General features: G+C 31.9%; 1 protein-coding gene across 1 annotated transcript; it reads left to right on the top strand.

The window, feature by feature from the left end:
- The first annotated feature begins 29,908 nt into the window (after positions 1 to 29,908).
- Positions 29,909 to 54,712, top strand: LOC145324849 (uncharacterized). The gene is made up of 17 exons (XM_080167539.1): positions 29,909 to 30,066; positions 31,674 to 31,759; positions 34,138 to 34,194; positions 34,697 to 34,738; positions 35,302 to 35,368; positions 37,328 to 37,373; positions 37,647 to 37,750; positions 39,587 to 39,646; positions 40,741 to 40,844; positions 45,899 to 45,999; positions 46,765 to 46,823; positions 49,078 to 49,194; positions 50,319 to 50,368; positions 50,824 to 50,935; positions 51,452 to 51,549; positions 52,034 to 52,187; positions 52,850 to 54,712. The coding sequence occupies exons 1-17, from the start codon at positions 30,023 to 30,025 to the stop codon at positions 52,932 to 52,934; spliced, it is 1,386 nt and encodes a 461-aa protein (XP_080023665.1). The 5' UTR covers positions 29,909 to 30,022; the 3' UTR covers positions 52,935 to 54,712.
- The last annotated feature ends 570 nt before the right edge of the window (positions 54,713 to 55,282 follow it).

The raw sequence follows: 55,282 nt of genomic DNA, 5'->3' as shown, positions 1-55,282 counted from the left end.
TGGATGCTCGAAACAGCAAGAAATTTTATTTTTTTTAATCTTATAATCCACAAAAAAATTTATTGTACCATAAAAACCAAAGATATAAAGAACTATGTAAAAAATAAAAAAAAAATACTTGTCCTTTCATCTACAGATATAAAAATCTCTTAGAAATATAGAAAACTTTGGTGTATAGTCTCTTTTGTGGCAACGCCTCTTAAAGGGCATTTCGCCATATTTTCATAGTAGCTTTTAATAGGTTATTCTAGGTTAAGTTAGGTCAGGTGATTTCCCTGCAGTGTTAGGCAATCGGCCCCGCAGGAGCTATAAAAAGGTGAAAAGCTACTGTGAAAATACGACGAAATGCACCTTAAGAGGCAATGTCACAAAAGGGACTATACCCGAAATTTAAAAGATACAAAAATAGCTAAACACGTCCTGAAAAGCAGTTAATAGTTAATTATACTCCATAATGATGGGAATGTTAACATTAAGTTTAGCCTTCTATCTTTAATTGCAGTTGAAAAAATCACATTTCCCCCTTAGCATTACGTACTGACAGCCAAAGTGAATTATAGAGAAGCTAAAAAGTTATATCAACATATCCTACCCTCTTTAAATGGCACTTTAAAACACTGTTAATTTTTTATTAAGTGGTGTTTCCAATGATTTATAAGAGCGGTGCGTGAAGCGCACCTAAAAATATTTACTCCCCCTTTGAACTAAAATCAATTAAAGACAACAAGAGTGGCGTATTTTATCAAGTTAGGAATATAGAGTGTAGTTAGTTTTAAGGGTTTTTAATGAAAATTGCCATAAAAAAAAGCATGTCTTTTTGTAAGGGTATGTACACAAAAAAAATGATAAACTTATCCTAAAAATAATATGACATCATATATAGTTATTCATTTAGACAGACATACAGTGTTGAGAAAAAGGCTTAGTTAATATCAACGCTGTTTCTTTTCTATATAAAATAACTTTTTGATTAAATATTTGTTATTTACACATGTTTTTATAGAAATAACAAGGATGACAACATCCATAAAAGCGAAGCACTGAAACGGTAGGACAAACGGACATTAACACTTATATAGTGTCAGAACTGAATAATCAGATTCCAGAATATAAATGTATAAGAGTCGAACCAAATTGTAAGTAAATTTGTTGAAAAACTGCTTCATACAGGATAATGTTTATGGACATACTTACATTTTTAGGACTTGATTATAGAGTTGCTTCGTTTATAACATCATACTTTGTTGTCCCAGGAATCAATATACCAAAAATCAGATCAATCGGATGATTAGATCACATAAAAATTTGTTGTTAAAAAAGTAAAAAAATCAGCATGTTTAAAATGGACATACGAAATTGGGCGTTTTGGTCGCTAGGGGGGGGCGATTGCCCCAAATTCCCCCTTCGGTTCGCACGCCACTGTACAAGTTTCACTTTATTAGAGAACATGAAAATCTGATGTAAAATCCAAGTTATAATATAGTCATTCTTATGAAGCAATGAAGTGCGACAACAGTTTTTTTTAAATCTCTATTACCACTGCTGTACTGAATATTTGTCTGTTAACCCTAAATAGTCGGGCCCCCTTCCCATGTTTTCTTAGCTCCTATAAGAGCTAGAGGACTCCCTGTTTGATAAAGAATTTGCAACTATAGTTCAGTCATATTTTGCTTCCTACAATCTTTTAATTAACAACCTTTTTTTAAAGTAATTTTTTACTTAAAACGGCTGTATTGTCATATCTTTAAAGAATTTTTTTCAAAAAATGTTTAGTGTTATGCAAATTTTTAACCAGAGAGTAAGGGGCGACACTCCCTCCCTCCTGCACTTTAAGGGTTATTATGATGCTAGATAAGGGTAATATACTATTATGAATGAATATCTGTATGTACATATATCAGGAGAGAGGGGACATTGAGCTGTTTATTACACTCGTACTCAAAGTCTTATAATAACGTTTTCTAATTCGTTGGCTTAAACATCTTGGGTACTTTTATTAGATTTTGTTTGGTTGGTTTATTAAGTTATATGTCCAAACATTTCAACCACTAATCTGAAAGGGGTAATTTTGTTTGTCATTATTGTTGTCTTATCCGTTTAGATTCCTGGTATGTATGTCTAATTAATTATCTGTCATAAATACAATACGTTTGTTAGTCTGTAGTTTTTGGGATTAGATAAACCAAGCATGAATTCAATCATAGGTAGCTGTAAAATACGGGCAAGTTTTCTTATAATGTTAAAACTCTACAAATTTTTCTGTACTAATTGTTTAAAAGTTTCAAAACTTGTACGTGAAGTAAAAGGCTAAAAATCAGCAAATTGAGGGATTATCCATCGCATTCTTAGAGGTTTTCTTTCCCACTCCTCCTCTCCTCATCCCTCGTTTTTATGACGTCAGAATTTTTTTGAGTAACTTTCTTCACTTACCAAAACTGTAACATGGAAAATACTATAGCATAAAAATATTTCAAAAATTGGTTAAATAATTAAGCTCGGGTTTTCATGGAAGGATTATATATAATATCTCGGTAACCACTGAACCGATCGGATTCTACTCTTCAAAGAATATACCTACTTGTCCTGTGGTGGTACATATAGTGTAGCTTTGCTACTACCCAACAGTTTTCGATAATCTATTCACACAAAAAGTATTGTTTAGGTTAAGAGGTTTTTTTTTAGAAGTACTGCTTCTCTACAAATAAATAGATAAAAATATATCTGTTTGTTTTTTAATAAACTGCGGCTACCCCCCTTAGAGTCTTCTAGGTGCCCTGAGAAGTCTAGCATCCCTCATTCATTATTAGATTTTAAGGAAAGCTATTTTTTTCTTGGGGATAATTCTCTTGGGAGGGATGTATTTATTTCCCCCCCCCCCCCTAAAGTTATGAAACTTCCCAGGACCTATGTTAAGATAGACTGTAAAGGAGAACCATATCACTTCAGCTGTTACAGAGATCCTTCGGTACACAAAGACAGACATGTACATAGTTAGGGTAAAAACAATATATGCTGCCATGTATTGTCATTCATCCTTTTAAGATAAACTGATATTTACCTTCAACTTAAAGTGAACTACCAATAGAATTTCCAAGAAAGATAAGTTTTCGGTGCCTATTTAGGATAAAACAGTTTAAACTAAGGTTATGAATGACCTACGGGGCTACGATTTTATAAAAAGCTAATTGCAAGGGCTAGAAATGAGAAAGTTGAAAATGAACTGAAAGATTTCGAAAAAAATACCAACAAAATTTCTCCATAAATGTATTCAATTATTATAGTACTAGTTGCTTTGCCCCTACCCACTAGGGGAAGGCGGGGGAGGTCAGGAAAATAGTCTAAAACCATCTCAAGATATTTATAAATCCTCTCTGTAAAGTATAACTCAACCGGACCAGTAACTTCCGAGATCTTTAGCTTCAGACAAAAAAACTTACTACTTTATGTCAAAGGATGAAGCTACTTTTCAAATCTAGATGCAATATTTTTCCTTTGTTGACAGAAGAGGTGAAAGTTGATCGTACGGACAGATCTTCATAGAGTAGCTGTGCTTCTAGACCCAAGTTTGAACAATGTGTCGATTTATAATTTTCATGTTGGCCATGGTTAATTTATGGCTGTTATCATATGTTACAATAACAAGAATGTCAACATCCGCAATAGGAATAGAAATATATCCACAAACACTCGGCATGACACAAATTCAACCACAAAAATGAACTGCTAGATATTTATGATTTTAGAGTTGTAGTCCGTTTAAATCTTTTTGACAATTGGGTTCTTAATTTTAAGGAAGCTTTATTAATGCCTTTGTTAGGTTTTTGGTTATTTTTATCTCTAAAAAAATTAATATTAAGTTTCTTTACATGACCATTATAAGATGTTAAGTGTTAGAAGTAACAAAAAGCCTTTTTTACATTATAAATTTAAACCAATCTTATTTTAATCAAAAATGATAATTATTTTATCTAATATTTTATCTTTCTACTTACTTTCTTTGTATCTATCTAAATATAAATATCCTTGTTATATATCTTCCAATAAATATGGTCCTAGGAGTGACATACGTTATAGAGTAGACCAACGTCGGAGTAAACACTTAACATATTGTAACCTATTTTAAACCGTCTTGAAGGTTTTTAAATGCCTAAAACCTGCGGGGGGCTTATTTGTATATTCATATCTTAACCTAACCTAACCTTTACAGAAATACTAAAATGACTTAATATTTTAGACACTCCTGCGTCGCAATTGCGACGTTGGTCACTGCTGCGTTTGTCCTGGAATCATACATTTTAAATTCTAAAGATCACAGTATGATATTTGCATTTATTTGCATGCTATTTTAGGTACAAAAATATACGTTTTATAGAACCAGTCTCAACTAGAACCATTAGAGTAAAACAATAGAGTGGAAGGGGTTAAACTACTGAATGTTCGGACACCGTGAACCCTGTGCCGACTTTTAATTAGTTCATTGAATATCATTCAATAGCATCGTAAAGGTTAACACTACGAAGTCTCTACAAAAGAGCAGAAAGGAATTTGCTAGCATTCAAAAAAAGGTCCTCATGACAGGGGCCAGGTTGTTGTCTGGAGTTATACATCTATTTTTATTACATCTATTCTAGAACTGCACTTGGGTACTTGAAACTTTCCTAGGTAGAAAATTTTTACCTCTTTAGTGTATGAGATATGTAGGGTGTCTTAGAAAATATGCTTTTAATTTTTTTTAGACAACTAGAAGGTATAAGCTCATATTCAACAACAAATATTATTCAGGCTTTGTCATGTCTCTGAAAATGTATACCGAATGATAGATGCCTGGTTGTACAAAAATTTAAAAGCCTCATGTTTAAATATTATTATAAATATTTAAAAATCTGAAATACTAAATTCTGCATATTTAGAGAATAAAATACATCTTTTTTATTAAAAGGATTAACCATCATCAAATGAATTGATCTTATTTTATAACAAACTTAAAATTTAGATATTTATTATATTTTTTTAGTCTTTAAGTTTAGGTGTTTTTATGCTAAAAATTCTTAAAATCCTTTAAAAGTGTAATTTCTTTATTTAGTAACACTTTGACTTCAACAACGTATTTGATATACGTTTTGCTTAAATTTGTTGCTTCAAAAGATACCTTGTGATTGATGAAGATACATTTTATTTAAGACAATTTTGGCCTCAGGTCAGGTCAAGGACGTCAAATGGGGGGTGGGGGGGGGGTAAAGGGTTGATTACCCTACTCCCCCCACCCTCCAAAATGAATTTGAGAGGGCAAAATTTTGAAGTTTGAATTTTTACCCCCCCCCCCTCCAAAAAAAAAAAAAAAATTGAAAGCTTGAACGTAGTTGAAAATATGATATAAAGGTTACCCCCCACCCCCCAAATGAAAAAGAATGGACGCCCTTGCCTCGAGTATTTATGCGTCATGTGTTATTTATCTTTTTGTTTATAATTTATGATTGAGTCATATATAGCATGTACTTTATGAACCAAAACTGAAATTATTACTTTCTCTGTGTTATCTAGTTTTCTATCTGTTTATTTGTCTGTATGTCTGTCTGTCTGTTTGTTTATTTATTTCTTTAACTTAATTATATTCCTTTCTTTATATCTATCTATTTATCTATCTAGCTTATGTGGGACATAAATACTTTGTAATCTATGCAAGCTGTAGTGAAGCTTATAAACCCTGGCTTAGCAATAAGCCAAACCAAATGTACTTTCCCAACATTCACATAGAAAAGTATTCGTTGAAAAAAACATCATTATAAAATAATAATTGACTATTTTGCATCAAAGGAGGAATCATTAAATATGGAAATGTAGTAATTATTATATAATTAAATGAAATAAAATCAAATTATTAAAACTTAAGTTTAGATTAGATACAAGCAAAAAAATAAGAAACCCTTTAAAAATGTTTTGGTGTATGATGATTACGGGTTTAAGACACATTAAAACAGCTGTTTTTAAGCTTTTTGATGGTGCGAGATTTTGGTAGATTTTATTGTGTTCTTTAAGCGTAGCAAATCTATTATCGTTACCAGAAAGTCCATACGTCCATATAAAACATGCTTAATTTTAACTTTTTTGACAGCATTTTTTGATTAATTGTCGTATTCATGTGATTTTTAAAGAAGATTCTTAGGACAACAAGTTACAATAAGTCATGCATCTCTATAACCAAACCCTAAAAATGAAGTATGTCCTTTCACTGTATTCTGTATTACCCATTTTTACAACAAATTTATTTTCAATTTCGTTTTAATTTAAGAATTAAAATTTCTTTTTAAGTTTTGATACTTTACAAGAGTTATTGTTTGTTTGTTCTTCTTTCTGATTTAGAGCTCAGATTAAATCATGTTGTCATCTTTTTAAAAAATTTTATAGGATTTTTTTTTTAGGTTTACTTTCTGTGTTCATGACAATTACTGTTAGTGAATAGAAGGAAAAATTTAAATTAAACTGGTGCAAAATGACCATAAATTAGCAGGGCGGGAAAGAACAATGGGCTTTTTATTATACTATTCCCCAAAGATTTTTAATAAAGTTTTCCTATTCGTTGGCTTAATGAATTTGAGAACATTTATTGAATTTGATTGGTTGGTTCATTAGGTTTCAACGTTTCAACTACTAATTATAATTTACAAAAGGGATAATTTTGTGTATCATCATTAGGGATGTAAATTAACCAGGCATTGTCATATCCCTTCAGATCCCTTATAAATTAGAGTACAGCTGGGCGCTAATTTCATTCTATGTTTCTTATTTTACAGCTGATTCTATTTAAGCATTTAAAATCTCTTAAATGGCTGAATTAAACAGATTATAGATGTATGAAATGCTTGGTATTGTTTTCACACGATATTAAAACGAAAACTTTGTAAAGGAGTATGTAGGGTGAAATATAGCCTATAACCTGCTCAGAACAATTGCAATTAGACTTGGCTTTAACAAAACTTTTGCTTAGAAAGGTAAAAACTAAAATATTTTTTTTTAGAAATAAAAAATTTTTATTTTAAAATATATAAATACAATTTATCAAAAGCAAAATCAGCATTTGCTGAAAATTCTTTACAAATGCTGAAATTGATTAACATAAGAAATAAAACAGCATTATTGCTTAGTTATCAAAATTCTGTTTATCGTAATCAGGAAGGAAGGGGAAAATGGGCTGTTTATTATAAAGTTTTATAATAAATTTTTCTTATATGTTGGCTTGACAACTTTGGGGGCTTTAATTGAATTTTAATTGGTTGGTTTATTAAGTTCAATGTCAAAACGTTTCAACTACTAAGTGTAATCTACAGATAGTATAGCCTCGTTTACACGGCTGTCGAGCCCTAAATCTAAGCTAGGCAGCAATATGAATTTCAATTTAGGAGGTGAAAATTGTTCCAAATTCTTTTGACTAGTTAAATTTCCCTTTGTTTTGTTAATATACAGTTGAATATTTTGGCTTTTTTTTATAACATAACAAAACTGAATAAAACAAGGGAAGAAACAAATAAACAAGGATGACAACATCCATAAGTAGCGAAGCACAAAAAATCGTAGATTGGAATACGTACAAGTAGATTAAAAGGGTATTCATTAAAATCAAGAATATATTTATTTAATAAAATAAACATGAAAACTTGTTTTATTATGTATAATGACGATGGTCAAAGTAAATTACACAAAAGATGCTCATAAAAATGAGAAAATTTATTTTGATACTGATATCCCAAAAAAGTTTGAAAATTGGATAAAAAAAACAAAGATATGGGGAAATATGTAAAACATATTAATATAGCCAAAAACCTGAATAAAGGCAGCCTGGCCGCCATGGTTGTTTTCTTTAAACAACCGAAAATTTAATTTTTATCACCTTAACTTAAAAAAATTAGGAAAAATAGACCATATACACTGAAGATATGGAGAAAAATGTGAAAAATATAAAAATAGCCTAAAACCTGCTAAAAAGGCAGTCTGGCCGTCATGTTTGTTTTCTTTAAAAGACGGGAAATTTAATTTTGATATCTATAATTGAAAAAATTTTGAAAATCAGGCCATAAACACTGAAGATATGAAAAAAATTGTGAAAAATATAAAAATAGCCTAAAACCTGCTAAAAAGGCAGTCTGGCCTTTATGGATGTTTCTTTAAACGATAGGAAATTTAATTTTGATATCTATAACTGAAAAAATTTTGAAAATCGGACCATAAACACTGAAGATATGGAGAAAAATGTGAAAAATATAAAAATAGCCTAAACCCTGCTAAAAAGCGGTCCGACCGCCAATGATGTTTTATAGTCAATTGTGCTCCTTAATGATGGGAATGTTGTCAAAAAAATTAAGCATTCTATCATTTATAGGAGCTGAGTAAATCCCATTTCCCCCATAGCGTTACGGACGGACTGACTGACGGACAGACGGACAAAGTGAATTATAGAGTAGCTTCGCTACTAAAAATTGAGGAAAGGAATTTTTTAGAAAAATAGTAGGTTAGAATTCATAAGTATCGATTTACTAAAAAAAGGAAGGACAAACAAACGAAATGAATTATAGAGAAGATATTCATAAAAATAAGCCGTATATCTTCAATAGCATCCGAAAAAATCCTGTGTCATCCATAGCGTTACATACAGACTGACTGACAGACAAAATGAAATAGAGTAGCTTCGCTACTAAAAATTTCTAAACTCTTCAACCAGTCAAAAACAATAAATATTTGAGTAAAAGACATAGTATTTTTGTTGTTTTTAAATCAATTTACACAATTGCATGCTGTGATTGTTTTTGTCTGATGCTTAAGATCTCAACAACTAATGAACTGATCGGGTTCCCTATTTAAGGAAAGCTTCACTTAAGTCCTGTGATGCTTGTAGGTTATTTTATGTTCAGATTTAGATTTTTAGGATGGTTTTAAGCTATTTGTAGCCCCTTTATGTCCCTTTGAATACAGATCTCCTAGATGCTATGGACGCAACCGCTTGTTACTTATAATGAAATAAAATTTTTAACTGTCCTATTTTAATATTTATATTTGTGAATAATATTTCTTATCCAAAAGCCAAATAGAAATGGCTGTATCAATCTAAAACAATAACATGAAACATTTTTACTGTCAGTTTGCTAGAATAGTAAAAAAAGGCACATTTCATACAATCTAATAATTTCTCCACTCCCAACAAATTTTTTTCTTCACATTTTATGATGATACTAAAAAGTGCATCATCTTATTCGTCCTGAAGTAAGCACTTAAATTGCGCCATCCTGGTTCACTTGATGTCAAGTTTTAACTATAGCAAGGTAGTAGGATGTGTGTGTGTGTGTGTGTGTTGGTGTAGGCCGGCTCCGATGGGAGTGCGAGTAACCACTGAACTGACTTTAAAAATGTGTTGGGACTTCTCACACTCTTCCATCCCACCTTTACTCTCCCATTCTCTCTCTCTTTTTCTCTCTCTCTTTCTCTCTCTCTCTCTCTCTCTCTCTCTCTCTCTCTCTCTCTCTCTCTCTCTCTCTCTCTCTCTCTCTCTCTCTTTCTCTTTCTATTCTAAATGTAAGTAAAGTTGAAGAGAACATAACTCTCTCTCTCTCTGGAGAATGGCTGTTCTTCATGGTGTTTAGTTTGTATTTTAGTTTCACAAACAAGGATTACAACATTCTTAAGTAGCAAAGCTTTTAAATATAAAATCAAAAAGAACAGCAAGCACATATTAGATAATTCGTTTGACATTTGGATGGGGTTAAAATGAGGGGTTTTAAAAGTTAGAGGGAAGGGGGGATTTAATCTAATGTGTTTCTTTTTACATTTTGGAGGGGGGGGGGTGGGTAGATATACCACACTTTTCTGGGATCTTGCTGAGTCAAGTATCAACTGTTGGGAATATCAAAGGATGACTCCATGCAAAATTTGAGCCGGATCCGGCCAAAACCGGCCGTGAATTTTATGAAAAACCGGTTTTTTCCGGTTTTTAGGGGGTATCTGTAAATCGATTCAGCTGGAGCAAAACCGGTTAGAGGTACAAAAAATTTTACTTCACATGAAATTTAGCCAATGCAATTGCCTACAAAATTGTACTTCATCATCAACTTGATTGGACAACTCTTTCCCCTCCTAAATGTCCATTAAAACCTCGGAAACGGCAAAAATCGCCAAAAATCACGCCTTCGGCGGCAAATAACGGCTAAACGGTCAGCCGGAGGCGAATGAAACATAAATAAAGAAATGTCTGCCTCAAAAAGTTGTTTAACATCAAAGAGATGCTTGAAGTCTCTAAAACGACTCCTTTCCCTCCTTTAAGGGGAAAAACTGAAAAAACGTGATTTTCAAAAGTATGCCCACTTCGTGGGTGTGGGGGGCACTGAACCCGTCACCCCAGGGTCACCAAATATAAAGTCTAGGCGGCCCACAATGCTGAATTTTCACCAAGTGAAAGTCTTGTGTCATTATCTCTTATGAGAAAAAAGTTATTAATTAATTAAAATTTCAAATTGTGATTTTTTGATGGATTTCTTTGATGAAATGACAGGCCGGTCAATTTTTAGGCCATTTTTTGCGGTTTTTGGGCCGTCAAGCCCAAACGGTTTGAGATAATCTCACGGGACCTTTTGCCCAACCTAAGTCTGGTTATTTGTAAGGTCTAAGAAAAAAAAAATCCCGAATTGGATGAAGCACGACGTCGCTGCGTGCCGTCAAAAATCGCTGGTCGGCTCATTTTGCCCCCTCGAACCCTCACCTTGTGCCATTTTTCTGTGTAAAGATTATAATTATAATCTTTTGCGTAAGTCTGTTTTTTTTTCCGATCGGTTCAGTGGTTACCGAGATCTTAAGGAACAGACGGACGGACAGACATCGTTCTACTTTGTATCATAAATATGACACAGCATTGAGAGGAGATTTGAAAGCTTTAAAACATACCATGTTACATATAAATCTTCCATGAAAACCTGAACTTAATTATTCAACTAATTTTTAAAAATCTTTTCAAGCTATTTTATTTTACATGTTAAAGTTTTTGTACGTGAGGAAAGTTGTTAAAAAAAATGACGTCATAAAAATGAGGGATGAGGAGAGGAGGAGTGGGAAAGAAAACCCCTAAAAATCAGATGGATAATCCTTAAGTTTTCTGATTTTTTAAGCTTTCTTCACGTACAAGTTTTGAAACAAATATTTCTTTTGAAATTAGTACACATAACAGAAATCTTTTTAAAGTTTTAACATTATTAGAAAACTTGTCCTTATTTCACAGCTACCTATGACTGTATTCTTTCTTGTTGGTATGGTTTATCTAATCCTAAAATCTACAGCCTAACAGACGTATTGTATTTATGACAGATAATTAATTAGATATACATACCAGGGATAAGACAAGACAACAGCCGATGTACTGTACATCCCCAATGATGACAAACAAAATTACCCCTTTCAGATTAGTGGTTGAAATGTTTGGACATGTAACTTAATAAACCAACCAAACAAATTCAATAAAAGTACCCAAGATGTTTAAGCCAACGAATTAGAAAACGTTATTAAAGGGTGAGCAAAAAAAAATGCGTACCTTTTTAAAATTGAAATTGCGCGGCTTGTGTTAATAGTAGAAAAATGTTATGCATATCGTTAGAACCGCTATGAAGTCTATTTTTAGGAAATATAAAAACGATTCCTGTGCTACGCATAGTTTAGGAGCTACGTGTTAAAATGTTCCAACAGACTTAAAACTTGACTTGCGAGTAAATTTTGGGACATTTTACCTTCTGGCTCCTAGATTATTTGTAGCACAGGAACCGTTCTTATATTTCCAAAAAAATACAGTTCATAACGGTTCTAACGGTATGCGTAACATTTTTCTACTATTACCACAAGCCGCGCAATTTGAAATTTAAAAATGTAGGCATCTCTTTTTGCAAAATATCTTCTCTAATCTTTAGTTATATTTTAAAATTTACTCGCAAGTCAAGTTTTACATCAGTTGGGACATTTTAACATGTAGCTCCTAAACTATGCGTAGCACAGGAATCGTTCTTATATTTCCAAGAAATAGACTTCTTAGCGGTTCTAACGGCATGCGTAACATTTTTCTACTATTAACACAAGACGCGCAATTTCAATTTTAAAAAGGTACGCATTTTTTTTTGCTCACCCTTTATAAGACTTTGAGGACTAGTGTAATAAACAGCCCAATGTCCCCTCTCTCCTGATATATGTACATACAGATATTCATTCATAATTGTATAGTACCCTTATCTAGCAACATAATAACCCTCACTCTCTAGTTTAAAATTTGCATAACACTAAACATTTTTAAACAAAAAATTCTTTAAAAATACAGACGGTTTGAGTAAAAAATTACTTTAAAAAAGGTTGTTAATTAAAAGATTGTAGGAAGCAAAATATAAATCTGACTGAACTATAGTTGCAAATTCTTTATCTAACAGGGGAATTGCAATCTATTGAGTCCTCTAACTCTTGGGAAGGGAAACATGGGAAGGGGGCCCGACTATTAAGGGTTAACAAACAAATATTCAGTACAGTGGTAATTAAGATTTGAAAAAAATGTTGTCGCACTTCATTGCTTCATAAGAATGAATATATTACCAAGGGATTTTACATTAGATTTTCTTGTTCTCTAATGAAACTTGTATCGGGCTAAAATAACAATACCTTACATCTCACCCCCTTTATCCCATACACTATCCCATTACTGGATGGATGAACTAACCAATAAATGTTTCGTGCAAGCAAACTAAATTGAAGAATATTTTCCTATACGAATATTATACTTATGTACATCCTATCCAAACTCAAAATTTGATTGACATAAAAATGTAACAAAATATAAATTAAAATAGTTTTAACCAAATATCCTAAAACTGTTCTCAAGTCCAGAATCCATGCAAGGGGCTTTAACCTAACATAATATGTAAAAACCTATTACTAATCATAGTAATACCATACAGTTATTTTCTTTATCCTAAAAACACTATTTTTATATTTTTAAAAGCGAAGCTCTCTATAATTAGGGTCGGTCCGTCCGTCCGTACGTCCGTCCGAGATAGATAGCTTTTATTCGTTAATTTAGGCATGTTAGAATTGTCCTATCGATTTCAAACTTTGCATGATGATTCCTGTAGTAGTTGGGTACGATTTAGAAAGCGTAGCAACTCTATAATCATTACCAGAATGTCCGTACGTCCATTTTATACATGTTGATTTTTTTACTTTTTTAACAACAAATTTTCAAGTGTTTTAATTATCCGTTTGATCTGATTTTTGGTATATTGATTCCTGGGACAACAAAGAACAATATTATAAGCGAAGCAACTCTATAATCAAGTCCAAAAATGTGAGTATGTCCATAAACATTATCCTGTTTTTATGCAGTTTTTCAACAAATTTACCTACAATTTTGATTCGACATTTATACATTTATGTTCCGATTTTTCAGTTCAGATACTATACAAGTGTTAATGTCTGTTTGTCCTACCGTTTCAGTGCTTCGCTTTTATGGATGTTGTCATCCTTGTTTTATTACATCTATTCTAGAACTGCACTTGGGTACTTGAAACTTTCCGAGGTAGAAAATTTTCACCTCTTTAGTGTATGAGATTTGTAGGGTGTCTTTGAAAATATGCTTTTTCATTTTTTTTAGACAACTAGGAGGTATAAGCTTATATTCAACAACAAATATTATTCAGGCTTTGTCATATCTCTGAAAATGTATACCATAGATGCCTGGTTTAAAAAAATTTAAAAGCCTCATGTTTAAATATTATTATAAATATTTAAGAATCTGAAATACTAATTTCTGCATATTTAGATGAAAAAAAAACATCTTTTTTATCAAAAGGATTAACCATCATAAAGTGAATTGATCTTATTTTTTAACAAACTTAAAATTTAGATATTAATTATAATTTTTTAGTGTTTAGGTGTATTTATGCTTAAAAAAATTTCAAATCCTTTACCAGTATAATTTCTTTATTTAGTAACACTTTGACTTCAACAACGTATTTGATATACGTTTTGATTTAATTTGTTGCTTCAAACGATACCTTGTGATGTAAATACCTTTTACTTAAGACAATTTTGGCCTCAGGTCAAGGACATCCAATGGGGGTGGGGGGTAAAGGGATGATTTCCCTCCCCCCCCCCCCCCCCCCAAATGAATTTGAGGGTGCAAAATTTTGAAGTTTGAATTTTTAACCCCCCCCCCCCCACCCAAAAAAAAGCTTGAACGTTCTTGCCTATATGATATAAAGATTACCCCCCACCCCCTAAATGAAAAAGATTGGACGCCCTTGCCTCGAGTATTTATGCGTCATGTGTTATTAATCTTTTTGTTTTCAATTTGTAATTGAGTCATATTTAGTTGGTACTTTATGAACCAAAACTAAAATTATTTCTGTCTCTGTGTTATCTAGTTTGTTTGTCGAACCTAGTAATAGTGTTTAACTTTTTATCTTTGTGACGTAACAAAAATCCATCTCTTTTTTAGGGGTTTCCTTTCCCACCTCCCCTCTCATCCTTCGATTTTTGTTACGTCACAAAGATAAAAAGTTAGACACTATGACTAGGTTCTTGTTTGTCTGTATATCTGTCTGTCTGTTTGTTCATCCATTTCTTTAACTTATCTATCTATATTCCTTTCTTTATATCTATCTATTTATCTGTCTTATGTGAGTCATAAATACAATGTAATCTATGCAAGCTGTAGTGAAGCTTATAAACCCTGGCTTAGCAATAAGCCAAACCAAATGTACTTTCCCAACATTCACACAGAAAAGCATTCGTTGAAATTAAAAATTATAGAATAATAATTGACTATTTTGCATCAAAGGAGGAATCATTAAATATGGAAATGTAGTAATTTTTATATAATTAAATGAAATAAAATCAAAACATTAAAACTTAAGTTTAGATTAGATACAAGCAAAAAAATAAGAAACCCTTTAAAAATGTTTTGGTGTATGATGATAACGGGTTTAAGACACATTAAAACAGCTGTGTTAAAGCTTTTTGATGGTGCGAGATTTTGGTAGATTTTATTGTGTTCTTTAAGCGTAGCAAATCTATTATCGTTACCAGAAAGTCCATACGTCCATATAAAGTATGTTGAATTTTAATTTTTTTAACAGCATTTTTTGAACAATTATCATATTCATCTGATTTTTTAAAGAAGATTCTTATAACAATAAAAATCACACATCTCTATAACAAACCCCTAAAAATGAAAGTATGTCCTTTTACTGTATTCTGTATTACCCATTTTTGCAACAAATTTATTTAGAATTTCGTTTATATTTAGGAATCAAAATTCGGCTTTTTAAGTTTTGATACTTTACAAGAGTTATTGTTTGTTTGTCCTTCTTTCTGATTTAGAGTTCAGATTAAATCATGTTGTTATCTTTGTAAAAAATTTTACAGGATTTTTTTTTAGGTTTACTTTCTGTGTTCATTACAATTACTGTTAGTGAATAGAAGGAAAAATTTAAATTAAACTGGTGCAAATTGACCATAAATTAGCAGGGAGGGAGAGAACAATGGGCTTTTTATTACACTAGTCCCCAAAGATTTATAACAAAAATATCCTATTCGTTGGCTTAATGAATTTGAGAACATTTATTGAATTTGATTGGTTGGTTCGTTTTGTGAAATGTTCAAACCACTAATTATAATCTACAAAAGGGGTGATTTTGTGTATCATCATTAGGTATATACATCAATTTAATGTATTGTTTTATCCCTTCAGATTCCTGATAAATTAGAGTACAGCTGGGCGCTAAGTTCATTCTATATTTGTTATTTTACAGCTATTTAAGCATATAAGATCACTTAAAAGGCTAAATTAAACGGATTACAATTGTTTGAAATGCTTGGTATTGTTTTCACACGATGTTTGATTTTTTAAAAACTTTTTAAAGGAGTATGTAGGGTGAAATATACCATAAAACCTGCTCAGAAATTAGATTAGGGTAAAACACAACTTTTGCTTAGAGAAGTAAAAAGTAAAATATTTCTTTTTAGAAATTAAAAATAGTTATTGTTAAATATATACAATTTATCAACAGCAAAATCAGCATTTGTTGAAAATTCTTTACAATTGCTGAAAATTCTTAACATACGAAATAAAACAGCACTATTGCTTAGTTGTCAATACTCTGTTTATTGTTATCAGGAAGGAAGGGGAAAATGGGCTGTTTATCATATTAGTCCTAAATGTTTTATAATAAAGTTTCTAATATGTTGGCTCAACAACTTTGGGGACTTTTGTTAAATTTGATTGGTTGGTTTATTAGGTCCAGTAGCCAAACATTTCAACCACTAATTATTATCTAAACATTAGCTCAGCTCACAAAAGACAAAGTTCGACCTCTGCAAATTTTAGGTCGACTTATAGAAGCTTTAGGTTGACAGATTTTATAAAGGTATTTGTCGGTGGCAATTGTTTAGGTTGACCTACAGAAAAAATCGGTCGACCTTTAAAAGTTATTTGAAAACTGGGCAAAGGTTTACACGGCTGTCGAGCCCTAATTATAAGCTAGGCAGCAATATGAATTTCAATTAAGGAGGTGAAAATTGTTCCAAATTCCCTTGACTAGGTTTTTTTTAAAATTTCCCTTTGTTTTATATGATTGAATATATTGGCTTTACTTTTATATTGCATTGTAAAATAAAACAAAATAAAAGAAGAAACAAATGGAAAAAATGAAGGAAAGAATTAAAAATTTCTATTCTATTCAATCAGTCAAAAATAATAAATATTTGAGAAAAAGACAGAATATTGTTTGTTTTTTTAAAATCAATTTACACAATTGCATGCTGTGATTGTTTTTGTCTGATGCTTTAGATCTCAAAACTAATGAACTGAACGGGTTCCCTATTTAAGGTAAGCTTCACTTAAGTCCCGTGATGACTTTAGATTATTTTATGTGCAGATTTAAGTTTTAGAATGGTTTTAAGCTATTTGTAGCCCCTTTCTGTCCCTTTGAATACAGATCTCCTAGAGGCTATGGGCGCAACCGCTTGTTATTGATAATGTAATTAAATTTTTAACTGTCCTATTTTAATATTTATATTTGTGAATACTGTTTCTTATCCAAAAGCCAAATAGAAATGGCTGTATCAATCTAAAACAATAACATGAAACATTTTTACTGTCAGTTTGCTAGAATAGTAAAAAAAGGCACATTTCATACAATCTAATAATTTCTCCACTCCCAACAAATTTTTTTTTCACATTTTATGATGATACTAAAAAGTGCATCATCTTATTCGTCCTGAAGTAAGCACTTAAATTGCGCCATCCTGGTTCACTTGATGTCAAGTTTTAACTATAGCAAGGTAGTAGGATGTGTGTGTGTGTGTTGGTGTAGGCCGGCTCCGATGGGAGTGCGAGTAACCACTGAACTGACTTTAAAATGTGTTGGGACTTCTCACACTCTTCCATCCCACCTTTATTCTTTCTCTCACTCAGAAACTCTCTCCCTTTCTCTCTCTCTCTCTCTCTCTCTCTCTCTCTCTCTCTCTCTCTCTCTCTCTCTCTCTCTCTCTCTCTCTCTCTCTCTCTCTCTCTTTCTATTCCAAATGTAAGTAAAGTTGAATGAAGAGAACATAACTCTCTCTCTCTGGAGTTTTATTAGAATGCCTGTTCTTCATGGTGTTTAGTTTGTATTTTAGTTTCACAAACAAGGATTACAACATTCTTAAGTAGCAAAGCTTCTAAATATAAAATCAAAAAGAACAACAAGCAAATATTAGGAAATTGGTATGACAGATGTACAGGACATTGCTTAAGAGGGGGGGGGGGGGTGGTTCAAAGTTTGAGTGGGATAAACGCCCTCTCACCCCTAGGACGTCTATGACTTAGTGAGCATATAAATCTTCAAACAAAACTTTAGCATTCTGTCTTTAAAAACAAATGAGATAAACATTTAATTCCTATCAAAAAATGATGTTTCGACAGACTGACGGACAAATTTATTTATAGAGTATTTAGGGTTGGGCCGGATATCCGGTCTGGCCAGTTATCCGGCTCGATATCTGGTCATTTTCAATATCCTGCCGGATACTGGATATTAAAACAATTCGGTTACATGATATCCGGCTGATTTTTGACGCCGGATATCCGGTTATCCTGTAATTTGCTGGATATCGAACGTTGGCCAGATATTCGGCCGGAACCAGATATACGGGTTTATAAATCAGCCGGATATCCGGTATCTGGCAAAAAAAGTATCCGGCCCAACCCTAGAGTATATGAGCATGTGTAAAATTACCGTCAAAGCATTACCAACAGACTAAAGAACCAAATAAATTATACGGATGATTGTATTGTATATCTAGGGGCTCTGTATTCGACGGAGCCAGAGAGAGGCTAGATAGTCATACCAAGACTTAAATCTGAAACAAAAGTAGCCCAAAAACCATCACACAACCTATGTGAAGCTTACCTAAAACAGATAACCCATCGAGTCAGTACTTATTGAGATCTTAATCTTTAGGCAAAAATCCTTGCTTCTAAATAATCACCCTAGACGTAGCTGATAGACGGACAGACAAACGGATATTCCAAATAAAAAGTAGTTCTCAAATCCAAACGCGTCTATTACAGCTTCCTCTGCCTTGGTTCTTTGAGAATTTTTTGAAAATTTATTTTATCTATGAATAAATACACAATCAAGTATGTCATTGATTTAATTGTGTTTTTAGATTTGCTTTACCTTATGTTTTCATCCTTGTATGGAAAATAGTAAACGATATCTGCCATATAACCTTTTACAAAAATGCATCTCGTTTTACAAGCCTAGGATAAATATGAAGATACACAAGAACAATATGTCAATTAACAGCGCAGCAATATGAAACTTACAGAAATATGTGTTTAAAGTATAAATTAATAATGGTAAGACTGCCAAAGTTAAAACAATTTTTGACAAATATTTTTAGTATTTTAGCCGTGTGATAATTGAAGCCCATTTCCTTTAAATGCTTAAAAATTTTATTCATAATCACTTTAAAGATCCGCTTTTAATTCATAAGCATTATAAATATATCACTGAAAATACTACTTGAAAAATTTTTAAAAGCGAAGCTTTTTTATAATTTGGGTCGGTCCATTCGTCCGTCCAGAACGGATAGCTTTTTTTGTTAATTTAAGCATGTTAGAATTGTCCTATCGATTTTAAACTTTGAATGGTGATTCCTGTAGAAGTTTTTATATGATATAATTATCCTATTTCGGATTTTGGAATTAGGTTCCTAAGACAACAAAGTACAATGTTATAAGCGAAGCATCTCTATAATCAAGTAATAAAAATGTAAGTGTGTCCTTTAACATTATCCTGTATTTATTAAGTTTTTCAACAAATTTACTTCCAATTTTTTTTGACTTTTTACATTTATGTTCTGATAATTAGTTCTGACACTCTACAAGTATTACTGTTGGTTTGTCCTAGAGTTTCAGAGCTTCGCTTTTATGGATGTATCTTAGCCAAAGATAATACTTCAAAGAATTACACGAGTACAACAATAATATTATATTGGTTCACTAGATCTTATTTTAATGCACCTCTGAATCAAATCTGGTTCGATTACTGTGCATGATTTTATTATCAAATGCCATTTTAGACAATTAACCCTTTGATTGCACGACATTTGTCTGGAAGTCCTAACTGTGTATTGTAATGAGTTGCTCCTATTTTGAGCCAAGACATTCCCCCTACCCTAACTATTTAATATTTATTTCACGCACCTGGCATAGCAGCAGTTGGAATCTTCCCGACAACGTGTTACGCCACAGTCATTTGTTTTCCTAAAGCTCATCCTTTTCTAGGCAAAATATTTTTTTATCTTTCATATTTTCCTTGTTCCGTAGGGATTATGTATCTTATATTTTTACAAATGCAGCTACTCTAGAGGTCTAGAGATTTAACTATTATTAATAGTTATAACAGTTAGGGAGTTGAATCCATTTTTATAGAAGCAGAAATATAATCTATGACCCTCTAAAACTGTAATCTACCCTTCCACTTTCCCCTCTCTTGGTGAAGATATCTTCAACGCCGATACGATTTTTGAAATATAAGATTCCACTTTTGTCTCTCTTGTTGAAGATATCTTCACCAAGAGAGGCAAAAGTGGAATCTTAAATTTAAAAAATCGTATCGGCGTTGAAGATATCTTCACCAAGAGAGGGGAAAGTGGAATCTTACAATTCAAAAATCGTATCGGCGTTGAAGATATCTTCATCAAGAGAAGGGAAAGTAGAATCTTACATTTCAAAAATCGTATCGGCGTTGAAGATATCTTCACCAAGAGAGGGGAAAGTGGAAAGGTAGATTACAGTTTTAATAGGTCCAAACCATAATCATAGATTATATTTCTGCTTCTATAAAAATGGATTCAACTCCCTAACTGTATAAGTTTTAACAACAAATATTTATAATTAATATTAATTTAAAAGTAGATGTATTTTGTCATCAAAACTGTGAATTTGACAGCATACTTGAATTTCATGGGTGTGAACTTGACAGTAAAACTGTGTATATGACAGCTAAAAGGTGTAATTTTGACAGTGGATAAAAAATATTGCCAAAAATACAGCTAAAAACGAAATTGACAAAAAACACACCAAATTTTTGTCAAAAACACAGTGGCTGAACTTTTGCTAGTGGTAAAAGTGGCAGCACCCCTTATACTTAGCACTTCTGACTTTCAAATTTCCAAATTTGGGCTTCAGACTATCATCCAGGGAAATGAGTGAAGTTTCCCTAAAATAGGAAACTTCGGTTCAGAGGTTACAGAGACTTTAACGGGCAAACCTTACTTCATTTTTGAAGTAGAAATTGAATTACATATTACATATCCTGCTAATAAATGTATACATATAGACGTATAATCTAGACAACCTACCCTTTACGACTGCTAGCAAATTGTTTTTTGTTTTTTTGTAGGAACCCGGCTGTGTTTATAGCAGATTTCAAATACCTAATACAAAATCGGAATAGGGTCACTGCCCTGAGGGGAGAATTAAAAAAGCTCATTCCCCCATTATGTCCTGCTCCTATTTGATTATCATAGTACATGTCTTTACAACTGTTTGTATTTAGGTCTTCTATTTCTTTCCTTTTACTAAAACTCTTTTTATTCATTTCCCCATCTCTCTTTTTGTCTTCTACCCAGGCTGATAAATTATGGGATTTAGATAGGTTGTGTCGATTTTTATATAAAAGCGAAGTTTTGATTTAATTAATGTCAGGCCGTGCGTCCGTTCGTATCTTCATTTGGCAATTGGCATGTACATCAATTTGTTGGCCAAAGTATTATTCCTTTAGATACCTGGATGTTAATAGATTTGATAGTCGAAAAATACACAATGACTCATGGTCTTATCCCTTCAGATCTCTGTGAAATTTTTTTGTCAAAACTGCTCTATAAATGTGCACTCTTAATGATTAATGTAGACGGTATGACTTTTTTAAAAGTGGACATTGCTATCAAAATAATGATATTTTATAATTTAAGGATTTAATAACTACATACTTTTTTTATGTTTTTATTGGACCCGATTGGTTGGTTCATTAAGTTGAGTGTCCAAACGTTTCAATCACTAATTGTAATCTACAGATGGGGCAATCTTGTGAATCATGATTAGTCATGTACATCAATTTATCGGCCATTGTCTTATCCCTTTAGATCCCTGCAATTAAATCCTTTTTTTGCAAGGGATAATGGTAATAATTATGCTGTTATTATATTAACATAACATTTACAGAAAATTACACATTCCGTAGATTACAATCATTGGTTGAAACATATTAATACCCAACTTAATAAATTTACTAATAAATATTAAGCCCCCAAGTTGATAAGCCAACGAATAAGAAATTGTTATTATAAAACTTTTGGGACTAGCGTAATAAACAGCCCAATGTCCCCTCTCTCCCTGGGTGGATATCGCTGCATCCTATATGTCAGAGACAAATTCATGTTCTTATAATAATAAACCTTACAAGAAAAGACACAGTTTTCTTTATTTTTGACTCATAAAGACATCTATAATACAAAGTAGAATGATGTCTGTCTGTTTGTGTGTTTGTTTGTCTGTTTGTTTGTAGCGAAGGATCTCGCTAACCGCTTAACCGATCGGGTCTCCTTTACAGGGCAGCTTCTCATAGGTCCCGGGAAGGTTTATAACTATTTTCTAGGGGGGAGGGGACACCCCCAACCCCCCCCAAAAATGAAAAATACGCCCCCCCCCAAAATTTTTTTTATTTTTAAAAACTAAAACTAAAATAGTGGGGTCGACTAACCCCCCCCCCAAAAAAAAAAAAAATAAATTCCCCCCCCAAAAAAATTTTTATTTTAAATCCAAAATACGAAAAATTGGTTTGATCAAACCTCTTGGGGCAAAGCCCCTAGAGGCTAAGGGCGAAGCCGCTAATAATATATAAAAGAAGAGAAAAATAAAATATATCCAATGACATATTCTTCTGCCTCTAGAGGCGTCGCCGAAAAAGGAGGTGAGATCTTTTCGTATGTAAAAACAGACAAAATTTACTACTTAGTACATTACCGGCTACGCCCCTAGAGCCTCTTATGGCACTTTAGGTGAGGGAAGGGGAGGAAAAAGTTTTAAAGGGAAAAAGATTTCACACATTGCTTTGGAGGGACTTAATTTTTTGAAGGAACGATAACACATACAAACTGTTACTTTAATGGAAGGATGAAAAAGCTCCTCGCTTAATACTAGACTTACTCAAATTTGTTGACACATATCAAACAGCTGCCTAAAAAAGAAGAAACCAATCGGGAAGGAGTTAGCAGGATCTTACGGATAAGATAGAAATATACCCTATTTTTTTGTTTGACTGTTAAGTTTTAATAAACTAGCAGCTGCGCCTCTAGTATTCAAAGGTGCTTAATATAAAGCTTAAAACCATCCCTTGCGGACTTAAATCTAAAAATGAAATAGCTTAAAACCACCATGAGGCCTATTTGAAGTTTCCTTGAAAAGAAGTTTGTTAAGTATTTTTTTTTTAAAAGCTACTACTTTGATAGGAAAATTGTTTATAATGTTAATATTGAAATGTACAAATTGTAAACATTCCTTTTAAAGAATTTAATTAGCAAAATCTTTAGTTTTAATTAAAAACCTCTCTTGATCTTTTGTGCATATTAGTGGCGTCCACAGGCTTATGTCAGGGGGGTGCACGAAAACTCCATCAAAACCAAAACTTATAGGGATGTTACATTTAGGAGGGTGTATATTATAGTCAGTGGGGTAGGGTGCCTTACTTTGTAAGCATACTTTAATAAAAAGTCAAACAAGGGTTCTGTCATATGTGATACTTACATTTTCATTGAGGGATTAATTCAGAAAGATATTCAGATTGACAAAAAGATAAACTGAATATTCTGATAAGATTTTTTCTAATGGATTGCTACATTGCCACACTCTTAGCTGTTTAATTAGGGGGGTGTAGGCCTCATGTTTAAGGTGGTGTGTGTAGGGTGGGGGGGGGGGGGTGTTGCCCCCTTCATTTATCTTGTTAGAGGGAGTAGTGTATACACCCCCCTTCTACAAGCTTCTGGTGAAGATAAACTTAAGAAAAATGAACTATTTGTTTTTTACCACTGCAATTTTACAAATTCAAAGTACATAACAAGAAAGACAACATTAATGAAAGCAAACCTTACTTATTTTTACAAATGAAAGGATAACTAAATTACAATTATTACTCTATTGATCAATATATACCATAAAATGTATTGGGTTATACTTATGATTCAATTATAGCTTCATTGCAGGGAGGGAGGTTATATTGGGCTGCTTATTACACTAGTCCCAAAAGTTTTATAATAACGTTTCTTATATCTATAAAAATTATACTTTAATGTTAATAATTTTTCTAATAATTTTTCCGCTTCTCAGTAACATAACTATCCTTGTTTAATTTAGTAAATACATTTCTTAGTCGGAATAAATTTTAAGTTAGAATAAATGTTGAGTTTATCATGGCTAATGGCTCTATAAATTTCTGTTTGAGGCTAAAAGAAGGTTTTAAAATACAGCAAAAAAATGAGATTTAAGGGGATTCGACAATGGCCAATGATGATCCACAAAATTACCCCTTTGTAGATTACAATTAGCGATTGAAACTTTTGGACACTAAGCTTAATGAACCAACAAATCAAAATTTAATAAAAGTCCACAGTTAAAGTTGTTAAGCCAACGATTAAGTACACGTTATTATAAAACTTTAGAGGCTAGTGTCCACTCCCTCTCTGAGTATTCCTATCAAACTTTATTCAATTTTGCTCTTCTCGTGTCAGTTCTGTTACTTAAACGGTTGCAATTAAGATATTTCTTTAAACGAGACGTTTAAAAGTTGGTATAACATAATTTTTTTGTGTATTTTTTGTTTGAAATTTTCTGTCAAAAATTGGTTTCTGATTAGTTGTGGTATTCTCCATGCAGCTTTTTGATATGCATTTATGAATGAAAAGCTTTTTATAATTATAATAGGTCCGTTCATCCGTATATTCGTGAGTTACAAGTGTTAATGTTCGTTTGTCTTACCGTTTAAGGGCTCCGTTTTCATGGATGATGTCATCCTTGTTTTTACTTTAGCAATTTTGCATGCACATATATCTTTCTAGTTTTTCTTTTCTCTTTTTTAGATTCAAAATGCCCACAGTCAAAACAAACTTTATCTCTTTCATTTGTGCATGACATGCAAATATAATGGCAAAAGATAATTTTGTGCAGTAAATTTTTGGAACTTTCCCCTATTAAGCATTGATAACATAATTAACCCTTCACTTATTTTGAATAGATTAAAAATAACGAGGGCATTAGTTTTTTTGTTTTTTATTACTTTAGGAAGGTCAGGCTAGGTTATATTGGGTACTTGGAAGTTTAGGGCACCGCAGGGCAAGGGCCTCTAGCGTATAGGCATAGGTAAACCCCTAACAAATTATGGGCTTCACCATTGTATATTACTTAATACTTAATAGGTAATCTTTCCTATGGAAAATCATATCCTTGTTACATACGGTGACTATGGAATCATAAGAGCATTTACAATATCTAGAAGCCTCTGGGGGCACTTAAGGTGTGAGAGGGGAGTCGCCGCCCCCCCCTTTTTTTTCTTTGAATAACTTAAAATACAAAGAGGTTGGGGGGGGGAGGATTTATGGGAGATTTCTCTTAGGTGGTTCGTGGTACCCCTCCCCGAAATTGTTATAGACGTTCCCAGGAACTATAAGAAGCTACACTGTAATGGGGAACCATATCGGTTCAAGGGTTATCTAGCTTCTTCATTAAAGAGAAATGGAATACAAAGTATACTTTATTTGATAGGTTAAGGTGTTTTTTTAGGGTTTTGCATAGTTAGTTTAGGTAAGCCCCATGTTTTGGTTAGGATACCGCAAGGGTAAGAAACCCTGCAGGGGCTAGAGGTATGGGTGCGTTTGGTGGGTGCTATCCCATAAGTATACGGATATATACATGAATATAAATGAATTTATTATTACTTGGAACTTACAAATGATTATTATGTAAAGTGAAACTTGTAGCTGGCTTAAATAAAAGATCCCCTCCTTCCAACCCCATTACACCATCCCTTGCACTCTGGCAGGATGAAAAAACTGACCAATAAATGAGATTGGAAATAGCAAACTAAATTGATGACGTTTAGGATGTTAGTATAATCCTATTTTTATGTTGTGATAAATCTTATCTGGACTGAACAGCCAATGTTTTTAGTAGCGAAGCTACTCTATAATTCACTATGTCCGTCCGTCAGTCAGTCAGTCCGTCAGTCCGTAACGCTATGGGGGAAATGGGATTTACTCAGCTCCTATAAAAGATAGAATGCTGAAATTTTTTGACAACATTCCCATCATTAAGGAGCACAATTAACTATAAAACATCATTGGCGGTCGGACCGGTTTTTAGCAGGTTTTAGGCTATTTTTATATTTTTCACATTTTTCTCCATATCTTCAGTGTTTATGGTCCGATTTTCAAAATTTTTTTAGTTATAGATATCAAAATTAAATTTCCCGTCTTTTAAAGAAAACAACGATGAAGGCCAGACTGCCTTTTTAGCAGGTTTTAGGCTATTTTTATATTTTTCACATTTTTCTCCCTATCTTCAGTGTTTATGGCCCGATTTTCAAAATTTTTTCAATTATTGATATCAAAATTAAATTTCCCGTCTTTTAAAGAAAACAACCATGACGGCCAGACTGCCTTTTTAGCAGGTTTTAGGCTATTTTTATATTTTTCACATTTTTCTCCATATCTTCAGTGTATATGGTCCGATTTTCCAAATTTTTAAAGTTAAGGATATAAAAATTTAATTTTCTGTCGTTTTAAGAAAACAACTATAGCAGCCAGATTGCCTTTTATCAGGTTTTTGGCTATTTTTATATGTTTTACATATTTCCTCATATCTTTGTTTTTTTATCCAACTTTTTTGGGATATCAGGATCAAAATAATTATTCCCATTGTTATGTGCATTTTTAATGTAATTTACTTTGACCATCGTCATCATACAAAATAAAACAAGGTTTCGTGTTTATTTTATCCAATAAATCTATTCTTGATTTTAATAAATACCCTTTTAATCTACTTGTACGTATTCCCATCTTTGATTTTTGTGCTTCGCTACTTATGGATGTTGTCATCCTTGTTTTATATACAAACTATTACTTACATGTAAAGTAATATATATATATATATATATATATATGGATCTAGAGGGACAAGCCAATAGCCAATAAATTGGTGTACATCCCCAATGATGATACACAAAATTCCCCTTTTTGTAGAATAAAATTAGTGGTTAAAACGTGTGAACACTCAAGAAACCAATCAAAATTCACCAAAGTCCCCAAAGTTTATAAGCCAACGAATAAGAAAACATTATTATACAACTTTGGAAACTAGTGTAATAAACAGCCCATTGTCCCCTCTCTCTTTGAATATATGTAATATATCTATCTATAATAGTAACATGACGCTTAAGATCTCGCAAACTGCTGAATTTATTTATTTCTCCTTAAAGTGAAGCTTCTTACAGGTCCAGGAAAGGTTTATAATTTTAAGAGGATGGCACCTATACAATCGATCCCCAAAGAAATCGCTCATGAAAAAATAGCACTTTAAATTGTTTTTATTTTTAAAACTAAAATAGTAACTAATACCCTAGGCCTCACCCCCCCCCCCCTCTCAACTAACACTAGAGGCCATTAGGGGCTTAACCGCTTATTGAACATATATATAAATATTTGTTTAAGCGTTGCATCTCTAAAAGTGTATCTCATTCTCTCTCCTTCCCATTTATACAATCTTTGCATTATTCATGCAAAGAAAGTAAAACCCTGTATGGTGAGTTTTCACATTTATTTGCCTCTTTTACTTTAAATTCAACGATTTTCTGATGGTTCTCATTTAATTTTTATGAATATATGCACCTTTAATTTATTTGCAGGTATTCATTTATTTTTATGCATGTCATTTTATAAGGATACAATAAATCAGTTAATTCTATGGTTTTACATGCAAGAATATTTCACTATAGGTAGGAGTCAAAATTTAGTTACGAAAATATGTCTTTTTGATAACTGTTTTACTAAAGACGTCTGCGGGTTTGCGTCAGTGATTGACTTTTTAAATGTCCGTCTGTAAGAAACACTCATAGCATATTCTAAGCTGATTAAGCTCTGCGTTTAAAAAGCATATTTTACAAATTAAAAATCAACATATTTCTGCAAAATTAAATTAGAAGCAAAGAGCTTCCATTTAATGATTCATCATTAAAAATATCCTCCCAAAATGTGCATTTCATTGCATTTCTACATTTGTAAAAGGCATTTATTGGATTAAGTCTAAGATACGATGAAAGCTCTTTTTTTTGAAAATCTGAATACTAATGTTGTAAATATCAATGGTTTCCAATCACCAATGATGCATAGAAAATCCGCAGCTTACGTAAACGCGCTAAATAATAGATCAAAATTTTGATTTTATTGTTATTTGCCCAAAAAATATTTTTTTTCAAAAACTTATAAAAAATAAGTGATCTCTCAATTTTGCGTCAATACCTGCGTAATCGCATGATAAAATATGCAACACTAACATGTTACATCATTGCGTAGTTTGCGTAATGTTACGTTAATGTATCTATCTATCTTTACATACTTCCTATCTATCTATCTAGCAAGGTGAATTATTCAGGCAGTTACTCACACACACATACACACTCACACACACACACACATGAAATAAGAAATTTATAATCTACCTGCCCCTCCCCCTTTTTTGGATCACTCTCTTCCCTTTTCATCAGAACCACACATCCGGTGTACCCCTCCTTCTCACTCCCTTCCCCCTTGAACTACCACCGATTTCCCTTCGAGCAACAATATGTAACATTTAAAGCCCTAAAACAGCAAAAAAATATTTTTTTTAGCAAATCAAAATATTTATGTATTTGATTAAAGATAACAATTATTGGTTAACAAATTTACGCAAACAATGAATACTTGCTTTAATTACATCTTGTTTACGTTTCTGTGGACAGATGTTTTAACATACTGTTATATAGTGTAGTAAAGGTTTATTTTTTGTATAAAAAAGTGGATCTTTTGTAAAATAATTAGGTTCATAAATTGATAATAAAAGGGTTAAAATCAATTTAGATTTTTTTCTTCATACTTTAAAAAATAAACTTCATATAAAAACTAGTCTAAAACCTCCAGTTTGAAATACAGGACTTTCATTTCAAGTCGTTTTAGGGATACTAAGTAACATACCATTAAATTACAAGCACATTTAGATAGTTAATTCATAGTATTTTTTTTGTATAAATTTTCGCTAAAGTTAAAAATTAACTGTTTTGATATAGCACCAACAATTTGACTGCTTTCTTTACTTGTTACATTATATTTATACCTGCTTACTTTATACAACCCAAACCAAGAACCTTAGGGCCAAGCAAGGCAGTAGTAAAGTAGAGTGCCTGAAATTCCCAAGCAGTTTAAGCCATTTGAAGGTGTGTGTGTGTTTTAGTAACCGGTTTAAAAACCAAAACAAAACTATTTTTACCACCTTAAAAATGCAATTTTCAACTACCTATCTATCTATTTAGTTCAAAGTGTTTAGCCTTGGTCAAATAGTTAAATTGTTATGCTTTAAGACAAATGTACTTGTTTATGTGGTTAGCGTTCAAATGAAAAAAAAATACAGCAAAAAAAGAAGTTCGTTGTTTATTCATTATATGCGTGTGAAAAAGACATTTTTTTGTGAAACGTTCTGGTGAAAAAAGTTGAATCTGGATCAATAGAAATCTAAATAAAATAGAAAAAAAGCTTGAATAGTTATGAAAAAATAAATAAGGAAATGCAAAAACGGCTTAAATTAATTGGTTATTTTTTTTTATTTTGAAAAAAATCACCTGACATAAGAAAATATATATATCTGAAAAAAAGCAATTGTGAGATATTATAGCAAAAATCGAGCCAAAACTTAGGGACGAAATCAATATATTTCTTTTTTAAATTTGTATAAACATATAAGAAAATATACTATATACATATTTATCCGTAAAAAAGCAATTTCGAGATATTTTGTATTTCAAAAATCAGATCAATTGGATAATTAATCACATATAAATTTGATGTTAAAAAAGTTAAAAAATCTACATTTTTAAAATGGACGTACGGACATTCTAGTAAAGATTATAGAGAATTTAAATTGACAAATAGAGCTATTTGCGCGTGACGTACAGATGGACGGACGGACCATAATTATTAATAATAAGTCTTTAAGTTATAAACTCACTATAAACTCTTTTATCCGGATTCTATAAATTATAATAATTATTTTCAGATAGCCACTCCTTAAACCTACTATGGGGGATTGCTAAGCATAATACTCCAGCTTATTGAAAGTCTCAAAAACTCTATATTATATAAAAAGTGAAAAATATAAAAAAAATCCTCAAAAATGACAGATACGGTGCCAATAGTTTCCTTACAGAGAACCCTTAGGTGAGTATTTTAAATTTTTAGTGGCACAGATACTCGAAATTTATACATAATAATTAAATATTAATCCATACACACGTGACACATATATTTGTTATTTTAACATTTCAGCTTTTACTTCGTTGTAGCTACGTTACTATCTATCTATACAGTATGACCCTCGAAAAAGTATTTTTAAGCATCTGCAGCCCTTATTTCTCAATGAATTATTTTAAAATGCATATGATCTTGTTCTCCATAGTATTCCACGTAAGTAGATATAAAAATATTTTTTTTACCTCCATTAACACCGGAGATTTTTAGTGCTAAAGTTTTGAAAAAGTGACTGAGGAAAAAGTAACTTTTAATATGAAACGACTTTTTTAGCAAAATTAAGCTAGAAATCCTTTTATTTTTGTTACTAGCAGAATTTTTATACAAAAATGAAATAAAAAATTTAGTTTTTGAGTAACAAGCATTTTTTAACACATATTTTTTGAGTCTTTTTAGTTTAATGATATTTTGAAAAACTTACTTATTAGGCAAAATTGTTTAAGATTAAAAAACCAAATAAATCTCTATGAATATAGCAGGAAAATTGTTTTTGTTTCACAATCCTAACTTTAATAACAAAAAAGTTATAAAGAAAATAAAAATAAAACATAATGATTTTTTAGTCTAAAAAGCTTAATTTACCCCCTATTAAATAATTGAGATGTCAGAAAAGTAGGCGGAGCATCTGTCATAATTAATCCTTTTCTATAAATAAGGGTTAATAAATAACCTAAAATTTGCAAATAATCAATTCATTCAGTAGTATTTTTTGCCATTAAAAATTTATATTTTTTGGTGGAATAAAAAAGAAATATTTAGTTAACTTGTTTTTCTTTGTGTCTCATTATTCAGTTGCCAGAAAAACATAATATAACCATCCAAAAAATAAGAGAAACAAAAAAAAATTCTTTTTCTCAGTCACTTTTTCAAAACTTTAGCTCTAAAAATCTCCGGTGTTAATGGAGGTAAAAAAAATATTTTTATATCTACTTACATGGAATACTATGGAGAACAAGGACATATGCATTTTTTAATAATTCATTGAGAAATAAGGGCTGCAGATGCTTAAAAATACTTTTTCGAGGGTCATACTGTATATTCATATACTTATCTACCTATCGATCCATCCATTCATCAATTTATCCATCGATCTTACCATAAATATATCCATTAATCTATCTATTTATCCATCTTTCTATTTATATACCCATCTATCCAATCATCTATCCATCTATCTATCTATTCATCTATACAATTATATCTTCATTCATTTATCTTTCCATCTATCCCTCCATCTATCCATCCATTTACCCATCCATCTATCCATACATCTACACATCCATCTATCCATACATCTACCTATCCATCTATCCATCCATCTACCCATCTACCCATCCATCTACCCATCCATCCATCTACCCATCCATCCATCTACCCATCCATCTATCTACCCATCTATCTTCCCATTTATCTAGGTTGTATGCCTCCTTTATGTCTGCAGCTCTTCTATCTATCTATCCATCCATCTATGCATCTATCTATCTATCTATCTATCTATTTTCTATCTATCTATCTAGGTTGTTACTAATAGTGTATGGCTCGTGTATGTGTGCCGCACTACTGGCGGGAGCAGCCTTAGTGGCTCATGTCGATCCTTTCTCAGGTAAAAAATGGCAGGGATTTAAAGAGATAAGACATTGGCTGAATTAGATCCAATATGATAATACACAAAGTTACCCCTTCTGTAGATTAAAGTTAGTGGTACACGTTTGTACACTCAACTGAAATTAACCAACCACTTATAAATCAATAATAGTCCCTATAATTGTAAAGCCAACGAATTAGAAAACGTTATTAGAACGTTTGTGGACTAGTTCAATAAACAGTTCTTTTTCTAATTTCACTCTCTTGAAAGATCAGGGATAAGACAATGGACAATGATAAATAAAAATAGGTTGAGAAGTTTGGACAAAATTATTATTTTATAACCAATTAATTTAGGTTAATATAGGAAAGAAACTTTGGACGAAAAATAAATTATAATTTAAATTTGAATTAACATTAAACCTAGAATTGATTAATTGAATAAAATAAAAATTATCTTAAAAATAATATTTTGATCACAAAAGTTATGGAAAATATATTTTATTATATAATTATAATATAATATTTTCATCAAGATTAATAATTAAAAAGAAACATGAAAAATTTAACAAGGATGATATCATCGATAAAAACGAAAATAAAAAAAACCTGCTCAACAAAAGTCTGCTCGAAAAGTCAGGAAGAGAGGGTACATTGAGCTATTTATTACACTAGTCCCTAAAGTATAATAACGTTATCTTGTGTATCTGCTTAACATTTCAACCATTAATTGTAATCTACAGATTGGTTAATTTTGTGTATCATCATTGAGGATGTATATCAATTTATCGGTCATTGTCTTATCCCTTTAGATCCCTGTGTATTAACTATATTGACCACTAATAAGAAAAGTGGGAGGCCTCAAGATCAAAGACCGATGTTTCGTTTCATGACAATAAACAAGGGCGTTAAAAGAGAGGGTTTAAAATGTTCTCAAGGAATACAAATAATGTTTTAACATAAAATCATTGGTAATTGGTGGCTTCACTCCTAGTATATCGGGATTATGCTAAATGGGTAGGTAGGGGAAAACAATTAATCAAAATCATCCAAAGACTTGAATTTAAAAATAAAATAGTCAAAAACCATCCTGTTACCTATAAGAAACTTCCCTAAATGGATAACTTATTAGGTTCATTGTTCATAGAGATTTTAACATACAAACAAACAAAAACCTTACTACTTTTAAAAAAAGAATAAATCTAAAAAGTATTATTATTCTCCTAATTCAAAGAATAAAATTATTATTATATTGATAGCTGAAATGATTATTCTTAAATATTTGTTATTAAACATTTATTTGTTCGTTTTATGCCCTTAAAAACAAATTATGGCAGGTGAATATAAAATTAAATTATACAGTCTTTGATTTGTTGATGTTACAATAAGGTTATCATCTAAATCATTCGATAAAGTGCTGTAATCTACTGTGATTTACTGACCTTAAACTCCAACCAAATTCGCAAATCTTATGCCATGAAATTGGCACAAAATTTCTCCAGCAAAAAAAAATCCGCCAATTGAAGCATGTCAATATTTAAATGTTTTCCTAAGCATTACTATGATAGTGTACTTTATTATCGACATATTGAAACAGGGAAATTAGTTTTCAAAGGAGCGTGGCTTTGATACTAACATGGAAGGGGGGGGGGCATAAATTTACCCCCGGGGTAAAATTTTTGAGGGGGGTAATTTAAATTTTATTAAATATTTAGTATTAAAAATGCGCGCGAAGCGCGCAAAAATTTTGTTATTAGAGATTTTTTATTTCGGGGGGGGGGGGGTATTTACCCCCCCAAAATTGTTTGGGAGGGGGTAAATACCCCCTCCAAAATGGTTGGGGGTATTACCCCAGGGTAGGGGTAAATCTTAAATGGGGGGGGGGGGGGGGGTAATTGCCCCATTACGTCTATGGGGGGGGGGGGGGCGTTACATAATAAAATTTTCCAAACATCTACAACTCTATATGTTCACTAGCCTCTAGAGGCACTGTAAATGATTTTAAAAGCGAAGCTTTTCTATAATTAGGGTCGGTCCGTACGTCTGTACGTAACGTATAGCTTTTTTCGTTAATTTAGGTTAGAATTGTCTAATTTTTTTATGATGATTCATGTAGTATTTAGGTAAGATTTAGCGCCGGCCTGTTAAAATATTTCAAAAAATTTCGTATTTTTTGGCAATTTTTATTGAGGGGTTGGTGGTACCCTCACCCAAAAATAAGAAAAAACCTTCCCACGACCTACGAGAGAAGGAGAACCATATCGGTTCAACGGTTAGCAAGATCCTTCGGTACAGATAGACAGACAGACAAACAAACAATCATCCTGTTATTTTATTGTAAGAATATGATACATAATTTACGTTTCCGCGGACAGTTGGCTAACAATATTTTTTTAGAATGTTTGCTGTATTCTTATTCTACCAATGGAAAACTATATTTTGGAGAAGAAGCTTGTAAGTACTTTTCTCATTCGAGTATTCATTCGAAACCGATTAATATCCGCTGGATTAGAACCGGTTCTCAGTCACACTTAAAAATCATATACAGCCTCGTATTATAGACAAATTTCCACGAATTAATTAATTTCATAGAATTGCTACCAGTTTTTTAGCCCGGGCCTTCGGGTTTAACAAAACTGGTTTTAATTTGATAAATTTTCATTTTGATATCCGCGGAAAGCTGTCTATAATACGGAGCTATAACAATTTTAACTTATAGCAAAGCTACTCTATAAACAGCGTAGGTCGCACATATTTCAGGAGGGAGGGAATATTGGACTGTAAATTATATTTGTACCCAAAAATTAACTTATTCGTTGGCCCAAAAACTCGTTATTAAAGTGAAAAACAAAGAAAACTATTTTTGACTGACGGAAAATACACCGGCCAATATTTTTTCTCGAGTTATTTACTGAATTAAAATCTTGTAACTTAATATTGTAATGTATATTTTTAGATTGCGAAACAATTGGATATCTTTATCTGGCATGTATAGTAGGTAAGTTATAATAAATTAGCGGATGCGCCTCTAGATTCAAAGGATTAAGATAAGTGTAAAAAATGGCCTTTAACCATTCTCAGACATAAATCTAAAACCATCCTGGAACCTATGTGAATCTTTCCTGAAAAGAAAAATTTAATTGGTTCAGTAGTCATTGAAATCTAAAGCTTCAGGCTAAAAAAGAATTATTACTTTATTTATTAGAATTATTAGAAAACAACTTTTCTTAAAATTGCTAGAAAACAAGGATGTCAACCATCAAACGTGATGTATGTTTAAACTTTCAGACATAATAAGAAAAGGCATGTACCTAACAAAGCAACACGTAAGACTTGCTTTTTCGCATTTTACAAAGAAGTAGTTAAGACCTGTTGCCGTACTGACAGACAGACATGAGTAAATCATATAGTAGTTTTCCTAAATAATCTTACTTTTAAGGCGCCATAGTATTATTCTACCTTACAAAAATCATTTAAGACCTATTGCCGTACGAATTCCTGACAGACAGACACACATGCATGAAACTTAAGGAAGTTTTCCTATAAAGTAATTTGTTTTAGGTGCCATGGTACTATTCTATCTTACAATGAAGCATTTGAGGCTTATTTCTTCATACAGCAAAACTGGGTAAGTTAATACTTATTTATCGCAACGTATTATAAACATATTTTCGCATATTAAAATGAAGAATAATAAGATTACAACCAGTTTTGTTAGACCAAAGGGGCCTCAGGCCCGGGCTAACAAAATTTGGATTAATTTTATGATTTTATGTTAATATTCGTGGAAATTGACTAGAAAAACAATTCTGTTTAAATTCGCTAAAAAAGCAATCCTTTTGTTTGGTCATAGAGATTTCTATGTAGACCTCTCTTCAAAATTAGATTAGCTAACCATATAGGACTAACCTAACTTTAACCTAAACTTTAAATTATTTTATGTTATCTAACATTTATTTACACCCAAAGAATTTTTTAAAATCCCATTAGGCTTAGCAACAACATTAAGCCTTAAAGTGTTTTTAAGATTAAACAAACCTAATAATCAGGGACAAGTGACCAGGATTCTGACAAACAATTTTACCTAGAAAAATTTCCCACAACCTCCATCCTTCTTTTCCCCATTCCCTCCTTCTTACCCACTTCCTTTTAGTAATAGCTCAACACAATTTTTACGCCAAAATTACCCCAAAAATATCTAAATTTTAGCATTTTTAAAAGTAAAATAATTTTATTTGCTGAAAAACGGGTCCGCTAATAATAAAGCAAATAAATGTGTAAGTATAGATATTTTTATTGAAAGATGATTTTAAAGGGTTTTAAAGTTACAGGTATAGTATATAATTAATGTGAATACTAAAGGGTGTGCAAAAAAAATGCGGACATTTTTAAAATTAGAATTGCGCGGCTTGTGTTAATAGTAGAAAATTCTTATGCATATCGTTAGACCCGTTTTGAACTCTAGTTTTTGGAAATATAAGAACGAATCCTGTGCTGTAGCATAAGAATTTTCTACTATTAACACAAGCCGCGCAATTTTAATTTTAAAAATGTCCGCATTTTTTTTGCACACCCTTTAATAACATGAGGAGAGAGAAAGTAACGCCTAAGAATGAATCTATCTATTATATAATTATTGTTATCTTTCATTCAATTTTTCAGATCTAGTGCAGATCACGGTAAAATGTTCTTGGTAACGATAATCTCCAAAAATCTATTGACTTTAAAGTTTAAACGTGGATGTCATGCCCGCACACCGTTTTAAGCGTACTAAAAGTCCTTTCGCGCATTTATGTACACTGCGAGATAATTATGCATTAATGAGTAATGGCTATTCCAGATTATTTGCAGGACTTCTTTTGTTAAAACTTTGTGCGAGCATAATCTATACGTTACACTGTTTAGCCGTGAACAGCCTTTAAAGTTCATAGATTTCTGGAGGTAATTATTACCATGAACTTTACTATGAACTGCACTAGATCCAATCTTTTCCTGGCAAAATTGTTAATATTTTTGACTTATTTTAAGACTGTTTCTCTCTCCTCGGCATAAACTTGACCCGCTGACCTCTGAGAAGGAGGCACGCAAAGAACAAGGACAGAAAGATGATGAGGAGAATATATATTTCAGGCTAGCCATTACACTCACTGAGCAGCCATACTCTCGCACAACATATTCTAAAGTAGCTTCGCTACCCTCATAATTATTAATTTATGTATAAAAAGCACAGGGTTCAAAAGAGATAAGACAATGGCTGATAAATTGATATACAAAACACAAAATTACCCCTTCTGTAGATTAGAATTAGTGGTTAAAACAAACCAATCAAAATTCAATATAAGTACCCAAAGTAGTATAGCCATCGAATAAGAATACGTTAATGTAAAACTTTGAGGACTAGTGTAAATAAACAATAAATTGTCTCCTCTCTCCTTTTAATGAATAGTTTGTATTAGAGCATACGGTTTTAAGTAAATAGTATGATTCTATCAAAAAGAATCAGTATTGGGTTATTGACGCACAAACTAAAAGAGATGAAGGTATAACATTTGCATTTAAGATTTATTAATTGTGCTTTTTTATTTAGGCAATTACTGAGGGGAAATGACGATTTGTTGAAGCTTAATAAAAGGGTAAGAAGATGCTTTCTATCTATCTATTATCTAACCTATTTATTTATCCATCTAACCTTTCAACATTTTATATATCTATCTATCCATCAATTCATTATTTTATCCATCTATTCATCCGTCCATTTATGTATATCTATCATTCTATCTGTTTATCTGTATATCTATCTATCTGTATGTCTACCTATCTATCTATATATATGTCTGTTTGTCTTTCTGTCTGTTTGTCTGTCTGTCTGTCAGTCCATTTATCTATCCATCTATCTATCAATTTAGAACATGTGGTTGCACCTGCTGGGAGTTGGCTTGATTGGCGTCCTAACTATAGCCCTAACAGCTGGATATGCGAATGCTTGCGATAATATTAGAGAAGTTGTCAGGTATAAAATAAAAATGCTTTGCTTTGAGATATTTAACTTTTAATTTTTGTGGAAGGTGATGAAATTACATATCAGATCAAGTGTAGGCTGCAAACAGCCAAACGTATAGATTATTTTCGTATAAAAATTTTAACCCAAAAAAAGGCTCACAAATAATCTGGAATAATCATTGCTCAATATTTAAATAATGCACAATTATCTCGCAGTGTACATAAATGCGCGAAAAATATTTTTTTTTCCGTGAACTGCACTAGATCACATAGGTCTATAAAAGAGCTTCATGACACTTATTCAAATTATCATAGATTTTCTTATTTCTAGATATTAAAGAGTATGTATTGATATAAGAGCTTTGAATAAGATCCATTTAGCATCTATTTGCATATATAGCACATATATATTACATATTTATACTATATATTCTCAGGGATCTATAGGGATAAGACAATGGCCGATATATTGATGTACATCACCATTGGTAATACACAAATTTACCTCTTATTTAGATAAATGTAGTGGTTTGAAACTAAACTTAATGAACCAACCAATCAAAATTTTAACGTCCCCAAAGTTGTTAAGCCAACGAATAAGAAAACATTGAGGACCAGAGTAACAAACATCCCATTGACCCCTTCCTCCCTGATATAGTCTACTCAATAAGAAATTCTTTGTCATTATACTTATTGTTTAAAGTGATGGTATATCATCACCCCCCCCCCTCCCCCCACCCATTAGAAAAATTATATAATCTGAACGAAATCTTAATTATTTCACTCTTACCTAATTTATTATAGATCTTAGATTTTAACTGCACCTGTTTTTAGCAAATCCATTTCTCCCATTTACTCTTGATGACATAGAAGCAATAGGAACATTGTTTAACATCATCAGCTATGACGCAGTTGTTTCCTAGGCTCGAACTAATCACCTCCCCGACAACTGGCGTTTTTGAATGGGTTGTTTCATGGATATAATTACTACATTGGATAATGATTAAGAATTTTGTTGGTTTCCTTTGAAGTGTCTATCGAGAACTGCCCCCCCCCCCCATCTCTTCCTTATTTTTGTAACACCTAACACGACATAAAGTTAAAATCAAACAAGGAAAACTCCCCTCTACCCCATATTTTTATTTTATTTCAAAATGAGGTGGGGCGGGGCGGGTTGTGCTCGACTAGGGACTTTGAGGGAAAGCGTCTAAATTCTTATTCCATGAGTAAGGTATGCAATAAATACCAATATTATAATATGTATAACATTTTTACAAGAGATCGGCAGGCTGCAGCCGCCATTTCTGTTGGGGATTTCTACAGAGATTGGGCCGACCAATAAGAAAACGTCATTATGAAACTTTGGGGACTAGCGTAATAAACAGCCCAATGTTCCCTTCCTTCCTTGGGATTTGTAGCTGTTGCTGAAGCACGTTGTCAAGTTGGCAGCTTTTTGAAACAGCTGAGGATTAAAATTAGAAATAGTTTTAATAACTATCTTAAGGATTGACGAATCTGTATAAAATCAAGGATCTAAAGGGATAAGGCAATGACCGATAAATTAGTGTATAATCTAATCCTATTATATAAAGTAGTAAACTTTTTTTGTCTGTAACGAAGGATCTCGCTAACCTCTGAACCGATATGGTTCTCCTTTACAATGAAGCGTCTTATAGGTCCAGGTATGGTTTTTAATTATTTTTGGGGTTGGTCTCAACTCTCTCAAAAAATACGCGAGACAGCGTAAAGTGGCACTAAAAAATGACGTCAAACAATAGAGTAGAGTAGAGGCTTTTAGGGGGCGTAGCTACTAGTATAATATTATAGTTAATTTTTTCTGTTTTAGTTCTGACCTTAACCAGAAACAGGCGAGCGGTAATGATTACAGAGAAAGGGTTGACGAAAAGTAAGTTTTATATTTGACCAACTACTAGGCTCGGTAGCTCAGCGTAAGCCGCGTGTAAGTCTCAATGAAAACGTCATATAATAAAGTTTTAAAATTTAGTTGGATGTCTAAACAGACAATCCATCTATTATCAAACTAATTTTTGTCACAATGGTTTTAAATTTGAGGCTTATGCGCGGCTGCCGAACCCTGGTTTTATCTTTGAACGCATAGCTACTCTTTAACCAAGGTACATGTTAGTTTGTCCACCAGTCGGACAGCGACAAAATAACTAGTATTTTTTTCGCAGCTGCTATATAAGATTGCCTTTACGAAACTTGGTCATTTTTTAACGGATTTGAATTTGTTGGGGTAAATCAATCCCCCCACAAAAAAAAATATTTCCAGTTTTTGTCAAAATATTAAGATTTAAGTGTTTCTGACACTTTATGAATGATTTCATCATTTTTTGCTTATAGTGTCAGGAAAAAAAACTTTGGGGTTTAGGCAGGGGCGTCCAAGCTTTTTATTTTGGGGGGGGTAAAAATTTTTTAGGGGGGGGTAATTCGTGTTTGGGGGGGGGTAAAATGGGGCGCGAAGCGCGCCGCAAATTTTTTTTACCCCCCCCCCCAAAATTTTTACCCCGGGGGTAAAATTTGCTCAGGGGGGGGTAATTACCCCCCCTGAAATCTGTTGGCAGGGGTAAATTTAGTTTACCCCCCCCCAAAATTTACCCCCGGGGTAAAATTTTTGGGGGGGGTAATTTAAATTTTATTAAATATATAGTATTAAAAATGCGCGCGAAGCGCGCAAAAATTTTTTTTATTAGAGATTTTTTTTTTTGGGGGGGAGTATTTACCCCCCCAAAATTGTTTGGGGGGGGGGTAAATACCCCCTCCTAAATGGTTGGGGGTGCCTACGGCACCCCCAGGGTAGGGGTAAATTTTGAATGGGGGGGGTAAAATGAAAAAAAATTTGTAGGCACCCCCAAAATCGTTTGGGGGGGGGGTAATCGCCCCATTACCCCCTCCCTTGGACGCCTATGGGTTTAGGACAGTTTTCTTTTCACATTTTTAAAGGATAAAATTAAATTGAATTGTATGGATATATTTTAGGTTTGAGTATGACAACCAATTTTGGCGGTACAACGACCAGATAAATAATGCCTATGGAAGCTTCGTTACTGTTAGAAGTATCAATTGTAGAGCTATTTTTACAGGTAGAGAACAAGAATCTATATAGATATTAGAGTAAAACACTAGAGGGAGAAGGGGTTGATAACTGTATCTTTCCATAGCATTGTTCTTGTGACGACTTTTAATTGGGTCGTTGAAAAATCAACCAATGGTGTCGGGAGTATTAGCACAGCCAAGTAGCAGAAAACAATTTGCTAGCAGACGATAAAGGTCATTGTAAAAGGGAGGGAGGTAGTTATCTGTATATATACATCTATACTATAGATCTGTTACATAGACTTTACATTTGGTTTCAAAAAGACAAAGTAAACTACTATTTTTTTTCGTGTGAGTTTTTTTTTTCGAAGGACCTATAGGAGCCTTCACTGTAAAGGAAAATCAAGGCCAGATCCTTGCGGTACACAGACAGACTAACATCGTGATACTGTTATATTTTGTTGAACACCCTGTATAATATTAAATTTGCGTATTAAAGAACTTAAACTTAAAGTTTTGATATCTTTAACAAAAAACAGTAAATTGTTACCAAGTATTTTCTGTATTCACCCTTTTTTAAAATAAAATAAAAATTTATTTATTTTATTATTTTGTTGAAGACCCTGTATAATTGTAAATGTCCACCTTGGGGCAAAAAGAACTAAAAGTTTTGACACATTTAACAAAAACAGTAAATTGTTATAAAGTATTTTTTTGTATTCAATTCACACTTTTTAAAATAAAATAAAAAAATATTTTTTTTTGTTGAAGACCCTGTATAATTGTAAATGTACGCCTAGAAGCACTAAAACTAAGGGTGTTCTATTTTGCAAACTTTATAACCAAAGTTGGTTGCAAACTTTTACCATTTCAAGCCTTACAGATTGGAGTACTTAGAAATAGATAGCTACATATTAGATATATACATATATAGATAGATAATATTTAAAATGGACATACATACTTTCTAGTATAATGATTATAGGGTTGTTTAGGACAATTCTAACAAAATAAATGGTAAACACTATAACGTTACATCCGGACAGATCCAGAGTATAGAAAAGATTCCCTTTTATAAAGAAAAGACAACAATGTAAGCACATGTTTAGTTTTTTTTGTGTTGGAGATAATGATCCTACCCATACCTATGATTAGCTTTGTCTGTCTTTCAGTCCGTCCGTAACGCTCTGGGGAAAATGCGAATTTCTCGACTTGTATTGAAGTTAGACGACTAAATGAGCATCAAGTGTTTAATTTACTCTGTCCGTCAGTCTGTCAGTCATGCTTAAAGAGACATTAGAAATATTTTGTCTGTTTGTCCTTTTAGAATTTTTAATGCTTCGCTACATGTAGATATTGTCAAAATTAACCTGATAACTTCGGCCGTTTGAGGCTTACATAAAACTGGTTTTAATCTTATATTTTTTCATTTTAATTTCCAAAGAAAGCTGTCTAAAGTACGCTGAGATAAATAACATAAACACGTATATAGAATAATGTATATATTGTCTATTTTAGCTCCAATCTAAATAATACTTTGCAGGAGTTAAGTCTGATATAGATTTAGTAGATAGATGGCGTGACTTTAATTCCACAAAATGTATTACATTATCAAAACCCTAAAACTGCAAAATATTACAAACCAGGTAGGGAGGGGGAAATTGACTTTTTATTTCACTATTCCCTAAAGTTTTATAATAACGTTTCCTTATTCGTTGGCCCAACAACTTTGGGGAAGTTTGTTGAATATTGATGTGTTGATTAATTAGGTTGAGTGTCCATGCGTTTCAACTACTAATTGTAATCTTCAGAAGGGGTATTTTTGTGTAACATCATTGAAAATATACTTGCCATTGTCTTATCCCTTTAGATCTCTGATTACAAACAAAGTACCAAAAGAGATAGTAATGTTCAATAAATGGAGCCTAAGTGAGACCTAAAGATGCTGACAAAAGCTTTTTTTTCCGTTTAGATTCTAAAGATATTGGAACTTATAAATTTGCTAAAAAAAATACCAACCAAATAAGGTAAATTTGTACTGGGAATATCAAAATTCAACTCTTTTAAGGAGCTTATTTAACTATCTCTTAAAATCATTGACTAATAAAAAAAACTCTTTACAATTTATATAATTTAAAATATTTGAATATGAAACATAATAATTAAGGCGGAAATGATGGCTAACTTTATATGATATACTATTCAGAGAGTGATATCGAATTAGGTTGGAATTTAGGTTGATGACTTTATAGTAAAGTAGCTATCAATTATATTTACTATATTTATAAAAGTTGTTTTCTACATGGCTTAATTTTAAAACCTCTTTATGTACTTTTTTTCTCAAATAAAGTTATGAGCTACATTCTGCTAAATTCATCCAACCCCATCTGCATCTGCCAGTATCAAGACTTTATTTTTACAAAACTTCAGTCTATAAAAAAATAGTATATTATCAACCAAAGTCTATGAAATAATATTAGATTTTCAACTTCAGCAAACACTAGGGCCCAAGTGTAAATGTATTGAAATTGAATTTATTAACCAATTTCAAGATCACTGCTATTCTATTTTCAAAACTTTCCTACAAACTTGCTAAAAAAGAATCATCAAAATAAATGTAATTAGTATAGATGTATAACCCAAACAAATATGGCCCCTGTCTTGGGGACCTTTTTTGTCTGCTTGCAAATTGCTTGCAGCTCTTTTGTAAGGTCTTGGCTGTGTAATTATTATGAGACTCTTGCCTGAAATTTAAAGACCCAAATTGAAAGTTGGCACAGGGTCCACGGGATAGGAACATAAAGTTAATTATCCCCTTCCCCCTCTATTGTTTACTCTAATATTATCAACATGGCCGATAAACATGGAATTTTGCTAACTAATATACTATACAGGGAGGGAGAATACAATGGGCTATTTATTACTAGTCCCCATAGTTTTAAAATAACGGTTTCTTATTCGTTGACTTTACAACGTTAGGGATTTTTAATAAATTTTGATTGTATGGTCCATTAAGTTAGGTGTACTTCAAGTGATTGGTCATTGTCATATCCCTTTAGATACCTGAGACCACCCCACGGGCCACCCCTTACCCAACGCTAAATCTTTTTAAATTAAAACTTTTGGTGGGGATGAAGGGCTTTAACCTCTATTTTCTTGCTAGACAAACACACTGAAGTAAAAAGAAAAGCTACCAATTGACTTCAATATGTGAACATCCAAGTATTTGAATGAGAATAGTTGGCGGGTGGGAGGGGTTCAATGGGATAATCCCACCCAAGCTTTACTAACTTGGTAGACTCGGATTTTAAATATTAGTACATTAATAATTTAATATATTGACAGATAATTAAACATAAAAAGATAATTGTGCTTCATCATTTGGTAAAATGAGAGTTGCAACTTTATTCAAGCTACAGTAGAACACTCCATAGAGGGGGAGGGGGGCATTGGGCTGTATATTACACTAGCCCCCACATTTTTATAATAAAGTTTTCTAATTCGTTGGCTTAACAACTCTAGTGACTTTTATTGAATTTTGATTGATTGGTTCATTAAAATGATTGTCCTAACGTTTCAACCAACAATTATAATCTACAAAAGGGTAAATTTATGTATCAGCATAGGGGATGTACATCAATTTATCGCCCATTGTCTTATGCCTTTAGACCCTTGCGAACATACACAAGTTTAAAGAAGCTTCTTTTTAGATAGATTTAAGAAAGAAAAAATCAACCAATTTAAAATGTATAGAGAATACTTATATTTAAAGTTGTGTGAGATCAACTTGAATTGAAATAAGATTTGAATAATGATCCAGTTTATAGCTCTATGCTTTTTGAAATATACTATTTTTTTTTCTTTCTTTTTCTTAAGTTTCTATAGATATATTTCATAGATTTTTGACTATTATATTTTTGATGAAAAATATTGATGCTTTTATTGATTGGGTCGTACAAACCATCCTTAGAAAAGAAAAGCTTCGCTTTAATAAAAAGTATGGCCTTGTTGCAGCGTTGTTCTGTTTTATCTTTAAGTAACCACAATATACTTTATAAAAAGAATTAATCATTTATTTTTTCCCAAAAATTGTAAGTTATTTCTAGATTTTTCTTCAAATATAGACTGTGTTCTGTCATAAATGAATTACAAAAATAATTGATAACTTTCAAACTGAGAACCCGTTCTTATCCATTGGATATTAATCGGTTTTGAAACCATACTGGAAAAACTTTTAAATCAATAGTTGGATTGGTAGTTGAGCATGTTGAAAGATATATTCAATATTTATAGTAGATTCACAGGTAGATGGATAGATTGATATGTTATATGTAGATTACCCCGTCCCGTTTTAGAAAAAATTTTAAAATTTTTGCCCCCAGCTATAATATGGTTGATTAATGCAAAATAATGACCCATGCAAAATATTTTTTCTGTAATGCAAAAAATGGGGGCTATCTCAATTATAACATATGAAGGACGAAGGTGTAGCAAGTAATTTTCCAAAGTAAGAATTGCCAAATTTCATACATAAATAATAGGGTTGGGCCGGATTAGATGGATACGGATAGCTGGCTGATTTATAATGCCGGATATCCAGTATTCAGGTTTATTTTGACACACTAGAATTGAAGATCTGTGAAAATCTTTAAAATTGAGATGTTACAAACTTTTTAAAATCTGCAAAAAGACTGTTTTTAAAGCTTTTGTTCCATCTCAATTTTAATGATTTTTTACAAAATTTCAATTCTAGTGTGTCAATATAAAACTGAATACTTGATATCATTTGATTGCATTACAAAAAAAATATTTTGCATGGGTCATTATTTTGCATAAATCAACCATATCATGGCTGGGGGCAAAAATTTTAAGAAGATATTTCTAAAACGGGACGGGGAAATGTAAATAGATAGATTGGAAGGTAGAAACCTAAATACAAGGTTCCACAAACATTAATATAAAATCATAAAATCATCAATACCAGTTTTAGGGACTTCAGGTCCATGGGACTAAAAAACTTTCTTTAACTTTTATTTTACTATCCGCGGGAAGCTGTCTATACTACGATGCGATAAATAATAAAAAAATAATTATATTTCAGATCCTCAGATCCACCAGAAACTGCACGAGACTCACATATCCAAATATTCAGCATACTTCGGGTACTGGTATCAACAAGATCTCAATGATTTTGATCCTAGAGTAAGTTTCTTATTTATCTATAATACAAAGTAGTACGATGTCTGTCTGTCCGCCTGTCTGTCTGTCTGAAGCTTAAGATCTCAGTATCCACTGAACCGACTGGACTCGACTCTTCAGGGAATGTACCTACTGGTCCTGGGATGGCATTAAGCTATTATCTTGGGGGGTAAAAAACCCCAAACCTCCCAAAAAATAAAACAACCCCCCAAAAAAAAACTTTTTTTCTTTTTAAGACTAAAATTCCCCCTCCCCCCCATTTTTTTTTACTTTTCTTTTTAAATCTAAATAGGTTGATCGAACCTCTTGAATTAAAGCCCCTAGAGGCTAGGGGCGAGGCCTCTAGTTTATTTCAAAGTAATTGGTACCCAAAGTTGTATAAACACGTTATTTCAATCGATGGCTTTAAAACTTTGAGTATTGTGATTATATTTGTTTGTATTTTAGTTACTTTTAACTAATAATTTTAATCTTCAGAAGGTAAACTTTGTTTATCATCATTGGGGAAGTTCATTGATTTATCATTTATTCTATTTTCATTATATATCTCAGAATTCAACCAAGCCGCACAAAATTTCGACTTCCACATCATGCCTAGTTGTTAAAAGAATCCTCATGCAAGTTTAAAATCGACAAAGCAATTCTAACATGTATTAAACAATTACAAAATAAAAGGACGAATGAACAATGCCTGAATGTAGAAAAGAACGATAGATATATGTATATATTTGGTATTATTTTTATTTCTGATAAATTTTCTGATTGCAGACGCAAGCAGTGTTGACCAATGCCCTGATTGAAGCAAGTCTTGCCGGCGGATGGATAAGGTATAATATCTTGGAGAAGCGCTGCTATTTTAGAATTAGTGCAATGTCCTTTAGTATGTCTGGCAGTATCAGTTTAAAAGATGGTTTTGTTGGAAAATCTTTTGCTGTGATTTTTACTGTAAAATAGAGATTATACTTGATTCTAATCAAATGTTTCAATTATTCAATGAAGTAACTGAACCCCTATTTACTACCTTGCTAAAATAATTTAATTAGATGTCTATGTATGTATGTGTATTGCAATCTTATGTTTATTTACTTTTTAAAAATACTTGCGGCTAGTAAAAATCTTTAGAATCTAGAGGCAGAGAGGAGCTTGACAAATAGCACAACACCATCGCACAACTTAATCTAAAAATAAAATTGCATAAAACCATAACTGGACCTAAAAAAGAAAATCTAATCGGTTAATGAGTTTTTTTTTTTTTAAACTTAAGCTTCAGACAAAAATCCTTACTACTTTTTATACTACTAGTTGATATGCCTCTAGGGGAAGACGGATATGTTATAAAAATAGCTTAAATCCACGACAAAACACATATAAACCTACCCTAAATAGATTTACCCATTTGGACTACCAATTTTTTATATTTATAGCTACGACAATTAATACCTCACAACTTATATTATTGGATTAAATGTATCAGCAATCCCTACCTTGGGTTGAACTCCCCAGAGGCTATGGGCGGAGTCACTAGTTTTCTGAAATAGAAATAGATAAATTGAAGAAAACCTCAGCGAATAGAATTGTTTTCCAATATTTATTCGTTTGTCAACAATTTCTTTAACATATTGAATCTTGTAAAGGGACAAAATTTATTGAAACAAGGCTCAATTTTGGTAAAATTAAAATTGTTATAAAAGTGGTATTTACGAAATAAATCAATAAAGCACTTTCGTGAGATTTATAAAGCAGGGCTCGGCAGCTGTGACGAAGTCTCAAAGTTAAATTCCGATTGGATGCTTTAAAATAATTGTTGATTGGAGGGACTGTCATATTTTGGTATAGGTTATAGATTGATTTACAGGCGGTTGCCGAGCCCTGGTTAAAAGAAATTAATTGTTAATATATATGTGGACATCTTCCTTTGATGGTATTACATAGTAATTGACAGAAAATTGCCTAGTTTTATAGGCCATAAATGGTTTAGATTAAGTAAGTTATCTTCAAAAAAAAATGTGCAGCTATGTATTGGCAAAATAGTATTTTTCCAGGAGAAAAGGGACACGGGGCTATTTATAACGATAGTTCTCAAAATTTTTATATTAACGTTTTCTTATTCGCTGGCTTAACAACGCTGGGGACTTTTAATGAATTTTGATTAGTTGGTTCTTTAAGTTTAATGTCTAATAGTTTCAATCACTAATTGTAGTCTACAAAAAGGGTAATTTTGTGTACGATTGGCGATGTATATCAATTTATCAGCCATTGTTTTATCCCTTAAATCCCCGAATTTTCATTGAATCCTCTGATTGCATCCTTGTATAAAATAATATTGAGCCATATTGTATTGTATTTCAATTCTTTTCTGTTTGTCCTAGATTTATATATAAAAAGATGCTCCTTATATTTATTTTGTGCACAACTTCCAGTTTGTCCCTAGCATCTAGAGGATATGTAGAATGTGGGTAATACAATAGCCTAAAACTATTCAGGGACCTATAAGAAGCTACTCTAAAATGGCGAACTCAATCGGTTCAGTTGTGTAAGAGATCTTACCTAATAAACAAAACAAAAAAACATTAATACTTTGTATGACATGATTTTATAAATGAGTACGTTCTATCTTTATCTGACGTTAAGATCTTGCTAATCATCGAACAAATTTGGTACTCCAAAGATTCTTTCAGAGGAACCACTAGGGAGCAACTTATAGTGCCTGTAAAATGACGAAATATAATACAAATGACCAGTGAGAGGCCAGTATACATTAATTGACCAATAGTAAAATATATACAGGCTTATGATTAGTGATTTGTACAATATTTTGTTATGTAATATTTATCCCTAAAATACAGGTTTTAATGAGTGATGATTATGTTTGGTTTAATTGGGTTGAGATTTTCAGTTTGTGTCTTTTATTCATAGCTTGGTTTGGACTAATATCTAATTCTTGTTTTATTTTTGGGGTAAGATATTGTATAACATGTGTTATTTAGACTTGGATAAATAATATGGCGTTATTTTTACAAGCACTTAAGAGGCGAATCAGCTATTAGTATTACTTTTTAAAAAACAATTATTCTTTTTCAGTGTTTTGTTGTGGGTTGGTTCCTTTATCTTTATGGTAGTGCAAAGATTCTATCTCATGAAGGAGAAGAGAGAAATGGATAAATTGTCACTGCATGGAAATATGGATGGAACATTAAGGTATGTATATTGATATTAATCAGTGAGGGAAGGGGACATTAGGCTGTTTATTACACTAGTCCACAGTGTCTTATAATAACGATTTTATTCGTTGGCTTAACAACCTTGAGGAATTTATTGAATTTTGATTGATTGGTTCATAACTTCATCTAGTACCGTGTCCAAACGTTTCAACTACAGATGGGATATTTTTGTGTATCACTATTGGGGATGTTTATCAATTCATCGGCCATTGTCTTATCCCTCTAGATACCTGGATATTAATAGATTTAATACCCAAGAAATGCAAAAAAAATCTCAATAATTCACTAACTTTAGGATAAGAATTTGTTGCAGACTAATATTTTGATTATATGTGGGTGTCTCAACCCTCGTGGTCAAACATGTGTTACAATTAAATCTTACTTAAATTTAATGGATGAGAAAAAAATCTAAGGACGCTTGTTTGACTTTTGATTATGTTGAGTGTTGCCTATGAAGGGCGTTGCATCTGACATCAGATTTATAGTACAGATGTATATCCAGATAAATACCTACCTCCCTTTTTCAATGACCTTTTTCGTCTGTTAGCAAATTGTTGTCTGCTACTTGCCTGTGTTAATATTCTCGACACCATTGGTTGATTTTCAATGACCCAATTTTGAGTAGGCAGAAGGACGTTGAGAAGGGAGGATACAGTTATTTAACCCCTTCCTCCTCTATTGCTTTACTTTATAATCATTTGACAATAAAATAACGTTTCTTGTTTTGTCTGTATTACACCCTGATTTGTGTTTTATGGAGGGTGTCAAAAGTTATAAACTGGGTAGTTTAGTGTGCTTAACTGGCATCATGGAGGATATTACCAGATAAAATGATCCTTTTACAAACACAGACGTGACAAACGTCGATGTGTACACTTAACCTTACCTAACCTGTTTTAAACAATCTTATAGTTTTTTAAGTTGCCCTGCCCAACCCCTGCTGGGTCTTATTTATATATTCATATATATAACATAACTTTTATAGAAATGCTAAATTAACTTGATATTTTAGAAATTCCTGCGTTTGTTCAGTGCAACGTTTGTCACTTCTGCGTTTGTGCTGGAACCGATAAAATTTGTTAACACATTTGTATGTTGTAGGAAGGAGGAAATGAGCATTATCTCAGGATATCAACCTTCCTTTCAGAGAGGTATACACTCAGATAGATAGATAGATAGATAGATAGATAGATAGATAGATAGATAGATAGATAGATAGATAGATAGATAGATAGATAGATAGATAGATAGATAGATAGATAGATAGATAGATAGATAGATAGATAGATAGATAGATAGATAGATAGATAGATAGATAGATAGATAGATAGATAGATAGATAGATAGATAGATAGATAGATAGATAGATAGATAGATAGATAGATAGATAGATAGATAGATAGATAGATAGATAGATAGATAGATAGATAGATAGATAGATAGATAGATAGATAGATAGATAGATAAATAGACAGGCAGAAAGACATATAAACAAACAGACATTAGACTGACAGAAAAACGGACAGACAAAAAGACAGATATATAGATAGGCAGATATTCTATATAACCTTTTATATTATTACTCGTCCAATCATGTATTTCGCAGGTGGTTTAAGAGGCTCTGACAGATCTTTGAGATCTATGAAATCTCAGGCATCTAGAAGAGAGGTCGACGATTTGGCATTTGCTGTTCATGGCATTAATACACCCACCCCGAGGTAAATAGATAGATAAATTATTAGATTTAGAGATAGATAAATGATAGATAAAGATTGGTAGGTAGATAGAATTAGAATTAATAAAAGTTTTTGCATTAATATTAATACCCCATCCCCAATATAAGAAGATAGATGAATGAATAGATTCAAAAATAGATACATAAATAGATAAACATAAAGATGAAAAGATACACAGTTAGAAAAGAGGTTCAAAGAGAGAAGAAAATAATAGCAGAAAGACAGTTAGACACGGTAACTTAGGTTATTTTTTGAAAAAAAAGTAAGACGTTGATAGATTAAGTAAATGAAGGGGGGACAATGTGGTTTCTAAAGTATTATTAACACGTTCTGTGATTCTTTTTTTTCAAATAAAGTTTAGAGACTTTTAGTAATCTTGATAGGTTGGTACACATTAGTAGTGTCCAAACCTTTCAATCAATAATTATAATCTACAGATGGGGTAATTTTGTTGTCATATGTCCCTTTTCAAATCCCTTAATTAATGTTTTGTTCCAGATTAACTTCCAGCTATCCTAATGGGACCCTGAATGGATCAAGCATGGGTATGATTCCGCCATATCCTGGACAGGGTTATCCTGGCAATGGATATCCAGGTAAAAAAAAACAAAAACTTATTCAATTGCTCATTTAGTCCTATTATATACAGTAGTAAGTGTTTTGTCTGATGTTTAAGATTTTAATAACTACTGAACCTATAAAGTATTCCTTTCAATGTAAGGTTCATCAAAAATTCCAGGAAGGTTTTAGACTATTATATTTTTAGACTTAAAACTTAGTAAGGTTTTAGGCTAGGTATATTCTGACTCCTCAATCGAAAACAAAGTCCCTAGATTCTAGGATCGCAGTCACTAGTTTCTTGTAAATCAAAAGAAAAAAAAACATTTAAAAAATAGTACACAATTAGAAAAACATTTAACGCATGGAAGCCTTATATTAGTACAAGTAGCAATCTTGATGAAATACGAAATGAAATTTGCTAGGATTTCCTACATTAAACAAAAATACACCCTATTTTATATTTGTAGCAACTAGAAACAATGTGAAATAAAAAAATCGTTATTATATTTTTCTGAATAGAAGGTCAGGGAAATATATACACTCCAGGACCCCAACAGGGCTACATACCACCCCAGCAGGGCTACATTCCTCCATTACCCCAGCAGGGCTTCCAGTATCCCATGCCAGGACAGAATGTTTACAATCCTAATGGTAGCATGCACTCTACACCAAGGTATAGATAAATAGATATGTAGCAGGGATATAAAGGGATAAGACAATAGCCAATAAAATTATGTAAATACACAAAATTAAATCTTCTGTACATTACAATAAGTGGTTGAAAAGTTTGGACACAAATCAAAATTTATAAGTCCCAAAAGTTTTCTAATTTTATTTGGAAACTTTTATAAATTTTGATTGGTTTGTTCATTAAGTTGAGTGTCTAAACATTTCAACCATTAATTTTAATCAAGATAATGGTTAATTTTGTTTATCATCACTGAGAATGTCCATCAATTTGTCGAGTATTGTCTTATCCCTTTAGATCCCTGTATAATTATATAAGATAGATAGTCTAGTAGATAGATAGAAAATTAAAAGAGATTGATTGATTAACAAACGGAATTGCGAAAATAAATAGCAAACAATTAATGGAACCAATATAATGTCGTCTTTATCCACAGACAGATTATCAATTTCAAACTTTCCTGATAATTGTGAAGAAATTAGTCAACAAGCGGTCAACAAGATCATACTGGACACACACTCAACAATAAGTTTAAATATACACAGATTAAAAGATTTAAATAGTTGGATAGATAGATAGGAAAACGGAGAGCCATTTTGCAAAGTTTAGTTTTGATATTTTGATAATGAAAAAATCTAATTTTTCAGAACTCCAAGAGCATTTCAAAGACAAATTCCACAGATCAGCGTAGAAGACACGGACAAAAGTCAAGTAGAAACAGAAATCATGTAAATTATAGAGCAGTTTTGCTACTTAGAAACCATGGCTCGGCAGCCGCGCCTTAGCTGCCTCAAATTTCAACCAACTAAGTATTTTAAAACAAAACGTCTTCGAAAAGATGGATAGCCTGTTTAGAACCAGGTTTAGACATCCAGCTGAATTTAATATCACGATTTAAGTGAGGCTTACTCGCGGCTGCCGTGCCCTGTTAAAAACGTAAAGCAATAAGTAAAGCCAAACGCTATACCTCTAATTAAAGTTTTATTTTTTTCACAATTTTAAAATATGATATTTTGAGCTCAATTACTTTTAAATGCACAATAGACTGAATTAATGATATTATTCCTATAATTTAAAGATAAACAAAAAATACATGGCATTGATTTTTCAATAGAAGGTAGATTATTCTTACAACATGTTTTCCAGCCTTACTGAAAAATCGTGCATAGCATCGAATTACAGACAATTTTCCACAAATATTGAAATGAAAATCATAAAATGAAACTCGTTTTGTTAGCCAGGGCCTTCAACCCTTCGGGGCTCACAAAACTAGTTTTAATCTTATAATTTTTCATTTCAATATCCGGGGAAAGCTATCTATAATACGATGTGATAAATAACTATTCCTAGATTTACTTAATTTAAGTTAGAGGTGTAAACAATCAAAACCTAAAATAATGTAATAAATATGTATACAAAAAGATCAGCATTTTGTATTTTATTTTTTTTATCATGTACATAATGTTATGTAATATAGTAATAATAAAGTTTATTTGACTTATTTTAGTAAATAAAAATAAAACTGGTTTTTTGATTGTAGTATTTTTATTTTTTTAAATCAAATTTAATTATAGAAATCTCGAGAAATATTAATTTTACTTTTAAATACTAAAATATTTTAAATAATATAAAATTCATTCTTTCAAAAGACCAGTCTGCTAATAAAATAATATTTTAAAATTGAATTATATTTTTTTTAAGTACGTTCATTTTAGAAATCATCAATGTTTTAATGGATTTATTATTACTTGGATCTTACACCAGATTGTAATGTACTCCAATAAAGTGGAATTTGTAGCTGGCTAAAATAACCACATTTCCCATCCTTTTCCCTCAACTGGTTAAACGAACTGACCAATAAATGATGTCCATGGTAGCAAGCTAAATTGGCTACAATTTTCCCCCTGACATAATATCCACGTATATTCTATATCCATTATTGTTTTGACCTAAAGCCCTAATATTGCAGCTTATTTGTACAAAATAAATTGTACCAAATAATATATTTTCCAGTATGGCTTCGAAATCGATCAATATCCGCTGGATTAGAACCGGTTCTGGGACATTCTTAAAAATCATGTATCGTATCGTATTACATTTATCTAGGAATAATAGAATTACTACCAGTTTTACTTGTCCGTTGTCCTTCGGCTCCATCAAAACTGGAGTTGATCTTATATCTTTTTATTTTACTACCCGCGGAAAGCTGTCTATAATACGATGCGATAGTTTTTTTTACTTTCAGTTTGTGACATAAAACTAAAGGTAACAATTTAATTTACCTATGTTTTTTAGTATTTTTATGTTAAGTTCAAATAATAAGTACAATTTTAATATATTATGAAAATTCTAAGTTGTCATGTTAAAAAAAATATTTTACAAAAGAATTTTAATTTAAAATGTGTATTTTATTTTATTTTAATTTTATTTATGTCTTAATCTTTTGTAAAATGTTAAAGTCAATTTTAATGTTGTGATTTCAAATAAAAAAGTCATTCTAAAAATGTAAATAGTTGCAAAATAAATGAACTAAGAATTTTTTTATTTTCTGTAAAATAAAGTATTAAGGTTTTATTTTTGTCTGAAGCTAAAGATCTCGAAAATTACTAATCCAAATAGGATGTACTTTTCATGGGAGCTTTTTTAGATGTCTTGGTTTGGTTTTGAGCTATCTTCTAGGGGTGAGGCAACTAGTGTTATACAATCTGTGTTTTAAGTATATGTATTATTGTATGTATGTATGTCCAGTTAGATCTGTAAAACGGCAAAAAAAAACTGTCTTAAACTTTCCTGCTGTCTGTCGATTATTTGATACCTTAGCACGCCAGCTGGATGTCTAAACTTGTTTCTAAACAGGCAGTCCATCTTTATGTAATTTTTTGCAAACAAGCGGGTTTAAATTAGAGGATTATGTGCGACTGAGCGAACCCTGTTTTATACCTTGGGATGTAAATATTCTTTTATATTAAAGTTAGTGTTACTGTTATTTAAAATTAGGGTTGGGCCGGATATCCGGTCATTTTAAATATCTGGTCGGATACCGGATATTGAAACTATCCGGCCGGATATACGGCAATATA

This window comes from Acartia tonsa, chromosome 7 (genome assembly GCF_053477335.1).
Source record: "Acartia tonsa isolate MP-2025a chromosome 7, ASM5347733v1, whole genome shotgun sequence".
Classification (NCBI taxonomy): Eukaryota; Metazoa; Arthropoda; class Copepoda; order Calanoida; family Acartiidae; genus Acartia; species Acartia tonsa.
The sequence above is the reverse complement of the archived record's forward strand: the minus strand, read 5'-3'. Positions and strand labels throughout refer to the sequence as shown.

Bases quoted from the DNA above. Each gene is read 5' to 3' on its own strand.
- LOC145324849 (XM_080167539.1), top strand. From the start codon at position 30,023: ATGACAGATACGGTGCCAATAGTTTCCTTACAGAGAACCCTTAG. The intron at 30,067-31,673 runs GTGAGTATTTTA...CTATCTATCTAG, and splicing joins TCCTTACAGAGAACCCTTAG to GTTGTTACTAATAGTGTATG. The intron at 31,760-34,137 runs GTAAAAAATGGC...ATATTTTTTTAG, and splicing joins TCATGTCGATCCTTTCTCAG to AATGTTTGCTGTATTCTTAT.